General features: G+C 35.2%; 2 protein-coding genes across 2 annotated transcripts; both read left to right on the top strand.

The window, feature by feature from the left end:
* Positions 1 to 30943: 30943 nt before the first annotated feature.
* LOC126972641 (uncharacterized) lies at positions 30944 to 58854 on the top strand. Its single transcript, XM_050819518.1, has 4 exons — positions 30944 to 31136; positions 46956 to 47096; positions 54059 to 54229; positions 55087 to 58854. The coding sequence occupies exons 1-4, from the start codon at positions 30968 to 30970 to the stop codon at positions 55155 to 55157; spliced, it is 552 nt and encodes a 183-aa protein (XP_050675475.1). The 5' UTR covers positions 30944 to 30967; the 3' UTR covers positions 55158 to 58854.
* A 1948-nt stretch (positions 58855 to 60802) lies between these two features.
* On the top strand, positions 60803 to 62322 carry LOC126978107 (protein HGH1 homolog). Its single transcript, XM_050826833.1, has one exon. The coding sequence runs from the start codon at positions 60925 to 60927 to the stop codon at positions 62002 to 62004; it is 1080 nt and encodes a 359-aa protein (XP_050682790.1). The 5' UTR covers positions 60803 to 60924; the 3' UTR covers positions 62005 to 62322.
* The last annotated feature ends 9767 nt before the right edge of the window (positions 62323 to 72089 follow it).

The raw sequence follows: 72089 nt of genomic DNA, 5'->3' as shown, positions 1-72089 counted from the left end.
CATATGTTCGTAAAAAGTTGAGCTCGTGAGAAGAACATACAACATACTCAACGGCCACTCTTTTCGATCAAATAGAGTGTCTTACAATGGCTGTAATATACATAACAAATCAGTTTGTAAGTTTAAATAACATAAATTATTTCATGAAATGTAATAAAGATATAAATTATCGTATATTGGATGCATCAACTTGGATTGGATGCTTAAAGGCTCCTGTGATTCCTCTGGTGGTGCAAGAGATTGCGGGTGGCGGTGATCACACCAGGTGACCCTTTCGCTCGTTTGTCCTCCTATTCCATAAAAATAAACAACCCTTAGAGCTTGAACTCATTCTTATAAAAATGCCATTTTCCTCATTTTAGTTAAAAAATTGTATTTATTTCATAAAATACTAAATACATTATCTATACATCGGTAACCATTTTTAACTCCACCAGTAATTAGATCAAAGATCCGAGGGTGATAATTTATTTGGGGGTAGTTTGAACTTTGACATAACACGGAATGTACACTACGCTGTTAGATCTAAGAATAAAATAGACAAATCCCTTGTGTTCGATTTGTTATTATTTAAGCATATGCAGGTCACATTTATATATATACATATATTTTTATGATACTAGGATGCCGCAGTCGCTGGTCGTACCGCTTCGCTGAGGCGTATATTTGAGCGAAGCGAGGTAAACTAAGTATGTGTACAAAAACAAAACAAAATTAATCCAAACAAAAACAGTAAAAAGAATCTTCTGGAATTTGGCGCCTTATTAGGTCACATGAGAAACTTGTGCTGATTTGCAAATTCAAGCTAGGATAGCAAGCTAGTTTTTTACCAAACTGTCCTGGCTTGTTGACCTAGCTTGGAGCATGCTAGTGTCTGTTTACATGAGGCTAGATTTTTTTAAGCTAGTACTTACTGGGGTGCTTAGGTGACCACTCGTCCAAAATGAATTGCATACGAAAAAAAAACACTATTCGACTAAAACAGTTGCTTCGAAAACTGTGCCATTTCGCGCTAGATGAACTAGAAGATGAACTACAAAAACGGGTGTGGACAAGACCGTGGATTTTACGAAGAGAGAAACATAGAACATTTTTTACTTTTGGAAGAATTTTGCAATGAAGTTTTGGGAGAGAATAAGATTATTTTGCGAATGACGCCTGATTTGTTTAGCAAAGCCAAAACTACAACGAATGGATACAATTATGAGACAGGCACTACCAGCAAAAATCGTGTAAGAAGCGCAGATAGCCGACATCCACTACGTTTTAAGCAACTGTTCGCTTTCAAACTTAGCTGGATTATTCTTCGTCGCAAATACTGTAATTACTACTATTTCAAAGTTATGGCAAATTATTGCGTGTTTCATACTAAACTAAATTTCAACTTTTACAGGCAGTCCCGCCACTTGTTACGTAGAATTAACTAAATATATATCTATATATAGATCCGTAGGAGAACCAAAGTTACCGACATAGTTCAAATGATTGAGAAACTGAAGTGGCAAAGTAGGGCACATAGTTCGCCGAACAGGTGACCGTTGGCGCAGTAAAGCCCTCGAATGGCGACCACGTATCGGTACGTACGATCTGGTCAAGCGATCAGCTCAAGATCCATCGTCGTGGAAATCTTTGGGGGTGGCCTTTGTCCTGCAGGACGTCTTAAGGCTGATGATGATGATGACGTAAATATAAAAAGAGTAAATTTGTACTTACCAGGATTCTAACTTGAAATTATTATTGTCTGCAGCCTAGTTTGAACTTTGATATAACACTCCACGCTGCTAGTTGAAATAAAACAGTTTCTTGAGAACTAATAAATTAAAAAATTAAATTCGTAACTATTTAGTGCAAGTCGCATTTATAAGTTTTAAATGACTGACGGTCATGTTTTTCTTAACTCGCCAAAATGAATGCCTCGGACCTGAGAAGAATAGGCGCAACAAACTCAGCGAGCTTCTTTTTTTCATCGAATAAATATGTTTACAAAGTAATATTATACAATTAAACTTATTATTTAATAGCCTGAAGGCGGTCACTCCATTCCCAATCTGTGGTATCATTGAGAAAGTCATTTATGTTATAGTAACCTTTACCACACAAACGTTTTTTAACAATTCTATTGAATAACCTTATACTTTTGTTTTGAACATTTTCTGGGATCTTGTTGTAAAAGCATATACATCGCCGCACAAAAGACTTACTAACTCGACTTAGCCGAGTAGTAGGCATCATCAGTTTATGTCTGTTCCTGGTGTTAACATTATGGTTATGACAGTTTCTGGCAAATTCACTTATATGCCTATGGACATACATTACATTATCAAGAATATATTGAGATGCAACAGTCAAGATTTTAATTTCTTTGAATTTTGCTCTCAATGATTCTCTAGAACTTAGGTTATAAATAGCGCGAATAGCCCTCTTCTGCAGCACAAATATTGTATTAAAATCGGCAGCGTTGCCCCATAGCAATATACCATAGGACATAATACTATGGAAATAACTAAAGTATACTAGTCGCGCCGTACCTATGTCAGTTAATTGTCTAATCTTTTTAACCGCGTATGCTAAATTCGTAATTCAAATTCAAATATTTTTATTCAAAATAGGATGTGAAATCACTTATTGAAAGTCAAAAAAACTACCACCTATTCCAAAATGAATGCCTCAGGCCTGAGAAGAATGGGTGCAACAAACTCAGCGGGCTTTTTTTTTTCATCAAAAAACTGCAGAACTAAGTCTGTTCGCCAATCCTTCAATATGGGGGTAAGACATGTGGTACGGTAAATTTAATGTATTTAGTTTTCTTGCTATTTAACAATAGGTTATTAGCGCTAAACCAGTACACGATGTCAGATAAAATATAAAATAAAATATTTGCATATTAGGAAATTGACTTGAGATGTCTTAAATTTTGTTTACAAATTTAATTAATTATTTAAAATATCAACATCGAAAATAAATGTAAAAATCAATATCCATTAACTATAAAGTGATTCGATCATAAATTACTTGAAATAAAGGCAAAGTTTTTAAAGAATTTGGAAGCTCCGTCTATAACAATCTTAAATCCCTGAGCTTTATATTTGTACAATCTTATTACTGTGGTGTAAGGTTCAAAATCAATAAAACATCTTTTACAACATTTTTAAATTTAAATTGTTTATTTTTGTATCATACGAAAACCTTCCTTATCGCACTAAGTTTAATGGTTAATATCCGTTGTATTATAGACTACATATGATATTTTTCTACTGGATTTTGATGCATGCGTGCCCATTTATTCCGTTTTAGGCACGCAATGGATAAAACATCTTTTCTGCGGTTGTAGGGATATGTTTAACATAATTATATTTACCCACGGACTACTAAAAAAGGAAGGACTCCGCGCTGTGATATTAGCAAGTGAAGCACCTTTGTGCTAGTGTGTGTGCTGTTACGCCACCAGTTACACATTTCATTCTCCCTTAAATAATCATATATCCACAAATACTTTTATAGTATTGTTTTTACACGTTTTCACAACGCACGACGGCATTTTAAAAATATTTTATTGCGACGCAAATTGATCTGTCACAGACGATGGCAATTCTCATAATGGCGGCCGATCGGCTTGTATTGGTGTAAGTGTATGCGTGGACCTATTTATTTACACGTTTACCGGCTTGTTTTGGTGCCTCACTGTTATGTCAGGTGACACGGAGTCCTTATTTTTTAATCGTCCGTGTGTATAATATATACTTTAAACGACAGCGCACCTTAGGAGTTAGGAATATAAATTTTTCCATGAAACATTCATATCTCTACTCTAAAGAAAACTGCAAATGCGATCGAATTTTTGATGTACCAGCACTTTCTGTAGGGTTTTATCCTTTAGGGTTCTCCATCAAGTCAGAAGAAGTCCACTACTAGACAAAGATCTCCACCACGATTGGTCCTGCGCTGCCCTCATCCAACGTATTCCGGCGATTTTGACCATATGGTCGGTCCATCTTGTGGGGGCCTACCATCACTGCGTTTTCCGGTGCATAGGCCATCTGTCCCTCCAACTATGTGCCCTGCCCACTGCCACTTGAGTTTCGCAATCATTTGGGCTATGTACGGATCTCGCAGGGTAACATTGATCTCTGAGCGACTATGAGCTTTCTTATCATTATTTGTTCTTATACCACCTTATTTGCCCGAATTCCTGCTGCTGAATTTCGAGCTTCTTCAGAACAATTGGTCACTCGAGATATTTTCTTCCCCGAGCAACAACATTATGGAACGGTATAAGATCCGCCATACTTCTTTATTTTAGTTCAACAATGCATGGGTATTTTTAAAAAATGTGTCGGTCGGATAATGGTTACTAGACATAAAATAGATAATTCAATAAGACTAGTCATAGCTGTCACTACGGCCAAGATTTTTTGTAACATTATTTACGTTTTTCTTGTGTAGACGCCAAATGTTTAGAGCTTCTATCTTACATGTCATATCTGACACGGGCTGTCAAAGCAAAGTTTGCACAAAAAAATTACATTCTAATTTTCGGAAATAATTTATGCTATATTACAAAACGTTGTGCAATATTTAATTATTTAAACAAAATAAATCTTATAACTATATTTACAATACTATGACTACATAAAATTTAAACTATCACTACGGGGAAGCGTACCTAGAATACTGGCAGCATTTCCGCGTTGGATAGCAAGGCTGATCCGTTGACCGAGATAGCTGCCAGCGCTTGGGTTTCCAGTAGCCAGGCTGCTTCTTCGACTGCCGAAGACGGCAAGCGTCGCAAATATGTTGGTCTCAGTGAGTCATAAATCTTTATGCCCTTTGGTGTCGAGACACTTGGCCCGTGCGGCCCAGAGGCGCGGAGAATGTTCAAAATACTGTCTTCGCGCCTCAATAAGGCTACTGGAAACCCAAGCACTGGCAGCTATCTCGGTCAACGGATCAGCCTAGCAATCCAACGCGGAAATGCTGCCAGTATTCTAGGTACGCTTCCACGTAATGATAGTTTTAATTATAAATGTATTTAGAATACACTTATAATTTTAAAATGATATTTTACTATATTTCGACACACACAAAGAAAAAGGTTATTATTTTTAGTTATACGACTATAGTAGTATACATGTATATAAAAGCTGTTCTGTCAGTTTAAATAAACATAAGCAGTAATTGCTCGTCTATTTTCGCAATGGAGGCCTTGGAGTCTTCAAGTAAACAAGAATTAAACGCTATTCAAATTTGTTTACAATGCAAATGTCTATCAGTGATGTTTGTTGTGTTAAAAAGAGCCTTTAGGTAACTTGGCATTGTTTCAATGTGTCAAGGCAGTGCCGTAGCCAGGAACATAATAAGGCTGAGACAATATATTAGACTTTGCTCATATTTTACTTAAGTAAAACTCAGCTGAGTTTATTTTTCTCAAAATTGTTTACTATAGAATTCTTTTTGATGTCTTTTCTAATATACTAGATACTACTACCGCTTCGGTAACAAATGGCGCTCTGAGAAGCGGCGCAAGAAACTCTCCCAGCATTCTTTTTTTGCGCTCTTTTTAATTAAATATACAGTATTGTACTATCTTTGCTATTGCTGTAAAATAATCAAAATCTAGTCCCAGATTTACGGCAGAGCCATTTTTTAATAAGACATTTAAATTTATTTGTAGATAATGCCTAAACTGGGACTGGAATAAATAAGTGTTTACTTACCCTAGAATGAGAAACAAGCAATCCATTATTTCAAAAGGCAATGAAGAGGGCTATGCTTAGAGTTTCAGTTTGCAAAAATGAGGAGATCAGTAAGAGAACCAAAGTCACCGTCATAGTACAAATGATTGCGAAACTGAAGTGGCAGTGGGCAGGGCACATAATTCGACCGACAGATGGCCGTTGGGGCAGTAAAGTCCTCGAATGACGACCACGTACCGTAAGACGCGGTGTTGGTAGGCCCCCGACAAGATGGACCGACGATCTGGTCAAGATCGTCGGAATACGTTGGATGAGGGCAGCGCAGGACCGATCGTCGTGGAAATCTTTGTGGGAGGCCTTAGTCCAGGAGTGAACGTCTTCCGGCTGATGATGATGATGATATATTTTTTTACATAAACAAGGTTTTCATATTATATATATTGCGATGTCAAAGTCAATGTATTAATTTCCTTTAATTAATTTATTAATTGTCTAAATGACACTCTTGGTCCTAATTTACAAGTGGCACGAATAACCCGTTTCTGCAGGGCGAAAATCGTTTTTTTTTTTATGAAAATAAGGGATGAGACGAGCAGGACGTTCGGCTGATGGTAATCGATACGCCATGCCCATTACAATGCAGTGCCGCTCAGGATTCTCGAAAAAACAAAAAATTCTGAGCGGCACTACAATTGCGCTCGACATATCATTCTCCTACGTATGTTAGTGATCTCTTCCTAACGTCTGGACGAATTATTCAAATTTAACACGTGTGTCATTGACACTCATATACTAAAATTGTCTATTGACATACAGAACTTGCTGTTCAGTTCTGAAAAACAAGCTGTATACAAAAGAGTACTACAACTAAACTGAATATTTGCATCTTAATAACCCTTGTTACTGCAGGAGCGAATAGCAGATGATATAAAAATTTGGACTGTACCTGTTCTAACCTCTTAATATGAACTTTGTAAGAAGGGTTCCACACCGGACTGCAACACTCTAAAAGACTACGCACGTAGCTGTTGAAAAGCATCTTTGACACATCAGGGTCCTTGAAAAATTTAAAGTAAACGAGATCCCTTTTTGGAAATGTAGTCAATGCGCTCTCTAAAATCTAATTTTTTGTCAACCATGACGCCTAACGGGCGTTTTCAATAATCTATATATCCTTAGTTTAACTTACGGATACATTGCTGTCACGGTTTAATGAAAAGATCTTATCTATCCATAGTTATGTCCAATCCGGTCGTTCCCAATATACTATATAGATATAGATAAATTACTACCTTCTACTGTCAGTAATTAGCTGTCAATAATCTGAAGCTGTCCCAATATATCCGGTAAGTCATTCTTATCGCCAGTTCACTGTTGCGATTTCCATACAAACTTCTATACCATAGGACATAATAGTTTGGAAATAACTAAAGTAAACTAGTCGCGCCGTATCTTTGTCAGTTAATTTTCTAATCTTTTTAACCGCGTATGCTGCAGAACTCAATCATTATTATTATTACTAACAGCCGTTCCCAATACACTATATACAGATAGAGATAAATTACTACCTTCTACTGTCAGTATTTAGCTGTCAATAATCTGAAGCTGTCCCAATATACCATAACTCATTCTTATCGACTTATATTGGGACACGTGAATTGAAATTTCCATACAAACTTTATATCGCTGGTATACGTCGTTCCATTGACAGACAGCGTGCACGGATAAGGTGAGTTACCGTCGAGGAGTTTATTGGGACAGAAAAGTCAACGATAGATAAGATTTTTATCACAAGTGAGAGATAGACTTAATATTGGGAACGGCTGATAGTCCAATGCGAATAGGTTATTGAAATATAAGTAAGCGTAAAAGGATAAATTGGTCTCCCTCTAATAAGTTAAACTAAGGTTAAATCTCGCATTGTACAAACTTCTGTTAGTGGACACGTATTTATGGTGTAAGAAAGTAGTGAAGAATTTCGTTTTAGAGCAAAGTCTAAGTAAAAAAAATATTTAGGAATTTCAGGCCATCCATAACACACCAATCGCAGATCAAATCAAGATCACTTTGTAATATGATCGTATCTTCCCCTGCTGGGCTTGTAACATGTCTGTCTCAGATTGATAAATGTTAATGTAATTAAACATTGCTAAGAATTTGACACAATCAATTTCAAAGAGCACCCTTAGAGTTCCTTGTTGCTTTGTCTCTGGGAAAACTGCCTTAAAAATAATAAAGCTAAAACGTACATTTGTTAACACTTCAAAATATACCTAGTGTTGCCATAAATACTGAAACAAAAAAAAAAAATTCTATTGCACATAAAATTTATTACTTTTACAGTGTGTTAGTTTAATACATAAATATAAAACAATTTAAAATATAAAAAACTCTCTCCTTCATAGCTAATACCCCACTGAAAAGGGGTGCACTTAGGGGTAGATATATATATTGGTTTTATGGTAAAAGTATTTATTTACTTAAGATACTAAATTAATCTATGACACTTTCTAAATAACTATAATTATTGGTTCTACTGGTAAGTACGCGGATCTCTTCTAATAATTGGTTAAAATGGTTACTCGGACCAGTCCTGTAATGGTTATAGGCAAATGGTTAATGGTAACTAGGACCGGACCGACCAATGGTTACTCGCGTACTGCATCTCTACTATGCATTGGTAATAATGGTTAGAATGGTTACTCGCGTACTGCCATACTAAAGGCAACACATGGTTTTATTACAATTAATTTTATCAAATAAGCAATATTTGTAATATAATGCTGTTCGATGGATTTACTTCGAACACCCACCAAACTATCACTGAAGTCGTATAGTGCCCATGTTGCACTCTGTCCACTAATTGGGAAGCTTCCTTAGAGCTTAGAGCAAAAATACGGTCATTTTGTTTGTTAAAATGTTGCTAATTGGTAAAATCTTACTCCATCATCCGTAAACAAATTTTTCTGTGACCTACCTTTGTGTATCGCTTCAGTAGTTTCGATTTTATCATTCCTTTTTAAAATATCAGTTAAGAAATGACCAGCACGTGTCTTATAGGCTGCAAGTCCTAAGTCAGTCTTTAAATTCAAATTCAAATATTTTTATTCAAAATTCCTATTTTGACGTGACATCACTTATTGAAAGTCAAAAAACTACCACCCATTTCAAAATGAATGCCTCAGGCCTGAGAAGAATGACCGCAACGAACTCAGCGGGCTTTTTTTTTCATCAAAAAATATGTTTACAATATAAACAATAAAACTTATTATTTAATACCCTGAGGGCGGTCGCTCCATTCACAATCTGTGGTATCATTAAGAAAGTAATTTATGTTATAGTAACCTTTACCATATAAACGTTTTTTAACAATTCTTATGAATAACGTAATACTTTTGTTTTGAACATAGTCTGGGATATTGTTGTAAAAGCATCTCCCAACATCTCCCCACAAAAGACTTACTAACTCGACTTAGCCGAGTAGTAGGCATTATAAGCTTAATAATAATAAAATACGCGACATGATTCTACGTGCTGTCTTCATCTCCAGAGATAAAATCTTTTGCTGGCGGACAGGATTCATTCATTTATTCGGTTCTCTTTGTCATCCCACTCGATTTTAATATCGCAAAATATCGTGCAATGTATTGGCGCCAAAATGAGAAAACTCAATGAACAATCATATATAAATGACAGATTCCAAATTCAAATGTAATAATAAATATTATCTTTATTTTTAATTATTGTAATAGTATTTATAGCCAGACAAAGGCGAAAAACTTTATAATGGAAGCATAACAATATCAAACGATTTAAATAAATACCAAATTAAAAGCAATTTTAAATTAATTTTACAAGGTCTCGTAGAATGTATGGTTCAACATAAAAAACCAAAGTCCAAATAGCGTGGATTGGAACATGAAAGCCTACGAAGGAATTCCGAGGTATACCCTTGCATGCGGAGCTCAGCTTACACTGGACGCTATTCACTACCGAACAGCCGGTCGTTATTTAAGTATTCTACAGGCTGCTAAAATTTTTCATCAATATCCCAAAGTTTGTTTGAAGTAGAAAAAAGCAATTTTTACCAGTGGGTATCACAATGGCGCCTATTTGTGCCTTGAAGCAGTAATGTATAGACATTACTGTGTTTCGGTCTGAAGGGCTACGTAGCAAGTCGAATTACTTGTCAAATGAGACTTAATATCTTATGTCTCAAGATGACGAGCGCAATTGTAGTGGCGATTTTTGGGTTTTTCAAGAATCCAAAACGGCACGGCTTAGTAATGGGCAGGGCGTATCAATAACCATCAGCTTAACGTCCTGCTCGTCTCGTCCCTTATTGTCATAATTAAAAGATTTAATTTAAATTAAATTAAAATAAATTTAAAAGATTGAGTTGATTTTGTCAGATTATCGCATAGGTGATCTTCCACGTGGTCTTACGCCTTCCACTTTGCCCTGCACGATAAGACGTTCTATAGACTATTCGAGACGAGCAGGACGTTCAGTTGATGTCCATTACAATGCAGTGCCACTCAGGATTATTGAAAAACTCAAAATTTCTGAGCGGCAATACAATTGCGCTCGTCACCTTGAGACATAAGATGTTAAATCACACAGTAATTTCACCAGCTACAGAACCTTATGACCGAAACACAATAATGCTTACACATTATTGCTTCACGGCAGAAATAGGCGCCGTTGTGGTACCCATAATGTAGACGGCATCCTGTAGAAAGGAGCCTCCCACTGGTATTAACGTAACTATTACTCAAGTAATAACCACAGAGTACCTTTGTATATAACTACTAGAGTAAAACCTACTGATTTGCCATCGAATCATGTAGTTCTTTTTTATTTAGAGCATTTTTTTAGCTCAAACCAAATTCATCAAACCAATAATTTTTGAATAAACTCGATTACAAGAAAAACCTCCATTAGGTTTATGGCCTAAAAAAATCTTGATGTAGGTAAGATCACCATTTTATATATTTTAATAGGCATAGTATGCTGTTTGATAAAATATATTTAGCTAATCGAAAACAATAATAGGGTACAGCCATACATATTGTTAAAACAGCATGTAGCATATCGATTGATTGCTGTTTGTTATAAATAATGTAATAGAAATTCAATCATCGAAGACAAGTTAAATTCAAAGACATTTCGATTCAAAAGGTCGACTAAAAGCATTGTTGAATAATAAAACGCCCTGTATTTCAAGAAAAGAGGTTTCGTGCGCAGTTCTACGTTAGTACCGCGACAGCCGCCTTCGAACGAAGAGAGAAACCTTCAAAACTGTAACTAAAATATTCAAACACAGTGCTAAACAACAAATTAAAAAAAAAAACATTTAAAAGAAGTCCATTACAGTGTGTCCTAAACGCAACTTTTAAATTCGGATTTTAATGCACACGCCTATTGCACGCTTTTTTAATCTGTTTGTAAAAAAATAAAGACCAAAGAGTATGTATTGTTACTTTATGGCATTCAGCCACAGATAAAATAATCATAGTTTTTTTTATATTTTATTACTTAAATTTAGAAGGTATATGTTTTCATTGTTATTTATTTACAAACAGATTTAATTAAGGCTCCACAGCGCTGCTTTCACCACAGTATTTGAGCTTTATCATTACTAAGCCATTTTCATATTTAAATATAGTAATACGAGTATATACATACCTACTTTAATTTCATGATTTTTAGGGAACTTTAAATTAAAAAATTACCTTAGAAACGTGTATTTATATCTATGTCTGTTTAAAAATAACAGTTATTTCTAAATTGGACTAGAAAACATATTATTTTATGTTTTACATTGACGTAGTTAACCAACAGACAGTTATCAAAGCTATTTATATTTATAAACAATTTGTAATTGTAATCAAACTCCGTTTAATTGTCATATTTATAAGTAAACTTTTAAATCTACTCAGGCGAAGCCACGGGCGTCAGTTAATATAATAATAATTGCCTTAAATATATTATATTTAATTTTGCATTGAATATTATTTTATTACCATGTTGAGATATTACGTACTAATTTCATATTCCTAGAAGTTAGGGGAATAAGCATTTTTTACTCCATAACCTTAATAAATAATGAATTACTTTATTCTATTTAATTTATCATTAAATATTGTATTATTTAATGTTAATACGAGATATAACGTTATAATTTGATATTTCTTATAGGTAGGGGAGTAAGCCTTATATAACCGATAATCTTAATCTTTTATCTATACATATAAATAAAATTGGAGTGTCTGTTTGCAATATGTAAATAACTGTTTTTCACAACATGTATATGAATGTATATACGATACATACACCAAAATAAATTTACAATTTTTGTCTGTCTGTCTATTTGTTCCGGCTAATCTCTGAAATGGCTGGACCGATTTTGACGGGACTTTTATTGGCAGGTAGGTGATGCAATAATGCAACTTAGGCAACTTTTATTTTAGAAAAATTCTTGTATTTTAGAAAAAAAAATGTTGCAATGTCCAGGAAACGGTCTAACTCTAAAAATAATTTATATGGCAAATCAACGTTTGCCAGCTCAGCTATTTAATATAAATAAAACCCTGTCCGGCTGTTTGTCCGCGATGAACTCGTAAGCCGATCTTAATCAAATATTGCAAAAGTTTTTATTTTGATTCGAGACCCATAACATTTTTTATTTTCAAATTTTATGTCTGTAATCTGTTTGAATAGTTCAATGGGATAAATAATTTTTGACGCACAGTTTGACAGTTCTGCTGTGCCATTACTTCATAAATAAATAAATAAATTAAAAAATCCTTGATTTCTACTACTTTCCATTTTTTTTACAAAATTTACTTAAAATTAACTTAGATATTAAATTAACTATAAATTAAATATTAATTAGAACTAAATTAACTATAATAAATAAAATAGGTAGTAGTTGCTTTCCTTTAGGCCTTTCCAATATACTCTATCTCTGTCTCTTCTCATCCAGTCCGGTCCAACTCTTTAAGTAAAAACATCACTCCATCTTCTCTTTTGCCTCCCTTCTTGTCTAGAGCCTTCCCATGCATTGTAATGGGTAGGGCGTATCAATTACTATCAGCTGAACGTCCTGCTCGTCTCGTCCCTTATTTTCATAAAAACAAAGATATCGTATCCATTACGTCTTTTCGTCCATCTTGAATTGTCATTATTTCATAATAATATAATAAACAAAGTTTTATTGTAATGATTCAATTAAACTTACATAAATTTTGTAATAAACAAATAATATTTTATTTTTTGACATGAAATTTTGTTTAAAAATAATTAATTTCTTACTTTCTTTATTTTTGGCATATAAAAACAATAATCGCTTATCCAGAAACTTTTCAGTCTGAATTCATTTAAGAAGTAAAAAGAATAAATCACCCTAAATCAACATTAATTATCTTTTTTACATTGCAATTAAAGAAGGGTTCTTCGAGTACATTATATATAACCAGATTAAATATATTAATAACTAGCTGACCCGAGAGACGTTGTTCTGTATATATAATAAATAAAATTATGTTTTTTATGAATTTGTCAATCATAACATCAAGAATTATTTCGTAAAATATGCACCCTGCTGTCGTAATGAAATTGTTTTACTGCAGAACTGTCAAACCGTGCGTCAATAAATTCTCTCATTGAAATTATGTATGGACACATCAAACGAAAAACAAATTTGTTGTTTTTATTTAATTTTGCAGCATTTTCCTATTTATTCACCTTTTAAACCTTCTTTGGACTTCCACAAATAATTCAAGACCAAAATTAGCCAAATCAATCCAGCCGTTCTCGAGTTTTAGCGAGACTAACGAACAGCAATTCATTTTTATATATATAGATATAGAAGATAAAACGGGGGCATATGTTACTAAGTAATGTTGACCGATTTGCTGGTGTAAAAATTGTCAGCCTAGCGAAACTCTCTAAGAAAAAGCGATTCACTCGATTGTATGAAACGTGCAGTCATTGATAGGTTGACAGATGACAGCTATGATCTTGTAAAAAAACGGAGAGATCCACTACATTTTAAGCAACTGTTCGCTTTCAAACTTAGGCGGATTATACTTTAGCCTGTAATTACTATTTAAAAGTTATGTCAAATCTCAATGCACGTTTCATACTAAAATAAATTACAATTTTTACTTAGGCATTCCCGCCGTTATTTCGTTGTATCGACATTCTCCTTGGAATTATGTGCTGTTAGAGATAAAGGATAATTACCATAGCGAAGAAATCTAGAGCTTTTTTTTTGAGAGACATCCGCAACACCAGGGTCCGAGAGATGCGTTGCCGTTTTTGAAGTTGAGAGATTTAAGTTGAAAAGTCCCTAAAACGGTTCACGAAAACTAGCAGGTTAGCGCCGAATCTCCACGTATACTCCTGCCGCGGTTAATAAATAAAAAAGGATACAAAAAAAATAAACTACGTTTAGAACACTGACTTCAAAAACTGAAAAGTATCAAATAACTAAAAATTAAATTTAATACACCTCTTATGTAAACCTTCACCTTTAATATTAATAAAACTTCAATGAAAACTACAAAGAAAAGCCGTACACAGAAAACAATTATGTCATCCAGGTAGACGAAAATTTTCAAATAAATGTTCATAAAATGAAAACTACTGGGCCAAACTATGTAAAATTTTATGGGACCAAATGGCATCTATTTCGCATCAAACAAAAGAAGAATTACAGAAATCGGATTATAAATCGCAGAGTAATCGGTACATACATAAAAAAAATACCGATCGAATTGATAACCTCCTCCTTTTTGAAGTCCTCTATAAAAGATTCTGAAAAAGTTAGCTTGCTGCTAATATTAAAAAAGCCAGTTCTAGTAACCATAACATAATCCAAACGAGTGTTGTAATGTTGTAATGAATTTCATTACAACATTACAACACTCGTTTGGATGATGTCATTAGGACATTGGGTGTTTTAATGTTGGAAATAAGCTAACTGTTTTAGAATCTTTAATAGAGGATTTAAAGCATGGGTATAGATAAAATAAATTATCGACATTTTCGTATCATCCTAGTTTGAAAATATTTGAAAGTGTTAAAATAACCTTGCGTTCTACTTATGGTGCTGTCTGTTTGCTCTTTGGCTGTCCAAGTAATTAATAAAGAAGCAAAAAATATCTATTTATAAGATAGCAATTTATATTATTCCAAATCAAATGAGTCTGATTGTTCCCATGTTAAACGACTTTTTATTTCGTCGTGTTGTGTTTATTTCGTTATATTTTTTCATGAATTCAAAAAGGACTAATTCATCAGACATCTACCTACACTAAAAAATAGCTCTAGAGACCACTTTTTTTACATTAACACATAGAAAACACTAAATATTGAACTGAAATACTTTAATGTATGTTTTCATTATTTTTTAATGTTATAACGAAACGATTCACTTCCCGCTAAGAAAGAAGCAACTTTTTTGAATCGCTCACTTCGGCACATAAGCAATCCAATAGGTTGAGATGTTACCTCGTGGTACAAATGAATGAACGAACTAAAACAGTTTGCGATTCAATTTCTTACTTGATTATGTCAAATCACTGCACGTTTCATACTAAACTTAATTTTTATTTATACTTAGGCAGTCCCACCTCTTATTACGTAGTATTTAATTACTGTTTGGTTGCCGAGTGCCAACCAACAACCAAAATAGAAACTCTAACATGTATATTATTATATTCTTTTCATCCCAAACAGTTTTATGTGTGTTGTTTTGTCATTCATACACCTTTTTATAATCCTCATTGTCACTTCCAGGTATATACTATATCCTGGGCTCCTAGTATTAATACGTAGCCGTGATTATTATTGACAGCTGTCAAGTAGCCATTTTAGATTTAGATTATTGATGATTTAGAATTTTGAAGTATTTTTATTTATAAATTTCTATAGTGTTTTACACATACGGTTGCGTAAATAATTTGAGTAATATATATATAGTTATATAATAATAATAATATATTAGATATTATTCGAGAAAATATCTCTATATGCAATTGCTTTTAGAGGCTATTATATTCTTAGATTTATACGTCTAGATATCGGCCAGGTTTATTATTACCTTAGTGTTACAAGCTACGTCTACACTCGCGATTATTTACTCAATTTGTTTTAGTTTGCATGCGTTGCTGAAAAAGAGGTTGACAGTACTGTTCATCGCTATTTTTTTCGACGTGTTCACAGCTTTCATCTAGACGCATAAATTATCCTAGGCTAATTATTCAAATAGTAATTAATTACTAATCAGATAGATTTCTAAATATAAGTAAAAATTTTAGTGTAGAGTAATTACATATGAAAAATCATTAATCACGTTGGTTCAATCAGGCTTCGTCCAATGAAGGTCGGATTCTGCTTCTCCCTTTTCTTTCATTCCCTAGTTTTAGCCGTGGTCATAAAACTGGACATGACCTAAAATTCTAACAGCGTCTCTCTCTCGAAAATTTCGGGATGCCCTATAGCATTTCCTGGATCCTCCATAACATGTGTGTATAATTTCATAGCGATCGACTTTGTGCTCTCTTGCCTCCCACCTGGCCCTGAACTACCAGTCTCTCCATCGAGTTCTCATTTCTAGAGACGTGACCAAAGAACTTCAGAATTCGTTGTTGCACAATTGACGATAGTCTGTCTTTAACACGAAGCTCTTTGAGGATGGATACATTGGTGCGAAATGCCACGGGATATTTAGGGGGCGTCTCCAGCACCACATCTCTAATGCATCGGTTTTACGGCGATCCTGCAGTCTCAGAGACCAAGTTTCGGCTCCATAGAGAAAGATTGGAAGCACTAGGCATTTCATCAATCTGACTTTAGTCTTCTTGATAATCCTCCTGTCCCTCCAAATCTTTCCCAGTCTTTCCACTGCAGGCCTGGTGATGTCGCACCGTTGTCTGATCTCGTCGCCACATCCTCCAGTACTTGATATAGTAGAACCAAGGTAAATATAGTTCTGTACCACTAAGGAAATATTATGTTTTTAATCCCTAAGGTTCATCTATATATAATTACGATTAATATACTAAATACTTTTAAAACGATTCACCATTTCCCATCACTTGAGACCTTGCCTGTTTTCCCCCTCATTACTTCGTTTATAAAAAGAAATCTCGAAGTCCTCAGATGTCAACGGTTCCAGAAGGACTGTGGTTGACAGATGTCAAAAAGTATGTGTCAAAGTCAATTGTCATTGTCACGTTTTTCGCGCCATTAAGGCTTTTTGGATGATTTTGTTCACGAAATTGGTCTTCAAAGCCTTGCTGCTATCCACCGTCTCTATAAAAGGGAAATTTCCGTTTTAAATCCTGATCAGACCCAATATTTTATTATTTTGTGTGAGTAAAATAGCACTTCTAAAGCCTTAATAAAATAGAGTATAACATTAGTCTAACCTCACGTTATTCGATAACACATAGGAAATAGGTTTACAGATTCGAGATTTAAAAATGATGCGTTTTGTAATTTTGCTGTTGTCTGTGGCCGGATGTTGTGCGCTGAGTACTTTCGGTGTGTCGAATACAAAATCGCCGCTGCTTCGTCCGTTGCCAACAACATCACCTGGTAATTAAATATATAATATATGATATACCTAGTTACAAATTCATTTATATAATGTTCTTAATTCACGCCTCGCGAAGCGTTAATGTAGTGCGTTATGTCAAAAAAAGCAGTTTTTTGGAAACTGAAATTAATGTTTAAAGTAAAAACCACTTTGACCGCGTTGGGAAATTTTTTTTGTGGAAAATAGTTAAAAAATATATTATAATATATATAGTTAGACAATTTTAGGATTGGTGAAATCTCGTGAGTATACTCGTAGCTATACAGCTGACGTATTGTGCAACATTCGTGCTGTGTATATCTTAGAAGTGAAATTAAATAAATTCAGTTTGTTATTTTCAATGAGTCTTAAAAAATAAATTGAAATTAATAATTTAATTGTTTTAACATTATGATATTTCAAATTTTAATACTAAAAGTTATACATTTTCACTTCTATGGGCAGTCTCTACAATTGTATCTTTTTTTTATTTATATCGCACTTACAAGGTCATATAAGTGTAGTTATGTCAAGTCAAATAATCTGTGAGATAATTAAAACATATTCCAATCACGGACTAGTAAAAAATAAGGACTCCGTATCACCTTACATAACAGTGTAGCAGGCCGCTTAACGTGTAAATACATAGCCCCACGCACACACTTACACTACTACAGGCCGATTGGCGGCCATTATGAGAATTGTCATCGTCTGTGACAGATCAGTTTGCGCCTCAATAAAATATTTTAAAAATTCCGTCGTGCGTTGTGAAAGAGTGTAAAAACAATAACATAAAAGTAATTGTGGATAAATGATTATTTAAGGGAGAAATAATTTTGTAACTAGTAACCGTAACCGCACACACACTAACATAAAGGTGCTTCACTTACTAATATCACGGAGTCCTTCTTTTTTTGACTAGTCCGTGATTCCAATAACAGTTATTCTGTTATATAATCTTTTCGGTGCGTGTGTTTGTAGCAGGGGAATTGGTCGAAAAAATTTTGCGTACCGGATTTTGTTTTTATCGTCTTAAGTAACACACTGTGGACTTTCTCAATTAATATGAGCGTTCTATTCAATTCTATATGTTTTTTTTTTCATGATACTCGACTTGTCAATTGGTTAACTTTGGAACTCTAAATTTTCAGTTTAAAATACCACCCATTTCGACTGTGATGACACTTTCTAAGGCCATCAGCACAACGGTGTTTTTTTTATGAAAATAAGGGACGAGATGAACAGGACGTTCAGCTGATGGTAATCGATACGCCCTGCCCATTATACAACTGCACTCCTTGAGACATAGGATGTCAAGTCTCATTTGCCCAGTAATTTCACTAGCTACGGCACCCTTCAGACCGAAACACAGTAATGTTTACACATTACTGTTTCACAGCAGAAATAGGCGCCGTTGTGGTACCCATAATCTAGCCGGCATCCTGTGCAAAGGAGCCTACCACTGGTTGTTATAAGCACAGCTCAAATCTCCCCTCCACTCTGGTGGAAATAACCTAAGAGCTTCGCGGCTTATCTCCTTTCCTCTCCGCATTGGTGGATTCCGTGCCTAACTCTCATAATTTTTCCCAAATGCGTCAAAAGAAATATAACTTCAAAAATCATAAGTCTTGAATCTAAAATAATTCATTGTTTCATTAACGTATGTGTGACGTCAGAAGGTAGACGCTACTTTTAATTGGTCAGGCACTTTCTGCGTGGACTTTACGGCACTATTACGTCATAGCGATGAATTGAGGCGGCCTGTGCCCTTTTCAACGCGTGGAAATTATATCACTTGAGGCCAGGTGACTTATAAATTTGACGAGCACCTCTGTCTAAAAATAGTTGGGCCATTTAGAATTCACTAATGACACTTCGAACTGAGTTCAATAAAACATTGTTCAAATGCCATCTCGATTAAACTTATTAGCGATTTCACCAATACTTTTTGAACGTGTTGACATAAACTGAGTTTAAGTTTAACTAGAATGTATCAAATACCTGTCAAAACTGTCATCGATAAGTATGAACAAAACCTCTCATACGCTCCAGTGCATAAGCGTACACGGCAAGCGTGTCTATGGTCCTGTACTACCGTGTCCCCGTAGACACGGCACGACAGCCGTCAAAAAACTGCCAATATCTACGTATCCCTAAACAAAAACACCAGAGAGAACTTTTTACCGGGTTAATTAATTGCTTTTGGTTCTACGAGCCATAAAACAAAGCGCAACGCTTTTGAAGACAAAATATATTAGTATTTATTTGGCTATAGCTTGCGGCGGCCATTTTTGTTTATCATACAACGGGATCATTATTTTAGGAATTAAAAAAAAATGTGTGTGGATCACAGCACGAATCTATCATAAATCTTGTTTCTCTAGAAACCCATAACATAAACCGCATAATGATACCTCGAATATTGTAAACACAAGTGTAAATAGCGTCTCAAGTGGCCGGCACCCGGTTTGGCGCCATAACATATTGGCATATTGTTAAATCTCAATTTTTCTATAACGATAACGACAGTGGAAGCTCTCGACCGCGATCAAATATGTTGAAGGTTCAAAATTCGGCGTTCAACACTTAAACTCGTTTAGTTTGCTCGTGTAGTTTAAATCTGCATTGAATTTATTAACGGCCGTTCCCAATATACTATCTTCAGATAGAAATAAATTACTACCTTCTACTCTGACAGTAGAAGGCTCATTACTGATAATTAGCTGTCAATAATCTGAAGCTGTTTCAGTATACCCGATAAGTCATTCTTATCACCTTATATAGGGACGCGTGAATTGCAATTTCAATACAAACTTAAGTCGTCCCATTGACAGACCGCGTGTACTTATATTGTGAGTTACCGTCGATAAGTTTATTGGGACAGAAAAGTCAACGATAGTTAAAATTTTTATCTCAAGTTAGAGATAGACTGAATATTGGAAACGGCCATAACTCGTTTACATACGTAAGCTTAGTTCAAAGAACTCTAATCGCGAATGGTGAAATCGGGTCTTAAAGAGGTAACTTATATATTCGGAATGAAGGTGAGTGGGTACGGCATACTGATAGCTGATTGGCCAAATAATGATCCCAACATATCGGAAACACCGGTAACTTTGGATTTTTATAATCCCTATTTTTCTAAGCACCCACGGGATTAGTTTTTATTTGATTTTATAGTTGATTTATTGATGTCATAAGATTATATTTTACTTTGTTTATAATGTCAAAGTTACTAATAATAATAAGATTAATAAAATTGACACACTTTTGACACAAATTATCTTGCCCCAAATAAGTCATATATAGCCTGTGTTATGGGTTGCAAGACAACGATATAATTAATACAATATACTTACTTAAACATACATAAATACATATAAACATCCATGACTCGGACACAAACATCCATATTGATCATTTAAATGCTTGCACCTACCGGGATTCGAATCCGGGACATCTAGCTTAGTAGGTAGGATCGCTAACCACTCGGCTATACAGGTCGTCAATGAATACTAATAAAAAAAAGGCATTTATTTTCTCAAAATTGATTCCTTTAGAATTATTTTTGATGTCATTTCTTATACTACTAGATACTACTACCGCTTCGGAAACAAATGGCGCTCTGAGAGAGAAGAAGCGGCGCAAGAAACTCTCCTAGCATTCTTTTTTTTGCGGTCTTTTCAATAAAAATATACAATATTGTACAGTCATTTCTATCGCTATAAAATAATCACAATCTAGTCCCAGGCTGTCCGATCATTTAGATATTCAGCAGTGGAGTAATGGATTTACGACAGAGCCATTTTTTATAAAACATTTAAATTTATTCATAGATAATGCCTGAAAAGTGGCTGGGACTTTATTGTAGAAGTGTATACATTTACCCTTAAAGCTATTATATATCTTATGAAGACTACTAGAATTAGTTAGAAGCAATCCCTTACTTCTAGTGTTATAATAATGAAAATCACTATTAAGAGCAAAAAGGTGACGATTTTTGTGAACGTCTACATTAAATTTTCATAAATGTACTGACAATGAACAGTCATAATATTTATTTCTTTTAATTTTTCTTTGAGAGACTGTCTATAACCAAGCTGATATATACTAATGACTTACCTATTATTTTTATTCAAATATTTGTTATTTTATTTGTATTAAACAAACAAACAATCAAATCTTTCCTTATAATAAAATCCTTATAATATTAGTATAGATTACGGTCTATTAATTTTATAATTACATTATTACCTACTGTTTATTTGTTTGGTATTAATGATTGGTCTCCGCTGCGCTCCAACTTGATACCGCACTAGCTAAGAACAATAGCTTTTTATTACGGCAACTATTAGATGCTTGTGTGCGTGGCATCTTGACACTCAATGGTATGTTTCAAATGTTGTAACATACGCTTCGTGTTATTTTACATTGAAATTAATAAAATACAAAATACTTACTGATGATATGTGATCCCAGTGTCTTTCTTTTTTTTTTGAAGTATAAATTTTACAAAGTTTTACTGCGCAACCCGGCATTTTAGTTTCTATTATTAGCAAAGTGTAACAGAACAAGTGGCACGTCAACGTCACACGTTGTTCTAGACTGGCTTGAGTACGCCCACTTGGGCGTAGTATTCGTTGCCACACTTTGCGACTACACCTGCGGTATCTAGTTGGAGCGCAGGACCTATCCATAATCTAAGGTTTTAATGTTTGATTATTAATAAGTTTACCTAAAAGAAAACCTGAAACATTTACGAAATAAATCTACAATAGCTATATTAATTGCAAACAAATTACGACCAACATGTATTGTTTATTCTACATTTTTGACAAATCATTCCATCAATGCCACTAAAAGTATAACCATTGCTTGATTGAAAAGAAACATATAATAAATATGACAGGATTATACAGCGCTTTTCCAATTCAAATTTATGAGTTACGCAGGAATCCATTTTGTTTTATTTTCGATTATCATGAAATGGCGCGTTGGCCGCCACGCACAACACAAAGACGAAAAAGCATTGTTAGGGTGAGAACAATAAAAGGAAAATACATTCCATTTTATTAAACGAATTCATTCTAGAACATAATTTAAATTGATATTCTTATATATTATCTGTGGTTAAAAAACTTATTTCGTTATGAAACCATAAGCTTTTTTTTTTCATTATAATAATGGCAAAAGACACCCATACAGCCAGCCATCTTTGGTATACAGCTTCGCTTATAGGCCATTCATATACGAATTTATTACTGCCTATATTACAATTTTAGAACTTGCGATGAATATTTTTTTAGGTATTAAATTATCTTAAGTTTTAGTATTTTCATAAAGTGAAAATGGGAAAATTCTTATATCTTTTAACAATACTTGTGATTTATTTATATAACATCGACGCATTTGGGATATCGTCCTTTGGAAAAGCGTATACAGAACCACCGAAACTAACTACAACAACATCAGCACCGGGTAAGGATTTATATATTTTTTTTTATATTTTTATGATACTACCATATAGATGCTCTGTGGTAATGTGGTTATGTATATTTCGTAACTTTACTTTCATCAAAATTCAAACAAGGCGATTATGGCTTGTGGTGATTCTCACGTCCTTTTACGTCTTTTTTTTTTAATTTTATGTGTGGCCATGGATGTTAGTCCTACAGTCTTCGTCGGTTATTTTATCTGGATGTGTTACTATCTTACGGCCGTTCCCAGTATACAATCTACAGATAGAGATAAATTACTTCATTCTACTGTCAGTAATTAGCTGTCAATAATCTGAAGCTGTCCCAATATACACGATAAGTCATTCTTATCGCCAGTTAACTCTTGCAATTTCCATACAAACTTCTATCCCTGGTAAGCTATACGTCGTCCCATTGACAGACAGCGTGTACTGATAAGATGAGTTACCGTCGATAAGTTTATTAGGACAGAAAAGACAACGATAGTTACGATTTTTTATCTCAAGTAGTCCACAACCGGAGATAGACTGAATATTTTGAATGGCCGTTAGTCTTGCGAGTGCCAATTAAAATTTTATATGACAACAATCAGACGCCATTTTGAAAAAAAAAAACTAGACTTACGAGTGTGATTAGTGGGCTATTATTTAAAATTATCTCTAATGGGGGTTTTTACTTTTAAAAGGCCTAAAAGGCATTTATTTTCTAAAAATTGATTCTTTTTGTTGTAATTTCTAATATACTAGATATTTCTACCGCTTCGGAAACAAATGGCGCTCTGAGAGAGAAGAAGCGGCGCAAGGAACTCTACCAGCATTCTTTTTTTGCGCTCTTTTTAATATACAATAATTTACTGTCATTTCTATTGCTATAAAATAATCATTATCTAGTCCCAGGCTGTCCGATCACTTAGATATTCAGCTGCGGAGTAATAGGATTTACGACAGAGCCAATTTTTAATAAAACGTTTAAATGTATTTATAGATAATTCCTGAATATTGGCTGGGACTTTATTATAAAAGTGTATACATTTACCCTTAAAGCTATTATGTATCTTACTTATTTTTCTCTGGTGACTACACGGAGGAGAGTAGGTTTGGACGCAGTTATATTCTTAAGAGTTCAGATCATATTTTGAAGAAACGAACAGACATTATGTAGAATGAACAATTAGAAGTTTAGTCTGTGGCAGGAAGGTTATTCCTCAAAGTATAGCTATCCTCTTTGTGTGTCTTCGGTGATACTCATTTGAATTTGAATTTACACCAATATGATATAACTAGCTGACCCAGAAAACGTTGTATGCCATATACTTTAATTAATTGAAAAAATTTTTGGGACTTAAGAAATAGATGCAACCGATTCTCAGACCTACCAAATATATCGTACTACAATTATTGCATTCGATTGCCATCTGATCTGGAACAGAATAATATAAAAATCGCGATACAATAACAGTTGTAGATCATGATAAATTAAAAATAAAAAAAATATCAAAAAAATAAATAAATATATATTTATAACCCTTATCATTTAGGGGTATGAAAAATAGATAATGGCCGATTCTCAGACCGACACACTTTATTTGGTAACAAACAGCAGGACACGAGAATTTTATATATTAGATCTTAAACGTGTTAATTCAGCTAAGATTTATAAGTCTACATGCAGAATGTAAATCCCACCGGCTGCGGCTAGATTTAGGGGTTATGCGCATTATCCAAAAATGTGTGGGCCCCACTGAACAGTGTATACCTTATTTAGTCTTCTTTTAATGCCCCTGTGTTCCTCTCGTGTGTTTTTGTAAGTTGAGTGGTAAGGCAATAGCCCGTGGTCACCAGCAACAACAGGTGTCAAGACATGCGTTGCCGGCCTTTAAGGGTGGGAGTATGCTCTTTTCTTGAAGGTCCCTAAGTCGTATCGGTACGGGAAAACAGCAACCGGTTATTGATTCAACAAAGTTGCTGTGCGAGGCAAGAAATTTCTTGAAAACCGTGCGGTTGTGGAATACCAGATTAAAATTCATATATTTATATTCAAAATAGGATCTGATATCACTTATTGAAAGTTAAAATGCCTCAGATCTGAGAAGAATGGGCGCAACGAACTCGGCGGACCTTTTTTTCATCGAAAAAATATGTTAACAAAGTAATATTGTACAATTAAACTTATTATTTAATAGCCTTAGGGTGGTCGCTTCATTCCCAATCAGTGGTATCATTAACGGCCATTCCCAATATTCAGTCTATCTCTTACTTGAGATAAAAATCGTAACTATCGTTGACTTTTCTGTCCCAATAAACTTATCGACGGTAACTCACCTTAAACGTGCACGCTGTCTGTCACTGGAACGACGTATAGCTTACCAGCGATAGAAGATTGTATGGAAATGGCAATTCACGCGTCCCAGTATAAGGCGATAAGAATGACTTACCGGGTATATTGATACAGCTTCAGATTATTGACAATAGAAGGTACTAATTTATCTCTATCTGTAAATCGTAAATTGGGAACGGCCCTAAGAAAGTCATTTATGTTATAGTAACCTTTACCACACAAACATATTTTAACCATTATTTTGAATAACGCAATACTTTTGTTTTGAACATTTTCTGGGATCTTGTTGACGTTTACGTGATGCGGGTGATATTAAGTATTTTGACGTAATGCCGGTGCTGTTGCAAGAGAGTTAAGAGAGAATATGACTCATACTCTCATTTATCATCCAAACGCTAAGAGAATCACACAGAAAAAGGAGCATGGGACTTTTGGGCCTGATGGTTAACAAGTTGAAATATACTTTTAAAAAAAAGGGTGTATTTTTCTGATGTAAAATACAAAAAACTAGCTCATTTTGCAATCTACAAACCGAAAAAACATTAAAATAAAGAAAATCGATTAAAATAACATTAAGATCCAGTTGTTTTATTTCAATAATATTAGTAAGGTGCATAATTTATCTTCCAAATATTATTATGAAAAAAATATATTATTTTCTCAGGAAAAAAACAGAACCGAGCAATTATTTTATTATCAATAAATCGACTAATAAATCGATTTACATAAAAAATCGATACTAGTGAAATCCTTGTTCCTCAACGCTAACTTCACTTTGACAATGACAGTCTGACAGATCATTTCGTTTCTTCGTCATTGTCACTTCGTTTCTTGTTGTATTCGTTGAGTTACCGACTTGTTAACTACCTACCCAATTGAATTCCAAGGAAAGTAATTGTCTCTAGCAGTCTGTTTTACAGTTCATGTAGGAGCTAATGTGAATATATTATTCTTATCTGAGCAAATAAAACTATCTTTTAATTTAGGTATGCTATATTATATTAAGTATCTAATTACCAAGTGTCTTATATTATAATGCAAAAAAACGTTGTTACAGTAGTAGATAGGTATACGTAGATAGGTAGGTATTTTTTATCTAAAACTAAAAACAAGGTTTGTACCTATGTAATAAAAGTATGTAATCAAAAAAAGTATATAAATCCTTAGCAGCTAGGCATTTAATAAACCTAGAATAGATGAGCTGTCAACATATAGTTTAAGACATAACCTCACTTTCAAAATCTTCGATTACTCAGCTCAATTATGGATTATTTAAATGTTATCTTTTAAATGGTGCTACTTTCATCTTGTTATCACTTGGGCCCAGGAATGTATGGAAGCGTTTCAATCTCCTTTCAATTGATTATCATTGTATCGAGAGGTTTTACGTTTAAATGCCAAGATACCAAAACAATTAAAAGGAATGAATCGGCAGTCCAGTGGGAGCTGCTCTGCACAGGAAGCCGGCTAGATTATGGGTACCACAACGGCCTATTTCTGCCGTGAAGCAGTAATGTGTAAACATTACTGTGTTTCAGTTTGAAAGGCGCCGTAGCTAGTGAAATTACTGGGCAAGAGACTTAACATCTTATGTCTCAAGGTGACGAGCGCAATTGTAGTGAAGCTCAGAATTTTTGGGTTTTTCAAGAATCCTGAGCGGCAATACATTGTAATGGGTATTACTAATAGGTAATACGTATCAATTACCATCAGCTGAACGTCCTGCTCGCCTCGTCCCTTATTTCCATAAAAAAAAGTTATACTAGCACCAATGAATGCTAACACCAAGGAAGTTAAACCAGTCAGTTTGTTTTCAAAGGGATTTATGTAAGGAAGGTCCACGATAGCGGCTCGGAAATCTTGAATACAGTTAAAACCAGTACGGACAAATAAAAGGTCTTTTGAAAAAGGTCCTATGAAATTGCCGTTCTGCAGTACTGGCCATTTCAAATCAAAATAATTTTTGTTTGGCTAAGAATTCTAATTTCAAATTAATTTTATTTGAAAAGCATGGAATTTTTTTCCAAAAGTAGTCATTTGTTTATTGATTAGTGTTACATTTTCATCGCATTTCAATATTCTTCGTCATCATGGATACGCTAAAAATTCGAGTAATTATGGAATATGAGTACCGTCGTGGCAGCAACGCGGCACAAGCGGCACGCAACATCAACGACGTTTACGGAGCTAACACTACAAACCAGCGCACCACCTGTTATTGGTTTGCACGCTTCCGTTCTGGAAAATTCGACCTGAAAAATGAACCTCGCGGTCGTCCGAAGACTTTGGTCGAATATGACGAATTAAAGGCGACTGTGGAGGCTGATGATACACAATCTACGGCTGAATTAGCAGCAGGTTTCGATGATAGCGTCAAAACAATATTGGTCCATTTGCGTCAAATTGACAAGGTAAAAAAGCTTGACGAATGGGTGCCCCGCGTACTCAATGATCGCCAGCGCGAAGTACGCATCGAGACGTACCTTGCACTGCTCAACAGACACACGAGTGAAGGAATTTTGAACCGCATTGTTACCTGCAATGAAAAATGGATTCTGTTTGATGCAAGCATTTCATAAAACCACGCAATTGCTTTTTTTTTATAGTGCCCGTTTTAGAATCCGTCTACTTGGTTTTTAACCGACTTCAAAAAAGAGGAGGTTCTCAGTTCGATCAGTATTTTTTTATTACTCGGAGATTTATGATCTGATTTACGTAATTCTTCTATAGTTCGATGCGAAATAGATGCCATTTCCCCCCATAAACAAATTAAATAGTTTGGCCAAGTAGTTTTCAGTTTATGAACATTTTTTATGAAAATCGTTGTCTATGTTGATGATATAAGTGTTTGATATTTGTGTACGGCTTTTTTAGGAGTTTTCATTCAGGTTGATTATATATTATTATTATTATTAACTGACACAATCGCCTTCAAAAATTAAAAATTATCAAATTACTAAATATTTAATTTAATACACCTCTTATAGAGTACCCCTTTATTCATAATAGTCTGCTAACTTAAAGCATTACTAATTCTCACTCTCGTCTTCTTCTATTGACCTAAGTCAGAATGAGAACAAACACTTCTTAGCGGCTGTTTAAAGTTAGCGGACCATTATGAATAAGGGGGCTATACACGTATATTTCGACACTCTCAAGGAAATCATATGTAGGGTACGTTCCGTTAACCTAGAACTATAGCCAAACAAATATACTACAAGTATAAATAAAGATCTGAAAACTATACAATTGTAATTAAATCATAAAATAAAGGTAATTCTCGGTGTGTGAGTGTGACCCGCACTTGTGCGGTTGTTTCAAATACAAGAGACTCTTAATTCATATCTGCACCAGCCCCGCAATATCCGGAGCGTTGCAAGCGGACGTAGCAACGCTTTGTATGAATAGGGGGGCGTCCATTAATTATTACGTGAGGCATTTTTTGCTGGCTGTAAACGTGTAAAAAAAAAAGACAAAAACCCAATTTGTTCTATTACATTTGTTGGAGACAAGCAAATACTGGTATTTGTGAATATAACCGTAATTTGAAATCACAATCATAAAATTAAATAATAATTCACATCCCAGAGGCCGAGGGTTTCTAATTGCCAAAAACCTGCATAATCGTGAGCTGTATAATCTCAGGGAATATTTCTTACGTAAAGAATGGGCAATACATCGAGAAATTGTGGCAGTTGACAATGGACTTACTCCGCTCGCTTTATCCAGAGAAAATTGGCGAAAACTTAGTACTCAAGATCGCTTGAATATATGAAGGAGAAAAGATATTCATGGACGGTTTTACGGAGCTCTGTACAGACCTGATGTAGACACGATTTTGTCTGTGACCTGGCTACGATTTGGTGACCTCTTTGAGGAAACTGAAGGATTTCCCCGTGCAATTGCTGATGAAGTTATCAAGAGGAATAACTACCGGAAATACATCATGAAGGATGGCACACTAGGCGTATGTCGGGCGTGCCATCATCCTGGTGAGTCTATCAGGCATATCTTTTCCGATTGTTCTCATCTTGCCAATGGAGAGTAATTGCAAAGACACAATCAAGTTGCCAAGATTATCCATCAGCAACTTTCTCTTCCATACAATCTTGTGCATTTTGAAGTCCCGTATTATAAGTATATTCCGGAGCCAGTTCTGGAAAACAGCCGTGCCAAGCTCTACTGGAATCGATCTATCATCACGGACAGAACTATTATTGCTAATAAAGTTGATATTGTCTTGATAGATCGGTTAGAGCGTCGGGCATTTATTGTAGATGTCACCGTTCCGTGTGATGATAACCTAATGAAAGCTGAAATAGACAAATTGTCGAAGTAGCTAGCAAACGAGGTTACTGAAATGTGGGATGTCGATTCAACAATAATTGTTCTTATAGTCGTTTCCGTAAACGGTCTTATAGCAAAGAGCCTTGACCATCATCTCTAGAGGCTCTTGTTTAGCAACGAGATAAAGGGTCAGTTACAGAAAGCAGCTGTTTTGTGAACGGCACGCATCGTGCGAAAGTTCCTCAGTCTGTCGCCCTAACCACCGGCGGAATTGTCGTGAACCAACGCCGGCGTGATTCTATTATACATATTTATATTCGTAATATTGTTTTTTTTATAAATATGTTATATATTTATTATTCAAACAAACCAAATCTTATAACTATATTTACAATACTACGACTACATAAAATTAAAACTATCATTACGTGGAAGCGTACCAAGAATACTGGAAGCATTATCGCGTTGGATAGCTAGGCTGATCCGTTGACCGAGAAAGCTGGAAAGTTGGAAAGATTTAGCTTGATCCCCTCCCCCCCCCCTAGAACACCTTACGAAATTAATGGACGCCCCCTTAAGGCAACTGTCGTCCCTTAAGGAATCATCAACAAGCATTTCTAATACCATTTATATTTATATTATATTTCAATATTTCTAATATTTAAGTAGTTGTATAGTAGTAATCAAGCTAGTAATATGAGACTTGACCATTTTTGGTGAAATTTTATAAGACTTTAAATTTGACATTTCACGTGGATATATCAAAATTAGCTGTTAGAAATCTGTGTCAGCTGTGAACACTTCCAAAAAAGTAGCGGTGAACAGTTAGCCTGTATTTAAAGCAACAACAGGCATAAAACAAAGTAACATACGAATGTATGTCGTGGCTTGTCACGCACACTAAAGTAATAAACCTGGCCTTTTTTCATGCGTTGCCTAACAGCAAGGGGCTCTATCTGCACGTATAACTTATCTAAGATATAAATACTAAATACGTCCAGCTGTTCTGTCATCTGTCATTTCTAACAGTAAAATGACAGTATTATTGGGTGATTCCAATTGGTTTCTGTGTTAAAATGTTTCAGGGCCATTTGTGGACTGATTTAAAAAAATTTTTGAACAAATAGAAAGCTTTCAAAATTTTCTAGGTTATTGTCAAGACAGTATTTTGAATTTCGACTTGATTGAATTATTATAATTAAAAACAAACATGATTGACCAAATAAGGTGCTAATTCCTCATGTTTAAATATGGCGCCAATACCAAAAGATTCTTTTTACTGTTTTTGTTTGGATTAATTTTGTTTTGTTTTTGTACACAGACTATTAGTTTACGTCGCTTCGCTCAAATAAACGCCGCAGCGAAGCGGTACGATGAGCGACTACAGCATTCTAGTTATAATATGTTTTATTTTAAACTTTTATCGCAATTTTATTTTTAAAAAATTATGGTCAAGTCTCCATTCGCACGCTGGCAATATTACTGCACAAAAACATGTTAGAATAGGTTCACTGACAACACTAACCCCAAAACGTCACCAGCTGACAGTGACAGAAGTTCGCGCCAAAAAAGCCGCGTTCACAATGCATGTATTTTTCGTGGTGAAGATGTGGTGCAGACGTCAAGCGGCGGCCGCCATTTTGCCGTTGTTGTTGGCCGGATGGCTAACCGGCGAATCTTCGGAGGCACTGACGACGTTCGGAAAAAGTAATACTCAAGCGCCGAAGGACATTGGACCTACGGCACCGCCAGGTAAGATTCAAAATCCACTACAACCTGCTTCTTCACTGTTAAGTTACTCTTGAATTAGTTAATTTAAGAACAGTGGGTGCAATTCACGTAGTTTCAAAATCGTTGACGTTTCGATTCTATCCAAGCTTCGCTTATGTTTTTAAAGTGATAACCCTCACTTCTAGGATTAATACACAAATAAAATTTGAAAACAACATTTTATGAACGATGCGGGATTCGAACCCACGAGCTCTGGCATTCCGTACCAGTGCTCTACCAACTGAGCTTACCGTTCGAGTGACGTATCGTCATAGAATCTTGTATGCTTTGTTCAACTCTCAGGATGTGGCTTCATCGACAGGATCTCTCGTGGGTTCGAGACCCGCCTTGTTCATAAAATTTTGTTTTAAAATTTTGTGTGTCGCTTTAGATTCGTATTCACTTACTATCAAATCTAAAACATTTATAATAATTGTGAATCTAAATCATTATTTATAAGTCTGTGAAAACGTCGGGAAAATAGAATTTAGAACTAACCTCTTTTTTGAGCAATTCACGTACACTAACACAAAGTGTCATACAAATCGCGGGTGTCAAACGTAGCTTGACACGCACACTAAACTAATATTACTGGCCTGTTTTTATCGGTTGTCTAACAGCAAGAGACCTATATCTAGACGTATAAAATGGTGAACTCAATCAAACGTCATAATTTTGCAGAATACCCGTCTCCTAACAGTTGACGTTCCATTTTGTTACGAGAATACGCAAGATACGACTTCCCTAAATCTAAAGGAAGTGAACTGCAAATTTATGTTAGGAGAATACGCAACATACAATTTCCCTAAATCTAAAAAGACTGTACCGCCAATTAATGTTTCGAGAATACGCATCATACGATTCCCCTAAATCTAAAAAGACTGTACCGCCAATTAATGTTTCGAGAATACGCAACAAACGATTTCCCTAAATCTAAAAAGACTGTACCGCCAATTAATGTTTCGAGAATACGCAACAAACGATTTCTCTAAATCTAAACGGACTGAACCGCCAATTTATGTTACGATAATACGAAATTTAACTTTTTGACATAAGGTCGTATCGATGCTATTCTCCTTTTGTTACGATAATAGGCCTACTGGCTTTTAAGAGGACCCTTCCCGGTCCTGTCAATCGTCAATACGAACACTAGAAGTAAGGGATTGCTTGTAACTAATTCTAGTAGGCTTCATAAGACACATAATAGCTTTAAGGGTAAATGTATACACTTTTATAATAAAGTCCCAGCCACTGTTCAGGCATTATCTATAAATAAATTTAAATGTTTTATTAAAAAATGCCTCTGTCGTAAATCCTATTACTCCACAGCTGAATATCTTAGTAATCCGATAGCCTGGGACTATATTACGACTATGTTATAGCAGTGACAATACAATATTGTTTAAATTATTAAAAAGAGCGCAAAAAAAAATGCTGGGAGAGTTTCTTGCGCCGCTTCTTCTCTCTCAGAGCGCCATTTGTTTCCGAAGCGGTAGTAGTGTATAGTATATTAGAAATGACATCAAAAAGAAATCTAAAGGAATCAATTTTGAGAAAATAAATGCCTTTTAACTTGGTTGAAGAGTATGTTGTTTCATCCAACGCGTTCCATTTGTTGACGATAAGTAAGAGATAGCTTATCACTTTCTCGTTGTACGAAAAATAGTGTGCAGAAATTACATAAAACTTCTTCCAGGAAATAAGTGCTTTTGAGTTATGTTTAGAAACTGAAATAAATGTTTATCATAGAGAATCTCCAGACCACGGACGAGTAAAAAAAGAAGGACTCCGCGCCGTGATATTAGCAAGTGAAGCACCATTATGCTAGTGTGTGTGCGGTTACGGGGGAAGTATCCCCCCATAAGGGAGAAAAATTTGTGTAACTAGTAAGTTACACAAATTTTTCTCCCTTAAATAATCAAATACCATTTATATTAATAACCCTTAAATAATCATGTATGGCCACAAATACTTATATAGTATCTTATATTTTTAAAATATTTAATTGAGACGCAAACTGATCTGTCACAGACGATGACAATTCTCATAATGGCCGCCTATCCGCCTGTAGTAGTGTTAGTGTGTGCGTGGGGCTATATATTTACACGTTAATCTGCTTTTTTACGTGGTGCACTGTTATGTAAGGTGACACGGAGTGCTTATTTTTTTACTAGTCCGTGCTCCATTACATGCGCGAGGTTTCTATTGCATTGTTTTCCGTAGTGTTACAATTTATCTTATATCTTTAAACTTTAAACGAGCAATTCTTGTATATATACATATATATATCCGGACGACCGAGCCTTGCTCGGATTATTAAGAATGTACAAGACTTGAACAAAAAAAAATATAACTAATGGGGCACCTAGATTCGAACCGGGTTCTTTTGCTTTCCGGATCACCCAATGTCCCATCTGAGCTATTAGTCTTGTATAAAGTGGCGAAATTTACCCATTCATTAGTTTCTCATTCATTCTCAAAACACGGATAAAACTACATTTTTTAAATTGTAAACCTAGCTAGATTTATTATTCGCCCCTGAAATCCCTTGTATACTAAATTTTATGAAAATTGTGTTTGAGCCATTTTCGAGATTCAGATTATAAATATATACTAGAATTTCTCGTTTAGAGTTTAAAGATATAAGATAAATTCTTATATCTTTAAACGAGCAATTCTTGTATCTTGATATATATATAGATATATATATATATAATCTGAATATCAGAAATCGATCTAGCTAGGTTTCCATTTTTAAAAGACAAACAATTAATGATTAAAGATGAAAAAAAAACATTTGTTTTTTCGTATTAACCTAGCCTTGATGAAGTTATAATTTTTTTTTTCATTGAAACTGCGGGACAAAAGCCGTTTATTTTGACATCCGAGCGAAATCGCGTGATGGTAATCCATCGTATTAAATAAATGGCTTCTATAACCGGTGACAAATGATGGATGAAACCAAAAGACCTTTGCCCTTTATTATAATGTGAAGGCTATTTCGGCCGGCCTATGTTAAATGCACAATAAAAAGTTGTCTTTTATTATAAATAGGTACCTAGCGATTTATGGGAGTTATATATAAACAAGTTGATCTGCCAAACGTTGTTTTGCCATTTGAATGATTTTTAGAGTTAAACCGTTTCTTGGACATTGCAACATTACTTTATTTTTCTAAAATAAACGTAGCCTAAGTTACTCCTTATTACATCAGCTTCCTACCAATAAAAGTGCCGTCAAAATCGGACCAGCCATTTCAGAGATTAGCCGGACCAAACAAACAGACGGAGAGACAAAAATTGTAAAAAAAAAAAATTTTGGTGTAAATGTTAATGACAAGATCTTATATATCCATAGTTATGTCCAATATAGTATACGGCCATTTTCCATAACCTATCTATCCTTAGTCTAACTAGAGGTAGTCAAATCTATCCTTTTACGCTTACTTACATTTCAATAACCTATGGTCTAACATCTAATCTATATTGGACATAACTATGGATAGTTAAGATCTTGTCATTAAACGGTGACAGCAATGTATCCGTAAGTTAAACTAAGGATAGATTTGCTTATTATATTAATGCGTTAATTATGTGATTATTGCGATTTTGCGTGCGAACTGTGTTTGTATTATGTGCGAATTTGGTTATATTATTATGCGGCGCAAGAGACAACTGTCATAAGTCTAACCTCACAGATGACAACGAGTCTGTTGTCTATGGTATGTCTATCTCTATCTTTTTTTTTTATTAAAATAAGGAACAAGACGAGCAGGACGTTCAGCTGATGGTAATTGATACCCCAATTATAACCCCAAAAATTCTGAACGGCACTACAACTGCGCTCGTCACCTTGAGACATAAGATGTTAAGTCTCATTTGCCCAGTAATTTCACTAGCTACGGCGCCCTTCAGACCGAAACACAGTAATGCTTACACACTACTGCTTCACGGCAGAAATAGGCGCCGTTGTGGTACCCATAATCTAGCCGGCATTCTGTGCAAAGGAGCCTCCCACTGCTACTTCTCTATCTACAGGAAATACATTCACATTAAACGAATGGGTGGTAGTTTTTGATTTTCAATAAGTGATGTCACATTATATTTTGAATAAAAATATTTAAATTTGATATTTTATATAGATGATAAGCCTCACTTCTGACGTATCGTTGATTAATCTTGTATAAGATGTCTTGTTCAACTCTCAGGTTGTGGCATCATCCACAGGATCTACTTTACAGTTGATAACCTGCTCAACCCCAATATTTGCATATTAGGAAATTGACTTGAGATGTCGCTCTTGTAAATCTAAACAATATGTTATGTTTTTAAAGTGATAACCCTCACTTCTAGGATTAATACACAAATAAAATTTAAAAAACAAAATTTTATGAACGATGCGGGATTCGATCCCACGACCTCCGGCGTTCCGTGCCGGTGCTCTAATCAACTGAGCAACCGTTCGATTACCGCCTCGTTATAAAATTCTGTTTGGTTTGTTCAACTCTCAGGTTGTGGCTTCATCTACAGGATCTAGTCAGTTGATAACCTGCTCAACCCCAATATTTGCATATTAGGAAATTGACTTGAGATGTCGCTCTTGTAAATCTAAACAATATGTTATGTTTTTAATGTGATAACCCTCACACCTGGGATTAACTACACAATTAAAGTTTATAAACAAAATATGAAAAAAAAGTGGCAGAGCACTCGCACTGAACGCGAGAGGTCGCGACTTCGAGTCCCCCATAGTTCAAATATTTTCTTTACAAATTTTTATTTGTGTAGATGATATTTTTATAGATAATGGTACGGAACACTTTATGCGCGGGGTCGACTCCCACTTGGCTGGATTTATTTCATGATTTCTTACTAGTTACTCGGTCCATACTGATTAGCCATGGTAAATGATTTGTTCTTGCCAATTTAAAGCTCTCTCTTCTTCTCCAAAGTGATGTTAAATGGTAATAATACCAAAGAACATGTAATTGTACAAGTACAGAAGTCTCACTCCGTAAAATCAATTAAAGAAATGGGGACTCTTGCGGCCATACAATAAGGTGTAACTCAGATCGCACAGCGCTACTAGCCTATATTTTTATTCATCTAGAAGTTGCCTCTCTTTCTATCGCGTGACTCTTATCTCTTCTGACGACATTAGGGTTGTCTTCTTTACCTATAACTGTACCTACCTAGTATAAAGTCATCTTATAAAAATAGCTCTGTTTTTTCTATAATATTAATTTTAAATCAATATTCTTTCGTTGTCAAACCTACGTTAGTTGCAGATAGTAATATATGCGTTGGAAGACCACGACATAGTCAAACCTACTTAGTATAGGAAATAAATAGGTAGCTATCATGAATGGTAATTTCATTATAATAATAATCACTTTAAATTAGATTGTTTCAGTGTCTTTAGGAAGCTTAAAAATAATTTCGGATCGCAATGACCTTTAATATGCTTTGCTTTTTTATGTTTCTCCATTTTTAAATGATCGGTTGAACTGTTGAAGTAAGTGACGTGTAAAACTTACGCGTGCGTCACTTCTCGCTCGTGAGTCCTTACTGGATAGCCTCTCTGTAGAGGCCGCCGCGCGTACCAACGTTTTCGATACCTACACAGGGAGTGAGAGAGGCCTTACCAGGCCTTTCGTGGTATTATCATACCGCGAAAATAGACATGGCAGGAAGGTTTTACGATTTTACGTATCAACATAATATTTTTTCGTGACAATGTTACATAAATTCACTGGCATTGATACCAATAGGTACAATGTTACAAATATTTGGGGCACGCAAGCAAAGTTATGTCATCAGACTTGTAAATCCGCTTAAGGTCGCTTTCAATCCATTCGGTTAGCGACCGACTACCGTTGTATGACATTAACGGCCTTTCCCAATATTCAGTCTATCTCTTACTTGAGATAAAAATCGTAACTATCGTTGACTTTTCTGTTCCAATAAACTTATCGACAGTAACTCCCCTTACCCGTATACGCTGTCTGTCAATGGGACGACGTATAGCTTGCCAGCGATAGAAGTTTGTATGGAAATTTCAATTCACGCGTCCCAATATAAGGCGATAAGTATGACTTATCGGGTATATTGGGACAGCTTCAAATTATAGACAGCTAATTACTGACAGTAGAAGATATTTATTTATCTCTATCTGTAGATAGTATATTGGGAACGGCCGTAAGCCATATTGCCTCGAACAGATTCTTATGCTTAGATTTAGCTTTGTTATTACAACTATTAGATGCTTGCGTGCGTGACATCTTGACACTCAATGACATCTTTCAAATATTGTAACATACGCTTCGTGTTATTTTAACATTGAAATTAATAAAACACAAAATACTTACTGATGATATGTGATCCCAGTGTCTTTCTTATTTCTTGTAGCTTTACAAAGTTCTACTACACAACACACGTGCTTCACAGTAACTCCTTAGCATTTTGAATATGGCCTTCCCGAGATGTTCTGCAGAGGTCAATATCGCTTAAACTGATCGTAGTATTAAGTTTATTATCGACGGTGTTTGCTCCTACTCCTCCTCCGAAAAAATCTTGTCGCCCCAAATACCGCAGTGTCTGAAGACAAAGCTTTTCAACCAGTGTGTGTTGCCAGTGATGAGTCGCTCAGAGGGCAATGGAGAGGGCTATGCTCAGAGTGTCCCTGCGAGATCGAATCAGAAATGAGGAGATCAGTAGGAGAAAGTAAACTTTTCGATAGCCCTTGTTGACAGGGCATATAGCTCGACAGACTGATGACCGTTGAGGCAGTAAAGTCCTCGAATGGTGACCCCTTACCGGAAGACTTAGTCTTGGTAGGCCCCCCACAAGATGAACCGACGATCTAGTCAATATTCCGGAATACGTTGGATAAGGGCAGCGCAGGACCGATCGTCGTGGAAATCTTTGGGGGAGACTTTTGTCCAGCAGTGGACGTCTTCCGGCTGATGATGATAATGTTGCTTCTACTTCCTCAAATCCTTAAACCATGATCTCCTGTGCTTCCTCAAGGCATAAAAAAATAGGGAACTCTAGCCCAATGATGTCGTAAGAGGCGGCTTAGGGCATTTACCAGTAGGAGGCTCCTTTGCACAGGATGCCGGCTAGATTATGGTTAACAACGGCGCCTATTGCTGCCGTGAAGCAATAATGTGTAAACATTATTGTGTTTCGGTCTGAAGGGCGCCGTAGCTAGTGAAATTACTGGACAAATGAGACTTAACAACTGATGGCTCAATGTGAAGAGCGCAATTGTAGAGCCGCTCAGAATTTTTAGGGATATCAAGAATCTCGTCACCTTGAGACATAAGATGTTAGGTCTCATTTGCCGAGTAATTTCACTAGCTACGGCGCCCTTCAGACCGAAACACAGTAATGCTTACAAATTACTGCTTCACGGCAGAAATAGGTTCCGAAGATACTGGCAGCGTTCCCCCTTTGAATAGTTAGACTAATTCTTTGTCCGAGGTAGCTGCCAGCTCTTCGGTCCCCTGTGATGCCGACTAACCTTTTCGCTATAACCTTAAGAAGACCTATTTGCATGTTTTAGCTTTTTCATCCGCTTCACAAGCCGCACCAGCTCTTGTTGGTTCTTTGTAGGTTGCATCCCATCCCAGCACCGGCCCATCTTCCATGCAATCAAATTATACCGTCAGGTCTCTTGCCATCGTCTGATGCAATACCAGTCGGCTCAAGTAGACTTGGCACGTTAACGGTGGCAAGACACCGGCGTATGATATCGTTAAGTCCTAAATTGTCGACATCACTGATAACGTGTGTTCATTAAAAGTCGCCATCATAACGCCCTTCTGAATATCTCTAATATATAAAATTCTCGTGTAAACTTTGAACTCCGCCGAAACGGCTTGACTGATTCTCATGAAATTGAGTGCATATTGGGTAGGTCTGAGAATCGGACAACATCGATTTTTCATCCCCCTAAATGTTAAGTGTGGTCCACACGAAACTTTTATTTTTTATTCTTTTGACATTTTTTTTAAATTTGTTTGATTATGAGTCAGCATTAAAAAATACATACAACTTCAAATTTTCACCCATCTACGATCAAAAGTTACTTTTGTATCGCGATTTTAATATCGGCAATACAACGTTTGCTGGGTCAGCTAGTTTTATATATACATGTTTTATACACAACGAACCCCTGCGTTTTCTTATGTTAATTAAAATGTCAATTACCTAAGTATATATCAAGGCTAAACGACTCCTAGCACAATACCTCCACTAAATACTGTAACATGAATCGATGGTTCACTTAATTTTTCACACGCAAGCACTACGCAGCGTTTTCTGCAGGAAAAGTTTCATGCATAGAATATTTATCAGAACTTTTGATCAATACATCAGTCTTGATATGAAACACTCGAATTTGTACTTATGTTATCCTAGTGTTTATATAGTAATACGTCGTGCGCATGACGTCAGAATATATTAAGGTATACTCCCGTCATATATCAGACAAATTCTTCTTTAACTATGATCGCCTGGTACCAAAACACAGTATAATGCTTCCTATCTCATTTTCTGTCTCTTTTATTGTCGCTTCGAGACCGAAAATGTGTAATGTATTCTATCTCATTCTCTTGCCGGCTGAATCCTATATATTTACTTGGTTGTGTCTCTATCGTCTCGCTTTTTCGTTTCATTGAGTTTCAAATCACATCTATTCCAAAAAAGTTTCACTTAATTCAAAAAATATATTGATTATAAAATATATTTTATTCTAACATTATTAGTAAGTATTGGCTTCGGAGAATTTGGCTCGAATTTGTACTTCATCATTATCATCATCAGACGCAAGACGTCCACTGGACAAAATCCTCCCGCAAAGGTCACGACGATCGGTCCTGCGCTGCCCTCATCCGTATTCCGGCGATCTTGACCAGATCGTCGATCTTGTGGGGGGCCTACGAACACTGCGTCTTTCAGTACGTGGTCTCTTATATATAAAATTCTCGTGTCACGGTGTACGTAATTGAACTGCTCCGAAACGGCTCGACCGATTTTCGTGAATCTTAGCTATCTATATATCGGCTAGGGTGGAGAATCGGACAACATCTATTTTCATCCCCCTAAATATTAAGGGTCCACCCCAGTTTTTATTTTTTTATTTTTTTGACATTATTTTTAAATTTGTTTAATTACGATTCAGCATTAGAAAATACATACAACTTCATATTTTCAACCCTCTTCGATCAACCCCTATTTTTGTATCGCGATAGGGTTGCCAGATGACAATGGATCAATACTTACAATAATTGTAGTACGATAAAATTGGTAGGTCTGAGAATCGGTTGCATCTACTTCTTACACACCTAAATTTTTTTTTATTACTTTATATGGCAATACAATGTTTGCTGGGTCAGCTAGTTTAAATCTAAATAAATCGACGCTGTGAAGGACAAGATGGTCGCCAGTTAACCAGCCAATTAAGATAATAATAGCAACACATACCCTTGAATTTATTTAAACATGTATTTATTTCAAAGCATGCCTTGTGCGCATAGTGTATTAACACATTTAAAGTCACAGATCCTTGGAAATTACGAACAGACCAACAAAATATATTTTTATTTCGTAGGTAAATTGCATTACACTAGAAGTATGTCATTTTTTATTAGTGAAATGACTGGGCAAATGAGATTAACAACTTATGTCTCAATGTGACGAGCGCAGTTGTAGTGCCGCTCAGAATTTTTGGGTCTTTCAAGAAGGAGTTCCGCTCAGGAGCGGCACTGTATTGTAATAAGCAGGGCGTATCAATTACCATCAGCTGAACTTCGGGCTCGTCTCGTCCCTTATTTTCATAAAAAAAAACAAACAACAAAAATATTTTTATTTCGTAGATAAACTACATTACAGTTGAATGTAATTTTTTATTACAGCTCGTTCGGAAGGCAGATTTCCTTAGAGAAGAACGAGCAGGAAACTCAAAGGTAGCTCTTTTCAAAACTGAATGATATTACAGATTCTTATTTCCAATATATGCAACAAAATACACTAACGTCGATTAGTAAATGTCTTACACGAGTAAGGAAAAAATATATAAATCTATACTAATATTATAAAGCTGCAGTGTTTGTTTGTTCGTTTGAACGCGCTAATATCTGGTACTACTGGTCCGATTTGAATGATTCTTTCAGTGTTGGGTAGTCCATTTATCGAGGAAGGCTTATAGGCTATGTTTTTTGTTTTCAAAATTAGGGATCCGTAATAAAATTGCTATTTTGTAACACAAGGTGTAAAATCGAAAACCTATTTTTGCGTGCGCTGCAAAAACTATTGACAATAGAACAAAATGATGTACAGGCTATAATATAGGCAATATTTTATTACTTATAAAACTATCGCGTGAATTATACTTTATATGGCAAAACAACGTTTGCCGGGTCAGCTATTAATATATAAAAACATAGATAGTACATACTTAAAGTACAATACAGTCGATGCATCAATCCACACATACCGTAAATAAAATAAAGGCATTATACATTTTATTAGCTACTAATTCACCCGACAGACGTTGTTCTGTACATAATAAACAAAATAATGTTTTTTAATGTCTTTTTTAATTTCTGAGCGGAACTCCTTCTTGACAGACCCAAAAATTCTGAGCGGCACTACAACTGCGCTCGTCACATTGAGACATAAGTTGTTAATCTCATTTGCCCAGTCATTTCACTAATAAAAAATGACATATTTCTAGTGTAATGCAATTTACCGTTGTGGTACCCACGTTCGAGCCGGCATCCTGTGCAAAGGAGCCTCTCACTGGTAATGGTATGCAGAAATAAATGTTAACTATCAGGGTAGCCCTGAACTTGTTTATATCTGCTATAAAACATTAGCGAAATATCTATAAATACCATTTCCACAGTGGCACTAAAAGCCACATTTTGTAGCTTCCGGTGCTATACAACAGCTGATCTTAATCTAAACATACTCAAAGCATTCGGTCATAGCGTTATGAAATGTATATATATACAAGGTGTCCCAAAGTTATGGGACATGAAGGGAAACTACCTTAAATATCGAAGATAGGCTATTTTACTGAAAGAAGACTTTATGTTGTTTTTAAAAGATAGTAATTCTGCATTCAAAGATTTTCTAAAAATTACTTGCCTCGTCTGGGAATCGAACCGACTTAAATGTAAAAAAAAACACCCCTACTTTTATGATGCCAATCGAAAGAATGGCCAATAACTAATAACTCTTCTTAAGTAACATAGTATTTTAAAAGAAAGGAACAACGTAAAATGAATGTTTTTTCCTACTGGGATTGGTACGAATGGACCGATTAGATGGCCGGCCAGATCCCCGGACCTTACACCATTAGATTTCTACTTTTGGGGATATGTGAAAGAAATGCTGTACAAAAAGCGATACGAGAACGTGGGCGAGGTACAAACAGAATGGTGCCATTTCGTATCGAGTATTCACCATAAAATGATAAGAAAATCAACAGGCAGCGGACTCATTAAAAGATTGGCGATTTTGCGTAAGACAAGAGAGATCACATTTTGAGCATTTAATTAATTAATTTACAAAAAAATATCCACTTATTTGACTACTTTCTTTTAAAATACTTTGTTACTCAAGAAGAGTTATTAGTTTTTGGCCATTCTTTTGGATTGGCATCATAAAATTAGGGGTATTTTTTTTACATTTAAGTCGGTTCGATTCCCAGACGAGGCAAGCAATTTTTAGAAAATCTTTAAATGCAGAATTACTAACTTTTAAAAATAACATAAAGTCTTCTTTTAGTAAAATTGCCTATCTTCGATATTTAAGGTACTTTCCCTTCATATCCCATAACTTTAGGACACCCTGTATAAATGTCATATGATGAAAATGGTATTTGTTTGAGGCTCTTTTACGCCTATTCATATTCATATATTCATATTCATTTATTTGCTATTAAATAGGGTGGTACACTTTTGGTCTTACAATAGCTTAAAGTATCTCCTATTTAGCCATTACCAATAGCATGCAAACCACTGATCGTATGGAACTACCATTCGATGCGAAATTTATCCTAGATGGTTTATGGCTACTTATTTTTCCTTTCCCCCTTTTTCCACTTCCCGACCTCAGATCGCTCGTATATTATTTTTCCTTTAACTTTTGTTATAATCTCTTCCTTTTCCAATGGGTTTCATCCTACTATTATACTTTTTGTTTCAAAAATTGTCAACCCTGATTTATAATATATTTTATTCTAAAACCAATTTAAAGTCACTTGTGATATCTTCATTGTCATTAGCCTTAGCATATTCAATTCTTTAGCCTTATCAAGAAGAGTTAACTCCATTACAAATTCAAATGGGTCAGGCAACAAGGCCTCCGAACGGAAGTGAGGGGCTGACCCACCACTGGGCTTGACCTATGCTTATCTGACCTATTTAAAGACCTTATATGAACGCCTGCAGATTTGTTTATGGGGATTTGAAAACAATTACTTTTATACAAAAGTTATATAACCGATGAAAAAAGGCCAAACTTATTACTTTAGTGTGCGTGGCAAGCCACGACTGTGTTAGTGTGCGTGGATTGCTCAAAATAGACTCAGAATAAAGGGATGGCTCCATGCGTCATGCTCGTGAACGGGCACTAGTTGTGGTGGCTGGATGATCCTCTCACCGGGGAATCTAATTTATGTTTTTCTTTATTTCGTTTATTTTCTTTATATAATTTTAAATTAAAGTTATTATATATTTTTTATATAATAGCTAATAAAATGCTCGTATAATGCCTTTATTTTATTTACGGTATGTAAAATTTGTATGGAAATTTCAATTCGCGCGTCCCAATACAAGACGATAATAAGAATGACTTGTCGGGTATATTGGGACAGCTTCAGACTATTGATAGTAGAAGGTAGTAATTTATCTCTATCTGCAGTTAGAGGTTCAACTATCAACCTCACTGTCAAACTGGCTTTGGAAGTGCACACGACAGTTCAGCCAATGTCACGTTTAAGTAAACCACCAAGCTTAGAGTATGTATTTGACATAGACAATTGATAATCTAGATAAACACACTTGCTGCTAAACAACCGATGAAAACAGACCATATTTATTAATTTAGTGTGCGTGACAAGCTACGTCTTAAACCCTCGCGATTTGTATGTCACTTTGTGTAAGTGTGCGTGCCTTGCTCAGAATAGTGGTTAACTGACCTCAAAATTTTTCAACGTATTCACAGCTGTCACAGTCTATGTATTTAGACGTATGAATGATCTAAGCTTTTTGTTATCATTATACCTCGTCTTGCCATAAATATGGGTATGGAGTGGGAGGCTCCTTTGCACAGGATGCCGGCTAAATTATGGGTACCGCAATGGCTCCTATTTCTGCCATGAAGCTGTAATGCGTAAACTGTAATGTGAAATTACTGGGTAAATGAGACTTAACAACTTATGTCTCAAGGTGACGAGCGCAATTTTAGTGCCGCTGAGAATTTTTGTGCTTTTCTACAATACTGAGTGGCACTGCATTGTAATGGGCAGGGCGTATCAATTACCATCATAGTCTCGGCCCGTATATTCATTAAAAAAAATGAAAAAATAATGGGGGCAGTAGGGGGGTACCACAAGGGTCTATTCTTGGACCGTTTCTCTTCCTTATCTATATAAAATGAGCTTCCTAATCTTATAGAGAAAAGGTAACAAGGTAGTATTGTTTGCGGACGACACCTCACTGATTTTCAAAGGAAAAAGAAACCAAACTATGTATGTCGAAGTGAACGATATTCTATCTGACATCGTGTACTGGTTAAGCGCTAAAAACCTATTGTTAAATAGCAAGAAAACTAAATATATAAAATATACCGTGCCAAATGACAAAAATGTGATGCAAGTGTTTTTTTAAACGGAGAGGTGATAAAACCGATGGCATCTGCTATATTCCCTGGTATTACTCTGGATTCCAAATTACAATGGGGCCCCCATATTGAAGTATTGGCGAACAGACTTAGTTCTGTAGCATAGGCGGTTAAAAAAGTTAGACAATTAACTGACATAGATACGGCCGACTAGTATACTTTAGTTATTTCCATAGTATTATGTCCTATGGTATATTGCTATGGGGCAACGCTGCCGATATTAATACAATATTTGTGCTGCAGAAGAGGGCTATTTATAACTTAGGTCCTAAAGAATCATTGTGACCAATATTCAAAGAAATTAACATCTTGACGGTTGCTTCTCAACATATTCTTAAAAATGTAATGTATGTTCATTGGCACATAAGTAAATTTGCTAGAAACTGTCATAACCATAATGTTAACACCACGAACAGACTTAAGCTTATAATGACTACTACTCGGCTAAGTTGAGTTAGTAAGTCATTTGTGGGGCGATGTATATGCTTCTACAACAAGATCCCAGAAAATATTCAAAACGAAAGTATTACGTTATTCAAAAGAATTTTTAAAAAACGTTTGTGTGGTTAAGGTTACCATAACATAAATGACTTTCTTAATGATACCACAGATTGGCAATGGAGCGACCGCCCTCAGGCTATTAAATAATTAGTTATTAGTTAATATTTATTAGTAAATCTTATAGGCTGCAAGTCCTGAGTCATCTTTTAAAATACGCGACATGATTCTACGTGCTATTTTCATCTCCCGAGTTAAAATCTTTAGATTTCGTGCAGGATTTCTTCGAATTCTTTCTCTTACTGCTTCGAGTAAGGTGGTCTTTTTCGTACGAACACAATTTGGACGGCTAGATCTTTTTCTGTCACAAACAGAGGAGGTCTCATTGTACCTTTTAATAGCCCGGTACACAAACATATTACTTATACCAAGCGTATGTAAAGTTTGTCGCGCCCGTTCCTCTCAGGTCTGAGGCATACTCTTTCGAATGGTTGGTAGTTTTTGACCTTCAATAAGTGATATCATTTAAACCTACATAAAAAAAAGTTAAAATAAAAGTATTATGTGAGGATACCAAAGTTATACCCAAATTTAAAAGCATTTAATATCTAACACTATAAAAAAGGAATTGTTTAGGTTTTTTTTTTTTCAATTTTGTAACTGTGTTAGACTGATATCTATAGAGCATATTTAGACTTTGCTCAGATATTTTTTATATAAGAGGGGGCAAACGGGCAAGAGGCTCATGGGATGGGGAGAGGTGAGGCAACCGCCCATGGACATCCGCAACAACAGGTGTCAAGAAATGCGTTGCCGGCCTTGAAGGTGGGAGTATGCTTTTTTCTTGAAGGTCAAAATTGTTCATGAAAACCACAGCCGGTAATTGTTTCCACAAAGTGGCTATGAAAGGCAAGAAATGTTTTGCAAAACGCGCAGTTGTAGATTGCCAGACTTCAACGTCATGCGGTTGGTAGTTTCCACGTAATGTCGTTATAAATATTTCTTTTAAAATTACTGTATCTACCACATGTTCGGAAAAAGTAGAGCTCGTGAAGAGAACATAGAAGATAACATGAATCATGTTCAAAGTTTTAAAAATAAACTGTATAAATATAAATTATATATTGGATGCACCAATCTTTAGAGCTTGAATTTGCGTAAGGATAACTCGTGAACATGATTAATGTCATAATTATAAATCGCATTTAAAAAAAACACGGTCGACCAGGCACAACAAGCCGCACTCATTCCCATCATCGTTCCAACCATCGTTCCCAACGCATATATTTGAGGGTAGAAGACGACTGGTCTACACGCTGCCGCAAGGAATCTTGTCCTTCTCTCAACATATTTGGTCAAAACACTTAATGGATTTATCTGCTTACAGCTCGCCAATGCTCCCGTCAGGCAGAATGCGCTGGAATAAGCAGTTCTTCTTGCGTCCGGACGCACTACGATCCTGTCACCAGATGTCTGTGCGGGGACAATCTGCCACCTGTCAACGGTCAATGCGAAGCGCAGACTAAAAGTAAGTGTAATTAATTACCTTTATCTACACCCATGCTTTAAATCCTCTATTAAATATTCTGAACGAGTTAGCTTATTGCTAACATTAAAAAAGCCAGTCCTAGTAACCATTACATCATCAAAACAAGTGTTGTAATGTTGTACTGAATTTCATTACAACACTCGTTTGGATGATGTTGATAATTAGGTATTAAAACACTCATGTGATGACTATTATCCAAGAGGCGAAGCCGAGTGGAAGGAATGTTGTATTTCAGGTAAGTGCCCCTTTAAATTAACAAAATTATGTTACACAGGACTATTATGTTATCCTTTGCACAGGATTCCGGCTAGATTATGGGTACCACAACAGCGCCTATTTTTGCTGTGAAGCAGTTATGTGTAAGCATTACTGTATTTCTGTCTGAAGGGCGCCGTAGCTAGTGTAATTACTGGGCAAATGAGACTTAACATATTATCTCTCAAGGTGACGAGCGCAAATGTAGTGCTACTCAGAATTTTTGGGCTTTTCAAGAATCCAGAATGACACTGTTTTGTAATGGGCATGGCCTATCAATTACCATCAGCTGAACGTCCTGCTCGTCTCGTCCCTTTCATAAAAAACAAACAAAATACAGTGCCGATGAACTTTGCGAAGGAGATGGGCGTCTCTACGGTTACGGTACGCGTACCACATCACGAGTTGTTTCGATTCGAAATAAATTCGCTAACGAAGATATATTCCAAAAAAACGGTATTTTCAATAAACTATGAAGATGCAATCTTAATCGAATACAAGTAATGGATTTTATTTATTTTTATAAAGTACTTTTGAAATAAATAAAAATACTCGGGATAGGAAGCACTTTATTTTAGGCCCAAACTGAATGATAAATGTAACTGTCTTAAACTTATGTTTATATGTATTTATGTATGTTTAAGTAAGTATATTGTATTGAATATATCATTGTCTTGTACCCATAGTACAGGCTATGCCTAGTTTGGGGCAAGATAATTTGTGTAAAAGTGTTTCAATATTATATTATACTAGATGCCCTGACAGACGTTGTTCTGCAGATAGTAAAATAAAACTATTCTATAGGAATTTACAAATAATATTTCAAAACATCAAGAATTATTTCGTAAAAAATTATCCCATATATATCGATAAAGGCATTGTAAAAAACCCTTTCCCATGGAACTAATATTGTCACCTTTCCTACCGCCATAATATCTTGAAATCCGTCTCAAACGACATTTTAAAAGTTAAATTCCTTTTTAAATTACACATTTACGATCAAATCTTAAAGTGTAAAAGCGCTTATATACTTAACAACATACCTTGTATAAAAACAACCCCGTTTCGAAGCTATTTCGATGGCAAATTAACACGAACCCTACCACCGTTTTAACCACCCTCTTACAACCTCTCACCACCCACAAGCTGACCTTATAAAGTATAATTTATATATTAGCGTACTAATTTGTAAAGGCCCGTATTGGATTAATGATTTTATTTTCAAATAAATAAATATTTGAATACACTAATTATTTTTTTTATGTTTTTTAAAGTGTTAACCCTCACTTCTAGGATTAATACACAAATAAAATTTAAGAACGATGCAGGGCTCGAACCCACGACCTCTGGCGTTCCGTGCCAGTGCTCTCCCAACTGAGCTAACCGTTCGAATGACGCATCGTCATAAAATCTTGTATGCTTTGTTCAACTCTCAGGTTATGGCTTCATCTGCATTCTACAGGATCTACTTTACAGATGATAACCTGCTCAACTCCATATTTGCAAATTAGGAAACAAAGTATAGGTACAAGATTTTATGACGATGCGTCGCTCGAACGGTTAGTTCAGTTGGGAGAGCACTGGCACGGAACCCCAGAGGACCTGGGTTCGAACCCTGCATCGTTCCTAAAATTTTGTTTATTTTATTTTAATTGTGTAAAATGTTTAGGATTTAGAATACGGTCAAGAGTGTGTCGGCCGTTTGAATTTTTTTCCAACCCTCATTTACTGCTCAAGCCTCGTGTTTTATCTGTAATATTATATGCTTAGATAATTTGTACGTCTAGATAAGAGTCTCTTGCCGCTAGACAATGTTTATTATTTTTTCTGTGAGATGAACATTTAAATGTAAAATAATTGTAATAGTTCAGAAGTGTAATGCTATTATTATGTAATATTAATTTTTATTATTGTATACGCAATAAATGATGCAATTCGTGCGAAATTAACCATTAGCCTAACCATTCCAAAATATACAAAAAAAAAAAAAAGTTCAAGTTTTCAATTCTGCCGGCACTCCCGGAGTGCAACCCGTTTTTTATTATTTAATTAAGCATGAGTCGATAGGAACAGTTCAAGTTAGTTAGTAAAACACTAATTAGCTTTGTTTTTGTTTTTTAGTTTGATCACTGAATTAGAACGCTTTGAACTAAGCTTACGAATTTACACGAGTTTATCTACACCCATGCTCTAAATGTTATCATAGTATGGTTGTGGTAATTGTGTAAAAAGGCATAAAGGCATTTATTTTCCCAAAATTGATTCCTTTACAATTCTTTTTGATGTCATTTCTGATATACTAGAAACAACATACGCTTCGGAAACAAATGGCGCTCTGAGAGAGAAGGAGCGGGGCAAGAAACTCCCCCAGCATTCTTTCTTTGCGCTCTTTTCAATAAAAGTATACAATATTGTACAGTCATTTCTATCGCTATAAAATAATCATAATCTAGAAACAGAAGAATTTCGTTTTTTTTTTTCATAATCATAGATGACAGTTTTGACACATCTGCTTGACACATTCTGTCGTTTGTGCGTTTAGAAAAAATTGGTGAAACCACTTTGTCTGTAACCGAGATTAATACTGATCTATAAACTAGTTTAAGTAAAACTGAGTTTTATTAAACTCAGTTTGGTGTGTCATTGGTGAAATTGGAAAAGCTAGCACGTAGATTATCTATGTATACTAGCTGGCCTGACAGACGTTGTTCTGTAGATAATAAAAAAAAAATCTGTTTTATAGGAATTTGCCAATAAAATTTCAAAACATCAAGAATAATTTCGTAAAAATACTCCCTGTTGTTATAATAAAATTGTTTCACAGCGGAACTGTCAAACCGTGCGTGTCACAAAATTCTCTCATAGAAAACATGACCAAAACGACACAAATTAAATTATGTGTCCCAAATCGCATAAAAACTATCCTATCTCTCAAGTTGGACCTAACTGCACACCATGAAGTAATCCCCATTAAAATCCGTTCATTAGTATAGGAGTCCATCGCGGACAAACAACGTGTCACATAATTTATATATATTAAGAAGATAAGATAATTCCACCTACTTATATATTGACTCATCACGATATCTCTGGAACCATAAGGCCTAGAGACTTGAAATTTGGTAGGAATATTCCTTTCGCTGAATAGAGGTTAGATAAGAAGGAAGGATTTTTACGAAATTCCACTCGTAAGAGTTTTTTTATTATGAACCGAACAACGACTGGCGGGTCAGCTAATAAGATATATATTCTCAATGAAAATAAATAAAGAATTGATAGAATTGTTTGTATTTTTTCTTCGAAAATAAGGTACGAGACGAGCATGACGTTCAGCAGATGGTAATTAACATGCCCTGCCCAATACAATGCAGTGCCGTTCAGGATTTTTGAAAAACCCAAAAATTCTGAGTGGCACTACAATTGCGCTCATCACCTTGAGACATAAGTTAAGTTAAGTTACCATGTTAAGTCACATTTGCTCAGTAATTTCACTAGCTACGGCGCCCTTCAGATCCGAAACACAATAAGTAAGTAAGTAAATCTTTATATTGAACAGGCACTACAAATACAGGTAAACATTTCCAAAAAAAAATACAAATAATATGAAAAGCTTATCTAAACAATTACGAATATAATATACATTCCTAATCTAATTAAAACTAATATACATCAATATTCTAACGAAAAAAAAAACAAAAAACTAAAGTAAGGCTTATTCTAGATCAACATAATAGGCTTATGTTTTGTCCCAAAAAGGTTTGCTACTCAGCATATTAGTTGAGTATAACCCAACACTGATTTTCAGTAGCTACCTTCAAGAAGGCGGCCGTCGCGATTACAGCCTCAAGTAATAATGCTTACACATTACTGCTTCACGGCAGCAATAAGGCACTGGTAAAAAACAAAGCCTATCCCATTATAAAAACACTCAACAATTAAATTCAAATAATTGAAGGATACATCGCCATTTCTAGGTATGAGTCAGGCATGTTAGTTACTTTTAAACAGTTACCAGTAAGCTCAAAGCTCCTTAAAACAATCCATTACATTATCAGAAGTGGGATCAACACGAATGCGCCGCGGGCCAATGTCATGACTTTTATTATATTTTAACACGATATCATTGGTTTTCATTATTAGTATTTAATTATAAAGAGTAACTTGAATATTTGAATTTTAATATCACGGACTAGTAAAAAAATATTGACTCCGTGTCACCTTACATAACAGTGTAGCACCAAAACAAGCCGATTAACGTGTAAATAAATAGCCCCACGCACACACTTACACTACTACAGGCCGATAGGCGGCCATTATGAGAAGTGTCATCGTCTGTGACAGATCACTTTGCGTCTCAATAAAATATTTTAAAAATGCCTTCGTACGTTGTCAAAAAGTGTAAAAACGATACTTTATAAGTATTTGTGGCCATATATATATAAGTATACCAGTTACACAATTTTTTCTCCCTTCGATAATAATATATCCAAAAATACTTTTATATTATTGTTTTTAAACTTTTTCACAATGCACAACGGCATTTTTAAAATATTTTATTGCGACGCAAACTGATCTGTCACAGACGATGGCAAATCTCATAATGGCGGCCGATAGCACATAAGCACATAGCACATTAAGGAATTTTCAAGAAACTGCGATAACTATAATATTAACACGAGGATCAAATATAAACTTGTTATGCCTACTACTCGGTTAAATCGATCTACAGCCGTATTCAATAAGCTATCTAGCCTTAATTTAACTTACTAGAGGTAGACAAATGTATCCTTTCACGCTTACTTACATTTCAATACCCTATCGACATAAAGCATTGGACTATAACTGTATTGGACATAACTATGGATAGATAACATCTTGTCATTAAACGGTGACAGCAATGTATCCGTAACCAGAGCTACGTTATTGAAAACGGCCGTTACAGTCCATTGAAAAGTTACATTTGGGGTTGCGTTTTTTAGAGGACGCAATTTTATTTTTTTTGGCGTACGGTTCACCTGGTGTTAAGTGATCACCGCCGCCCACACTCTCTTGCAACACCAGAGGAATCACAAGAGCGTTGCCGGCCTTTAAGGAAGGTGTACGCGCTTTTCTTGAAGGTACCCATGTCGTATCGTCCCGGAAACACCACACAAGGAAGTTCCTTGAAAACCGCACTGTGGAGGACCGCCACACATCCAGATGGTGGGGATGATATCGTTACTTGTGACGTGTCGTGCGAAGGTGAAATTCGGCGGCAGGAATCAGGTATATATATATCGTAAAAACCATTTCAACCCCTATTTTCAAGATGGCGGCCGTGGGACAAGGGTGGCGATCCCACAAACTTGGTTTTAGCTTTACACTGACCCCCCCCTACACATCAAAAAAATAAAATTGCGTCCTCTAAAAAACGCAAGGTAAGGCCTAAAAAATGTAACATTTCAATGGACTATTAGTCATATACATCGCCCTACAAAAGACTAACTCGATTTAGTAAGTATGTAAGACTTAGGGCTATATTTAAGCTTTTATAACATGATCTCAGAAAATGTACAAAACAAATGTGTTACGAAATTTATAAGAATTGTTAAAAAATTGTTACTATAACATAAATTATTTTCTTAATTATACCACAGACTTGGAATGGAGCGTACACCCTCAGGCTATTTAAGCATAAAAGTTTCTTGTACGATATTACATTGTAATCGTGTTTTTATGAAAAAAAAAGCCCGTTGAGTTTCTTGCGCCCGTTCTTCTCATATCTGAAGGACAATGAATTTGAATGGTTGGTAGTGTTTGAATCAAGAAGTGATTTTAAATTCTATCTATACATATATGTTTTAAAAAAGAAGTCAAAAGAATTATGGAAGTGCTACAAGATGGTTAGTCATTGTTCGTAGTTATTGTTTTATTCTTTAGTTTTTCTTGGTTATTAAGTAAGAACATAGTTATTTTTTATATCAGCCTTTTGCTTGCGGCTTTAATTAATTAAATTTTTTCAAAAATTGTTTTCAAATGTTTTAATTTAACAAAAAATGTATATAATACTATGAAGCATGTCGAGTTAGCCTGTAAGTGGAGTATACAACATAATAAAAGAATTTTTAAATGTATCTATAGATTTAGATAGTTGTATGCAAGTTGGCTACCTAATAAATAAATAAGTATCTGACAGTATGTTTTAGTTGGCAGCGAGGCCAACTAAAACATACTGTCAGACAAGAATATGTAAAAAGATAGTTGTTCTATATTCGCGTTTACTAGAATAAATTTTAACAGTTAGTTATTATTAAGTGGTAACTGTAACTTCTGGGATTAAATATATTATGCACAAATTTAATTAGGGGCAAAATTTATGAACGATGCGGGACTCCAAGCCGCGCCTCTCGAGTCCCGTCCGAGCGCTCTTATCAACTGCGGCAACTGTCCGAGTGATGCATAAACCGTAAACTTTGGTATGTCTTATTCAACTCTCAGGTTGGGGCTCCATCTAGAGGATCTACTTTACAGTTGATAACCTGCTCAACCCAAATAATTTTATAAATGAGGGATAGGATGTAATTCAAGAAATGAGGGATATTACAAAAAACAATAACAAACTTAAACAAATCCTCAAAAAAAAACTTAAAAGGAAAAGAGTAAACATGAAAACTGCAATTTCTCACGTCATTGTATGTATGTTTCAGATCTTTACCACGTGTGTGCTAACAGCGACGAATGCAACGACGGTTTGATATGCGGCCAGCCTAACATAACAGGCACTGCGCCTGCGCATATGCGCGTGTTCACAGCACAAGATAAAATATGCCTATGCGATACTGAGAACGGGTACAAAGAGAAGGAACATTCTTGCAACGGTAACTATTTTAAAGTCAAATTTTAATTCATCATCATTATCATTGGGAGTGGGAGGCTCCTTTGCACCAGTGGGAGGCTCCTTTACACCATTGGGAGGCTCCTTTGCACAGAATGTCAATCTTTTTTGCCCAGTAATTTCACTAGTTACGACGCCCTTCGGAGCGAAACACACTAATGCTTACAAATTACTGCTTCACGGCAGAAATATGCGCCGTTGTGGTATTCATAATCTAGCCGGCATCCTATGCAAAGGAGCCTCCCATTGGTGTTCTGAACTTCTGAAAGGATATGGGCTGGTTGGAATGACTGGCCAATACTGCACGCAAAAAGGACCCATTTGAGTGGTTTAATTGCGAAGAGAGGAGCCTCTTTACCATTTCCATTAGATGCTAACAGGTTGTCGCTATTTTCAACGTGTTTAGAGTTGTCACACAGTCTTTTTGGACGTATAAATTACCTAACGGCCATTCCTAATATAGTATCTATAGATGGAGATAAATAACTAAGTAATTAGCTGTCAATAACCTGAAACAGTCCCAATACCCCCGATAAGTCATTCTTATCGCCAGTTCACTGTTGATAATAATTATCAACTTAGAATTATTCTATACAAACTTCTATCCCTGGTAAGCTTTACGTCGTCCCATTGACAGACAACAATAAGGTGAGTTACTGTCGATTAGTTTATTGGGGCAGAAAAGTAAACGAAAGTTACGATTTTTTATCTCAAGTAGGCCACAACTGGAGTTAGACTGAATATTGGGAATGGCCGTAAGGGTCATATTACATTATACATTAAAATTACATATTTTTATAATCTGTGATCTGTGTGTATAGTGCAAATTTTTTTTTTCAGACGCTGAGATCTTGAAGACATCGGTTTTAGCTCTAATTCTGGTGATCTGCGTCAAGAAAATACTTGTGTGACTTTTGCTAACAGCAGACGAATTACATAATTGTAAAAAAACACTTCATTTCGCGCTCAAAGAATCCCGCTTTATCAAAACTGCACTTCGCTATGTATAATTATTTTCTGCTATGCAGAAACACAACAAAGAGAATATAATCACTACGTTTTAAAACACAATTGAACTTTTGACGTTATTAACTGTCATTTGTGACACTATAAATATACACTTTGTTGTCAATTTTAATGATAGCTGTCATGTCACAGATGTCTGTCACAGAATCCTTTTACTTGTCTTAGTACAAAGACGTCGTAGTAATTAGAAATTATAAAGTGTTTTGTTTTAAGTTCTTTATTAGAAGTTAGGCTTCTATCATGATTACGTAGTTTACGAAAAAATCTATTTAATTCAACAGCTGTCATGAAACCATAAAGCCACGTTTTTTTTATTACAGACTGAAGTTTCGGCCACTCAATTACTAACTGATATAAATTTTATATTAAATTACTTACCTATTTGCATATTTTATTAGTATCTCGTGCTATTTTCTTAAAACTGAAACTGTAGTTGAAAATATAAAAATGAAAAGATAAATAATTATATGGAATGCGTAACCATTAAGACAACTGCCACAATATTTTTTTTTGTTTATGTGTTAGTGTAAATGTGTTAGTTTTCCCAGATTACTTGCAAACTGTAAATTATTAGTTTATTTTTTTAGCAAACTCAAACTTCTGTTTTTGTTGATTCGCCCAAAAAATTAACTCCTCACTTAGATAAGTAAGGGGGCCTCTCTTAATTACGTTGTGGTTTTTTGAGAATTTTTTGACACACCCTCCCCCTAATCTCACGCGAGATTCTTCAGAATGTATGTTTTGGCTGTAAACGTGTTGGATCATTGAGAAAAAATCAAAATCACAACTTGTTCTATTACTTTTATTGAAGACTAGCAAAGACTGGTATTTGTGAATATTACCGTAATTTAAAACATAAAATTAAATAAAGAATATTATACAAAAATTAAGAAAAGATTTATTCTAATGCAGTCAATGGAGACACGTCCATATTTTACACCGTTTTCTGCTAGAAAACTAATTACGAGATTAGCCAAGACATCCTCCCCTCCTTCCTAAGTGAGATTTGGAAAGATTTACCTTGATACCCCCTAGAACACCTTACGTAAGTAATGGCCGTACCCTTATCTTATTTTTATTGACTTCCACCATTTTTCACTTATGTACACATATAGTAGTCTGTCTACGCACTTGTTTTTTATGATAATTAATATTTAAAAGTAGTTAAGTACGTATATGTGTGAAAAACAAAAATCGCGACACCTAAAAGACAATGCTTGAGATTATATTTTTAAAAAAATAAGTAATGTAGATTGTGTTTCAAATTGAACATCTTCAAGCATAACCATAAAGCATTTAAACTAAATAAACATAATTTTAAATATTTAGTTTGTAAGACAACACAAATACCGTCCATATGCCAGTATTATATAAAAAATACAACTCTTTAGCGATAGTAGATATTATATAATATAAGTTTAATGACATTTTGTATAAGCCTGTATATTAAAAATATATCTTTGAAGTCATTCTTTATATTTATAATAACTATTCCAATTTTGAATTTAATTTTCAAAAATAGTCTGACACAATAATATTAATCGTTGAATTGCATCTAGTGATGTATCTAGACTATTATTACCAATTACGTTCTATTTTCCAATTTCTATATCTTCTTTAAATATTTATTAATTACATCAAATATGAAATATTAATAACATTGTTCCATGTAAAGCACGATTTTGTTTTTTACAATTTTTTGTGTGGTGTCTATTCGCTCGCTACTTTTTGCTAAGATAAGTTACTTGATGATACTAGTATATCAAAAAGAATGTAGAATAAGTTTACTACTCAACAGTTTGGTTTTTTATCTTAATTTCAAAGAGATAAATTAGTAACCCTTTGAAGGAAACGGACAAAAAATGTATCGGCCTGTGTCCCAGAATGAATATAATATATTATAAAATCTATATCATTTGAAAGTAGATATTCTCCAGGACAAAAGTAAAAAAATTGCTTAATGATCAGCAGCGGCGAACAAAAGTTATGAAGGTTTAGAGAAGTTGTGTAACTGTGGCATAGTAAATGTTGTTTTATACATATTTTGTACAATATTATATGTATATATTTTTAACCGGCATTTTTTATAACCTAAGGAGAAAGTCATATAAATTTAATGTAGGACTGCATTGTACACAAACCGATGAAATATAAATGTATAACCTAATAATATTATGATTTGTATAACACAAAACAAACCAGCTCGGCGCGGAAGGCGTGAAAGCGAATGTGAATTTTCTTATTTAATCATTGTCATTTGACTTGCCAACATAAAGATGAAATAATACGTAACTACTTTATGATTATTTTATTTTATTTAAATTTATTTGTACACAAATAATGTATTAAATATTATATTACGTTAAGTTATTAATATTGTACATTTTCGGTTCCGTATGAGTTTATTTGGTTTCCATTGTTCCAATATTTTATATGGCAACGTTGGTACTGAATCTGGAAATCAGAAAAGCACTTTTTATTAAGAATTTTTTTCTGCAGCTGCTATAGCGAATTAATAATTTCTAAAATTCTTAATTTTTATTGTTATTTGTAACACATTTACTTGTGTACCTCTGGGGCACATTTTGTCCACCTCCTTTACATTGTATTTATGAAATATATGGTATGTACGCCGACCACAAGATCACTCTGGTGCCCTTCCAACCTTTGAAATTAACATACGCCGCAACAGGGTCGTCGTTGCAAACCTCTGTTACAGGCAAGAAATTAGTGATCCCACCGTAGGTGGAAAGCTGAGTCGGTCTGTGTTCTGGTAGGGGTGTTTCCACCCCCTGCTAGAATTAGCCCGACTCTGTTCCTTCCCTCCTGAGGGACCTGGGACGCTCCTAATCCCCGTTTCCCCTTTGCCCCGGGTGAAGATTTTGGGGCAACTGGCTGTTGTGGTATCCTAGTGGTCCCGGAAGTTTCTGGTCCCTCAGGTCCACTGGCGGATGCGGAACCTTTAGAGACGCCGTTGATTAATCTTTAATCTCATATCAGTTTGAAAAAGCTTTTTCAATCTTACTCCATGCAGCGTCCTGGGCTTCGTCTTTGTACTGCTTAGTTTTGAGTCTGTTTCCGGGGACGCACGGTTTTCTTAACGGTTGTCTCGTATACCTCATGTTCCGAATTGGTTAGGTTTCACCAATGTTGGTCAAAATTGAGTAATAAAGGTCACAAATTAGAAGAGCCCCGTTTATCAGATGAAGGGTATGAAATAAGGATATCTTTATATAATCGGAGGTACATCGTTAATGTCATCGGAACTCTCCCCTCGTCACGGTACTTTTCACAACTTGGCTTGGGTTCCGTCCTCCTTTATCCGGGCTTGGGACCAGCACCATACCAACCCATTGATATAGGGTATAGAGGCGGAGTTATTTGATACATAGGTACTTGTATATTTTATACATCATTCATGACACTTTAATTCTTTTATTTCCTTTATTAAATTTTTCTTTAGAAATTGTTAGCATAATAATCATTAATTGATTTGATTAAAGTAGGTAATAAATGTGATAGTTTTGTGTATTAAGATATAAGTTTCGTGTTTTCAATAAATTATTATCTTACTGCACGCTTTCTTTGTGTTTATTTTATTCCCATTAGAATATATCTATCAAAGTATACGTTACTAGGAAAAATGCATAAATATGTTTAAAAGTGTCAACTGCATACCTTACAGTAGACGTATTAAAATTGTCATACCCAGTTTTAGAACTAGAAAGGCAAATTCATTTTGGGAAATTCTATAATAAACTCCCCGCGGCTATAACAGAATTGCCTGATAAAACATTCAAGAAATATATAAAAACTGTTTTAATGGAAATAGGTTATTCTAATATTAAAGAGTAATATATTGAGGATAAAGAAGTTCGGCGTACGGTTCCTGGCAAAGTCTCTGCGACCCCGTAGCATCCACTACTAAGATATTTTTAATAACTTTTGTTTTTTTTTTTACGGAATAGGAGGACTCGGATGTCCTTAGGGGTCACCTGGTGTTAAGTGATCACTGCCGCCCACAATCTCTTGCAACACCAGAGGAATCACAGGAGCGACAACGAGCAACACTTTTAAGGAAGGTGTACGCGCTTCGCTGTTTACTTTTTGACCGTTTTGCGCACTTGTTTTGGTAAACATTCCTTGACTGAAAAAAGTGTTTTTTAAGTTACCGAAAATAAATCATTTTCATTTGTCCTATTGAATTATATTATTTAACGATTATAGTTTAAGAGCGTACCCTATTTCAAATTGCTTAACAAGATTATGAGTCCCATCTCAATGAAATGGAAAATTGATGCTGATATTTGCATTTAGTATTTCCATTTGAAATTTTTTTCTATTCTCCCTAGAAACAATAAGAATGAAAAAAATACCTAATAATAAAGGTAAAAATAGATTAGATTTGTGTGAAGATGATAACTGATGAACGTAGATACGCCCATGATTAGCTATATACATGAAATAAAATTAATATGAATCGAAATAAAACAGTTTTTAGGTAAAAATATATTAATACGCACATACTTCAGCAAAGTATCAAAACAAAATGGTCATACTAAACAATCAGTATTGTTTGTCAAATTATCCTTAACGTTCCATTAGAGATGTCAAAAGTAGCTTGTTATACCTTAGAATATTAACATTACAGAAGTAGTGCCGGTAACTACATTACAAATAGAAGGACAAGCGATATACAACAGCTGAGATGGAAGAACGGGAGAAATCTATTGATCTTGCATCTCTATCGCGTAATACATTTTATTATTTGTCTAAAATCATTTAAAATTTTTCGCTTTTTTTTCTAGGAAAACTCTTTAATATGACAACACCTAAGACAACTCCTATAAAATCTAGTACCTTTGTGAGTGAAGTACGCTGAGCATACAGAAATAAATTTTAAGGGTATGTTCCGATCCGATATGCAGTGCGACCACTGTACAGTGTGACGTCAATTTAGTATACTGTAAAGCCGTTCCTTCATAGCCAGTTATATTGGTTACTATTTAAAACGGAACGCAATCCCATATACTGCCAGCCGCATTTTTTGACGCAGCATTCAAATGAGTGTATTAAAGTTACCTAGTTCATTAAAAAAGCTGTTGTTGGAGTACTGTCAAATTAAAAATATTTGGGATTAAACTGTAGGTATTGTTTATAAAACGTTAGGCACTCGAGTGGTTTTGACTGATCCCGTAATCCAAGTACTGCGAATACCTTACCTCGAAAACGCCAGTGCTCACAGTAGAACGTGGCGGCGATTTATGACGTCATATATCTCGCTAGGGTACTGCGGCAGTATACTTTCAGTCCATAACGGATTTTTCTACAGTGATAGCACTGTGCAGTGCTCGCAGTGCATATCGGAACATATTCTAAATAGTTGTCCCTGTCACTGATGAATGTCATAGAGTCAAAAGTAGGTAGATACTCAAGGTATGTATAATTTTGGTAGACTGTCATGTAGTAGTAGTGTATGTTATCTGTCAATAATTGTCAAACTCAATTTGTAAACAAGATTTATTCTGAACTTTGAGTTCGATTACAGCATGGTTTTTACATTGTCAAATATTGGATTGATTTATAACATTTATTATTTAACAAACTTAATATTATTTTCTTAACTTGTAATACCTCATTTATAGTAAAATAATGGCAAAGGACCCTGTTGACGAACTCACAGAATTTTTACAACCTGAGGCTCGCGTGGATTTAAAACACATAGCCTTGGATTATTTGTTAGGTTTATCAGGCACAGAAGATGGCATTAATTTCTTAGTGCAGAAAGAGCGTGTTTTATCAAATATTATAGAATTAACTGAAGACACTGTGGAAGAAATTAGTAAAAATGCAACTTTAGTACTGGTTAACATATCGGCAAATGAGAATGGTGCATTGGAGATATTGAAATACAAACCAACACTTAAGAAAAATATTATTGAACTATTTTTAGGTTATGTATTCGATCCGAATAAAAAGCACGCAGATGCGGTATGTATGGCTCTTACAAATATAACAAGAGCTAGTAAAGCTCTAGAAATAACCATTGAGACATTTCTTGAACACCTTAACAATATTTTGATAGTTTTTGCTAATACAAATTTCAATAAGCAAGGATCACATCTAGACTACTTGGCACCTCTGCTTAGCAACCTAAGTTGTAATCCTAGGATTTGTAAATGGCTTGTAGAAGAAAACCCACATAACACACTTATAAAAATACTACCATTTTGTAACTACCCTAAATCAAATATTAGAAGAGGGGGTGCTATTGGTGTCATACGAAATCTATCATTTGATACTGTCTACCACAATTTCTTGTTAAGCGACGATTTGGATTTATTAACATATATTCTTACACCAATCATAGGTAATGAAGAATATGCAGATGATGAGATGGACTCCCTTCCAATATCATTACAATACCAACCAAAAGAAAAACAACGTGAAGCAGATATAGATATTAGAATAATGATTTTGGAAACTTTAAATCAGTTATGTGCAACAAGGTATGGTCGGGAGACGTTAAGGAAAAATGGAGTTTATTACATTCTACGTGAGTACCACAAATGGGAGAAGAATCCGAAAGCGTTATTAGCTTGTGAAAATGTTGTTGATATTTTGATACAAAAAGAGGAGGAAGTGGGTGCTGAGGATTTATCTAAAGTTGACGTTCCGCAAGAAATGAACGAAAAGTTTAGAAAAATGGATGAAGATTTTATTAACACTTGAAATCAATTTATATTTTTTTACTTTAAGGTTGCTCCATAATATAAGAATATGATAATATTTTTCTGTCTTTACTTTTTATTTGATACTAGCTGAACCAACAGATGTTGTTCTGTATATTATAATAAATAAAATAATGTTTTCATATGAATTTGTCAATAATAAATCAAAACATCAAAAATTACTTTGTACAATATGCACCCTGCTGTCGTAATGAAATTGTTTTGCAGCAGAACTGTCAAACGGTGCATCAATAAATTCTCTCATAGGAATTATGTATGGACACATCAAAGGAAAAATAAATTTGTTGTTTTTATTTCATTTAGTAGCATTTTCCTATTTATTCACCTTTTAAACCTTTCCTGGACTTTCACGAATAATTCAAGACCTAAATTTGCCAAATCGGTCCAGCTGTTCTCGAGTTTTAGCGAGACTAACGAACAGCAATTCATTATTATATATATAGATTATAACAATATGTAAGTATTCATGTATGTATATGACTTAAAATAATTACACCACCTAAGAACAATAGCTTTTTTTATTATGGCAACTATTACATGGCTTCTTTCAAATATTTGTAACATATACATTGTGTTAGTTAACATTAATATTGATATCTTACAAAATACTGATGATATGTGATCACAGTGCCTTTCTTATTTCTTTAGTATTCTTTTTAAAGTGAATCTTTTATTACATTGTCTCAAACTTTTTCGTCTGTGTGTTGCATAACGCGTGACGGTTAGGTGGCGCCTATAGTTTGCAGCAGTTGACTGTGTAGTGCATAGACTATTACTCATTTGTGCCAGTGCTCCACGCTATTTTGTTTGTTTTTGTCAGTGTTTAATGTAAATGTTGTTATTTATTAAAGTGAAACTTTTATTCAATATTTTTAACCAGGTCTAAGACACAGAGTTCAATAAAAATATTAGTTGGAGACTTAGTCTACTTCTATTATTTCCCATTATCATATCAATTTTCCAAGTATAAAATTAAGATTGAACGATTTTTATACCCTTAATGAAATATTCATCCAAAAAATTTTAGTATTTAACTAAAAGAGTCTTTCATGTGGAAAAGAGTTTCACTTTTACCGTGGTTTCAAAAACCACCCAATCCTTTTTTACAGAGTTTTACTATGCAAACCGGCACTTTAGTTTAAATTATTATGAAAGTTCAACAGAAAATGTGGCATGTGAATGTCACACCCACTTGGGTGTTGTATTACTTGCCACACTTTGCAACTATGGCTGTGGTATCTAGTTGGAGCGCAGCGGAGACAATCCTTAATCTAAGCATATCATATTATATTTATTGGTATATTGTACCCATAGTACAAGCTATGCCTGGTTTGGGGCAAGATAATTTGTATAAAATAATATTATTATTAGAAATCTTAAAGAAATCTAACCATTGCAGGGTTGCATGGGGTATCTAATAATTATTATCCCTATTACTAAGACTTCACTATCCTTCTGTACTCTTGTCAGTTGGCTGTTCAAAATTAATGGTGCATGTGGGAAGTGATCATCGCCACCCACTCTTGAAGTTTGGCTTCTTCCAAATGAATGTACACACTGAATACACGTGCGGAGAGGAAACTTCCAAAACAAGCAGTAACGAATAATTAATTAAAAGAAAAGCTATATGATGTATAATAAGATGCTAAGAATAAACAGGCTTTTTAGACATCTGTCGCAGGCCTAAGTATCACTGGGATGTACATAAAATGCTACAATGATGGCAAACATTCCCAGAAGTCTTGATTTACGAACTATTTTTACAATTCTATAAGGTATTTCTTTTACTCCATGATGTGATGAGGTTTTTCTTCTACTCCACCTTGACTCAACATTATCGGAAGAACATCCAGATACGGCAAATATTAATATTTTATAGAATACCAGTTTGGAGAAGTATTTAAATAATCCTCAGTTGAGTTTGAGTAGAGAAACTTTTAAAGATACTTTAACAAAAATGTTAATCCCTATAAATACTTTTAATATTTGATTCTTTTTAAAAAACAGTCCCCTCTAAACTTCTTACAACAGATTCAGCTGATTTACATATCTTGATCCTTCCAAGGAAATAGAAGTCCACCTTCATTTTTAGCTATAATAAATTAATGTAGTTCAGTTTTGTCATTTATAGTTTTTTTTTATGGAATAGGAGGACAAACGAGCGTACGGGTCACCTGTTGTTAAGTGATCACCGCCGCCCACAATCTCTTGCTACACCAGAGGAATCACACCAGCGTTGCCGGCCTTTAAGGAAGGCGTACGCGCTTTTTTTGAAGGTACACATGTCGTATCGTCCCGGAAACACCGCACAAGGAAGTTCATTCCACAGCTTTGGAAGAAAGCTCCTTGAAAACCGCACTGTGGACGACCGCCACACATCCAGATGGTGGGGATGATATCCTATCTTGTGGCGTGTCGTGCGAAGGTGGAATTCGGCGGCAGGAATCAGGTTAAACAGCTCTTCGGAACACTCCCGATGATAAATGCGGTAGAAGACACACAATGAAGCGACATCTCTACGCTAGTTTGAGCTGTTACACAAACATCGCGTTTTATTTTTCTTTATATAACGTGCAATATATCCATCAATCTTAATATATATAAATTACGTGACACGTTGTTTGTCCGCGATGGACTCCTAAACTAATGAAAGGATTTAAATGGGGATTACTTCATGGAGTGCAGTTTAGTCTAACTTGAGATATTATTTCGATTTGGGACACATAATTATTTTTATTTCCAATATTTGTTTTGTATGGACATATTTTCTATGAGAGAATTTAGTGACGCACGGTTTGACAGTTCTGCTGTGAAACAATTTCATTATAACAACAAGGAGCAACGTTACGAAATAATTCTTGATGTTCTGAAATATTATTGGCAAATTCCTATAAAACAGTATTTTTTTAAATCTACAGAACAACGTCTGTCGGATCAGCTAGTATAATATAAATAGTTACATATAGCTGTATCTTCTTCTATTTGCTAATATAAATCTTCCCCGGATAAATTTAGACCAAAACTTCTATTTATTCTCTCAATTGCGGAGGAACAATTTAAAATGGCCACTTCATCTAGTGGTGTACAATTTCCAGTGTTGGAGTTTTTTATTTCTACATTTACCAATATTTTTTTATAATCTGCTGCAAATTTACGCGCTGTTGGATTATTATTTGCACCACTATGTGAGCAAATGTTTCCAAAAAACAGTTCTATATGTTAATTTTGCTGCCGCAGCACATTCAAGAAAACCAATAAATACTGTTTTACGGGGAGTCTTAGTCACAAATTTACCGTTTTCAGTTTTTATGTTATTGATATAATCACACGCAAAAGATAAGTAGTCAAATATTTGGGTAGCATTATTTTCATTCATTTCTTTTATAACCGCACTGATGTAAATTTTTTGAACTAAAAATGTCAAATAAATTTTTCAGTCGCCGTGTCAAATTAAAATTTTAGCGGGAGTGAATCCCGCTAAAATTTCAATTTTGTAATTCGTTTCCGCAAAATTTTAATCCAGCTGCGTGCTACTGCTACGCAAGCATAACCTTAATTTTTTTATTTTTAATATTTATATAGCGATGCGTCACTTTATTAGTCAAATGAAATTTAACATTTTCTTGCAATTTATTCAGTTCTTCTATGTATTTCCATTATTTTTTTTATTTTCTTTATCTACAAATATTTTATAAGTTTGCAAGGTGTTCGTTAACAACTTAGTCATGTGGCAGGGGTCTAATACAGCAGAAACGGGTGATTTCGTAATAGGATGTCCAAATTGTACAACCCCCTTTTTGAAATTACAGCCTAGCTTACTTGCCATACTTAAGATTGCCGCGCATCCATCAAAAGTTAAAGCCACAATGCCGATGACTGAATCGTGAAGTAGTTCGAGACATTGTTTCACTAGTTGAGAACGTTGTAAGCCTGGCACTCCATCTACTAAAAAATAAGCAACTGGAACTTTAAAATAACAATTAATAGTAGATACTAAAAAAACCAATGCTTCTTTGGCTTCTTCCAAATGATCTCCATCTAACCTAGTACCTATATCGACGTAACCTAGGACAAATTATGGTAAGAAAACTATACAGTTTGAGGGAGCCCTACTATATAATGACTTGCCGAAAGATTTATTTGAGGAAAAATCTTTTCCTTAATTTAAAGCTAAATTAAAAAAGCACTGTCAATAACAATAGATAGATTGTTACCTTAGAGCATAGCGTGTTTATAATTTATTATTGTTTAACTTTAAAGTCACCGTAACTATAAAATGTATGTTTTCTTTTATATAGAATCATTGTTCTCATGTAAGCGAACTTTTGTTCTTTTTGAGAAATAACCTCTTTAAACCTAACCTAACCATGCAATCATTGCCCATCCCACTCTACGCGCCTTCATATAGCTATTTCATCGATTATTAAAGCACCAATTATGGGGTATTTTGTGGTCGATGCTTTAAGTTTTAATGCCTCAAATGCTTCTTTAGTAAAACCTATTTCACCACCAATTTTCGAATACCATTTTTCAACTGTCCGTGAATGAGGCAGTCAGGTGTCAAAGGTAGCTCTTACATATTCATATGCCTTTGGGGAGTAGTATATGTCGTGTAAGTTTAATGCAAAAGCGTGAATATTTCTGTTTAGAAACTGTTCCGGTCATTCCGCTCAAAAATTTTCTCGTTGTTAATTCATTTATCTAAACAAAATATTATTGTTAGTAGTTGCCACGTAGTTATTCAAGAGGTTTGGTGCGATGAACCTGAGTTTGTATCAAACACATGTAAACGATACATTTAAGGCGTCACTAAACGCCAGCGACCTTGAGCGATATGAGTTCACGGCTGCCGGCCCGCCATCTATGTAACAAAGCCAATATTTTCAAAGTTCTTGGGTGGAAAACAGTTTATATGCTTACAATCCGCGTTATTCACTACTAATCTGAATAAATGAACCCACACAAAAAAGTACAAGCTATAAGAATAACTTTTCTGAGAGAAGTACCAAAAAAATACGTCACACCATGCTAAAAAACTTGTTTAACTTCAAAGAAATGTGGTAGTTCAAAAAGGCTCGGCAGTGTTAACTATAACCAACGGCAAGCATTAGCAACCTACAAATAAGACTTAAGGATATGTGTAACAGGATTAAGTAGTGTTCATAGCTCGAACTGTCACTATACTTCCACCACGAAACTTGTCTAAAAACACCATGTTTGCGTGTTTTCTGCCTACTCTTCGCCTTAATAGCGGTAGCAAGGATAAAAATGTTGATATGGCGAATTTTAAAAATGTATTACTAATCGAATTTTTCTTTGTTAATTATTGAGATAAGGAAAAATCAGCTTGTTAGTAATAAATGATGAATAGTGTACCAGGGATCCTTTTACTGATATTCGCAATGTATTCTTTAAGTCGGCTTGAGATGTTGTGTTTGCTTTGCCCAATGTAAGACAGGCCACAGTCACAGTCCAGTTTATAGACAACTGCATCTCATAATGGAATATTACACCTTACTGGTCACAAAAATTGCTGGATCTTCATGTGTGGTTTAAAAAATAGTCTAAATTGGAACTCGTTTTAGGACTATTTATATATATATAGTTGTCTTGGCACTGTTCACACCTTAATATAGTTCACGAAATGATTTAATTTTACTAAGATACTATAAAACGTAGTGGATTTCGGCTATCTCCGTTTTTTAGCAACATTATAGCCGTCATCTGTCAATCTATCATTTACTGAACGTTTCATACAATAAAGTGAATCGCTTTTTTCCTAGAGTTCCGCTCTTTTGCATAGAATGCCGGCTAGATTATGGGTACCACAACGGCGCCTTTATCTGCCGTGAATGTGTAAGCATTTATTGTGTTTCGGTCTGAAGGGCGCCATAGATAGTGAATTTTCTGGGCAAATGAGACTTAACATCTTATATCTCAAGGTGACGAGCGCTGTTGTAGTTCCGCGCAGAATTATTGGGCTTTCAAGAATTCTGAGCGACACTGCCTTGCACTCAAATTCAAATATTTTTATTCAAAATAGGATGTGACATCAGTTATTGAAAGTCAAAAAATTACCACCCATTCCAAAATGAATGCCTCAGACCTGAGAAGAATGGGCGCAACAAACTCAACAGGCTTTTTTTTTCATCGAATAAATATGTTAACAAAGTAATATTGTACAATTAAACTTATTATTTAATAGCCTGAGGGCGGTCACTCCATTCCCAATCTGTGGTATCATTAAGAAAGTCATTTATGTTATAGTAACCTTTACCACACAAACGTTTTTTAACAATTATTTTGAATAACGTTATACTTTTGTTTTGAACATCTTCTGGGATCTTGTTGTAAAAGCATATACATCGCCCCACAAAAGACGTACTAACTCGACTTAGCCGAGTAGTAGGCATCATAAGTTTATGTCTGTTCCTGGTGTTAACATTATGGTTATGACTGTCGTCTTGTCCCTTCTTGACATAAAAAAGGTATGGTTTTGTACTAAAAGCGCGGTGTTAACACACCAGTCTCCGGTCACAAGAAAACAAAACCTTATACTAAAATACTTTATTAATAACTAAACGTCAAATTGGGGATCAGTAAACATTTGCACGTTATAGCTCTTCCGGGTGAGTGCCAGGACTTTTATCTTCATCTGAGGGTCTGCAGTCCAGTTGTAGTCGCTGGTACGAGAAGTAGCTACCTTGCAAATCAACCACCTACATAGCTCCATTCTCTCCGCTATTGAGCTTAGTTTCCTGGAAGAATGAGAGGGATACCTTTAAACTTGGATCATTTATATATGTACATAGTCTGTGAAAACGCCGAAAAAATGTTAATAGTTAACCTCTATTTTGAACAAAAAAACTGACAATAACTGCCGTTCCCAATATACCATCTACTGATATAGATAAATTACTACCTTCTACTGTCAGTAATCCAAAGCTGTCCCAATATACCCGATAAGTCATTCTTATCGCCAGTTCACTGTTGCAATATCCATACAAACTTCTATCCCTGGTAAGCTATACGTCGTCCCATTGACAGAAAGCGCGTAAGGATAAGTTTATTGAGACAGGAGATAGACTGAATATTGGGAACGGCCGTAAGTGACATACAAATCGCGAGTGTAAGACGTAGCTTGTCACGCTGACTAAAGTTATAAAGCTGGCCTGTTTTCATCAGATGTCTAGCAGCTTTCAGCGTCTCTATGAACTGATCAATTACAAATCTTTGCTAAGCGATGGTATGACATAGGAGCTCCTGTTTTTGTAAACCGCTAAGTTGGGTCCATTTTGCGTGCAGTATTGTCCAGTTATGAGTTACTCCAACCAGCCCAGCTCCTTCCTAAGTTCACAATGCAATCTACTCCGGCGATCTTGACTAGATCATCGGTCCATCTTGTGGGAGGCCTACCCACACTACGTCTTCCAACGGCCATGGCCATGTGCCCTGCCCAGTGCCTCTTCAGTTTGACAAACATTTGGGCTATGTCGGTGCCTTTGGATTTCTTACGGAATTGAATCAGAAATGAGGAGATCCTCATTTCTGATTCAATCTCGCAGGGAAACTCTGAGAATAGCCCTCTCCATTGCCCTCTGAGCAACCATGAGCTTCTTCACAAGCCACCAAATCACTGCTGCAAATTTAAACAACACCCAACATGGAACAAACTTAAATAATAACATCGTCACCACCCACTCTAGAAAATGTAAGACCAACAACATTCCTGTTTTTACTCTGGATTCAAATTCAAATATTTTTATTCAAAATAGGATGTGACATCACTTATTGAAAGTCAAAAACTATCACCTATTCCATAACAAATGCCATGATTCGTAGGAGTTTTTTTTTAATGAAAATAGTTGACGAGTCAAGCAGGACGTCCGGCTGGTAATTGATACACCCTGCCCATTACAATGCAGTGCCGCTCAGGATTCTTGAAAAACACAAAAATTAGGAGCGGCACTGCAACTGCGCTCGTCATGAGACAAGATATTAAGTCTCATTTGCCCAGTAATTTCACTGATATACTAGAATGTGGGCGTAGCATCGTTTGTACTCCTATTATATTAAAAAAAAATATTAAAACATCCCCGACATATTCATGGAATGTTAATTTATTTTTGCCTAGCTAGAAGTTCCCCTACAATCTTATAATAAAATAAATATTTTTTGGTATACAATCTGTAATCATTTACTGTGACCTGCGGGCCTACCATGAACTCGTATTGCGATTCAATTGACAACCTAAAATGAACTGCTACGCAATTTCGTACCACGACATGATTAGAGCTATCTAATTTAGGTTGTCGTCAAATCAACTTATTAAATCGCACTGATGTCAATTGTACGTCAAAAATGATATCAACTGAATCGCAAACTGATTTAGTTCGTCCATTCATTCGTACTATGAGGTGTTATTTCAACCTAAACTGGACAATTTTAAAATGTATTTTTAGGATTTTCTACGCAAAAGAACCGCTTAAATCATATCATTTTAGGTTTCGAAACGCAATTTTATTTCGTTCATTCTTCATAAGCGATCCAAACGCCATTCAGTAAAAGGCACTTCATGGTACGAATTTTAGTGATTCAGTTTAGGTAACTAAACTGATTAGCATCGGATTCGCTTCGCTTATTAAAAGTTGATGGTAGGCCCTCTGACGATTATTCCGTAACTATTACAGATATAAAAATACTTTAAACTGATATCGAAAATACCTTACCTAGTCAATAAAATAACATCAATAACTTATTAAAAATAAAACGACAAATATCCAAAATTTTCATATTTAACACTCTCGTACATTTAGTATGAGATTAGTAGATTTTTTTTATGCACATTCTTTTGCAACACCAGAGGAACCACAGAAGCGTTGCCGGCATTTAAGGAAGGTGAACGCGCTTTTTTAGAAGGTACCCATGTCGTATCGTCCCGGAAACACCGCACAAGGAAGCCCATTCCACAGCTTTGTAGCACGTGGAAGGAAACTCCTTGAAAACCGCACTGTGGAGGATCGCCTCACATCCCGATGGTGGGGATGATATCCTAATTTGTGACGTGTCGTGCGAAGGTGGAATTCGGCGGCAGGAATCAGGCGATACAGCTCTTCGGTACCACACAAAAATTTCTATTTACTAAGAACTTTTTTTTTATTAAAATAAGTGACGAAACGAGCAGGACGTTCAGGTGATGGTAATTGGTATGCCCATTACAACGCAGTGCCGCTCAAAACCCATAAAATCTGACCGGCACTACAACTGCAGTCGTCACCTTAAGACATAAGTTGCCAAGTCTCATTTGCCCAGTAATTTCACTAGCTACGGCGCCCTCCAGACCGAAACACAGTAATTTTTAATTTTTTTTTAAGAACTAATGATTATTCAATTAAAATATAGTTTTATTACTTTCTTAGGTTAAAAAACAGTTTCCTTTAATAATAGGATACTAATACCTTTCTACTAATCTCATACTAAATGTATGGGAGTCTTAAATATCAAATTTTGGATACTTCTCATTTGCTTTTAAAAAATTGGAAAGTCCAACACGCCCTCGAACGGTCATGGTATATTTTTTTAAGTTAAATTTAGAGTAAAATCGAATCACCTGCGTTTAAAAAAAAAACGAGAAAGCCTACAGTAGTGATTTTCGAAAGGAACCTTCTCTGCTTAATTCTGAAAATTGTGAAAAAAAATTAAGTCGTTTCGTCAAGCCGTTCTCGAGGTATCCGTACCACATCGTTTTTATGAACCACAGACTAATGGACGTCCACAATAAAAAAAAATAACTAACTTTTTTTATAATACGTATTCGACAACTTAGAAAAAGTATCGGGATTATTCATTAGTTTCTCAGCTTTATATTGATGTGTTTTTTTTATGGAATAGGAGGACAAACGAGACTACGGGTCACCTGTTGTAAAGTGATCACCGCCGCCCTAAATCTCTTGCAACACCAGAGGAATCACAGGAGCGTTGCCGGCCTTTAAGGAAGGTGTACACGCTTTTTTTGAAGGTACCCATGTCGTACCGTCCCGCAAACACCGCACAAGGAAGTTCATT

The sequence above is a fragment of the Leptidea sinapis genome, chromosome 2 (assembly GCF_905404315.1).
Source record: "Leptidea sinapis chromosome 2, ilLepSina1.1, whole genome shotgun sequence".
Lineage (NCBI taxonomy): Eukaryota > Metazoa > Arthropoda > Insecta > Lepidoptera > Pieridae > Leptidea > Leptidea sinapis.
This window is presented reverse-complemented; position numbering and strand designations above follow the sequence as displayed.

What these genes read in the sequence shown, in the direction of transcription:
- LOC126978107 (XM_050826833.1), top strand. Translation starts at nt 60,925, where the DNA reads ATGGCAAAGGACCCTGTTGACGAACTCACAGAATTTTTACAACCTGAG.
- LOC126972641 (XM_050819518.1), top strand. Translation starts at nt 30,968, where the DNA reads ATGCATGTATTTTTCGTGGTGAAGATGTGGTGCAGACGTCAAGCGGCG. An exon ending in TGGACCTACGGCACCGCCAG is followed by an intron (nt 31,137 to 46,955) that starts GTAAGATTCAAA and finishes ATCTGCTTACAG; the next exon opens with CTCGCCAATGCTCCCGTCAG. An exon ending in ATGCGAAGCGCAGACTAAAA is followed by an intron (nt 47,097 to 54,058) that starts GTAAGTGTAATT and finishes TGTATGTTTCAG; the next exon opens with ATCTTTACCACGTGTGTGCT.